Consider the following 72,089-nt stretch of genomic DNA (forward strand, 5'->3'; position numbering starts at 1 on the left):
ACTCATAATCCAACCTGCACAGATATTCAAAGCCTGTTAACTACACTCCTCATGGCTGAGGGAGAGTCATCTGTTCTGTTAAAAGCTCTGGAACAAGCAGATGATGAATATGAGCCAGGACCAGACACTCACAAGCCTAGTGAACAGGCTGTGCCAGGGACTGACCCTGGTGGAATCCCAGTGATCCTGATGATCAAGGAAAGCTAGGATATTTTTGGGGTTTGCTTTTGAAAGCCATGAATATAGGAAGCCAGCTACACATCAACTGGTCTCAATTAAGAGAGGTCCAACAAGGCCCTGAGGAAAACCCTTCTGCTTTTTTTCAGAGGCTGTGGGACTGCCTCAGGAGATATACAAATTGGAACCCCGAGGCCCAGGGCAGTACAGTGGTTCTTAATACCTATTTCATATCTCCAAGTGCTCCAGACATCTGTAGAAAACTCCAAAAGTTGGCCATAGGTCCTGATACTAACCCTGCACAACTAGCAGAGGCTGCATCTAGGGTGTTCAGTAACTGGGATGAAGCTGAGGATGAGAAGGAAGACAAGGAGACGGAAAGGCAAGCTGCCCTGTTAGCTGTGGCCCTCCAGTCCACTCAAGGGAACCTGAGGGAGAGAAGGAAGACGCCATGGGTGAGTGACTTGGCCCCCACCGAGGGACCAAAAAGCCACCAACAGAGTTGGGGGCTAATTGGTGCACGTACTACAAACAGGAAGGGCATTGGCGGCAGGACTGTCCAAACCACCCCCATAGAGGAAGGAGATTGAACAAGACCAAGATGTGGCAAGTTCCCTTAACTACAGATGAGATGTGACGGGGCTGTGGGGCTCCCCAATTAACTCTAGGAGCCCTGGGTGACCTTGGCAGTAGGAGGAGAACATAATAAAAATTCTTGCTCAATACTGGAGCCATATTCTCGGTGCTGAATGCCCAAAATGGAAACCTTTCAAAAGAAAGTGTGACATAAAAGAGGTATGAGGAAAAGGAGAGATCAAAAGGTTTCTGGAGCCCTTGACCTGTGAAATAGGATAAAAAAATGCTGGAGCATTCTTTTCTATGTGTAGCAGAATGCCCTGTTCCCCTTCTAGGAAAGGATATGCTATCTAAAGTTAGGGCTCTCCATAAGCTGGGAACAAGATAGAGATCTAAGTTCCCAAAAGTCAGGGAGTTAAGCTTATGACCCTATTACAGGATACATCAGCACCTAAGAAGGAAGAGATTCCCCTAAATGTTTTAAGCCAAGCTAACTCAAAATTATGGGCACAAGGACAGGTGGGGTGAGCAGCTGGTGCCACGCCAGTAAAGGTAAAATTGAAGCAGATGGATCACCGGCTCTGGGTAAAACGGTACCCCTTGAAACCAAAAGCTGCAAAGAGAAATCTTTCCTGTAATCAATGGGCTTTTAGAACAGGGGAATATAGATTTGTAAAAGGCTGGGAACAGGAGAATATAAATTTTTTCAAAAACTTAGTGCTGTCAATGCTATACCATACTGGGTATACAATAGTAGATATCAAGTGACGTCAGCATCATGGTGGAGTGAGCTTCCCCCAGTGAACACTCCCCCTCTAAAACACAACAAAAAGGATATTCATATTCCAACAGAAGCTATTCACACAATGCAGGGGACATCTGAGGCACCCACGCAGCCGTACACCAGAGGACCAAGGTGCTAGAATCCCCAGAGTAAGTAGAAGGAGGTAAAAGAAGCTCTCTTCCTTCCTCAAGGACTAGGACACTGAGACTGAGACCATATGGCTCTCAGAGAGAGGGGGAGAGGCGGCTCTCTGTGGGAAAACTGGCGCTTTCCAAGACCCCTCACAGCCCATGGGGAATCCCCCTACAGAGGGAGCAGAACTGTTGCAAGGGTACTTTTGCCAAGCTAGCCCCCCAGGAGAGCAGAGACTAACAGCAAGGCAAGGGACTTTTGAGATGGGGGAGGCGAAAGTAAGTGTCCCTCCCCCACCTGGCCCACATGCCTGGCGCTTCAGCACAGCAGTGCTTCAGCTCGGCCCTGCCCCCAGATGAGCGGCCCCCAGGGGCCTGGGCCCCCACCAGTGGTGTGGCATGCCCATGCCCTGCCCCCAGAGGCAGTGGCCCCCAGGCACCTGGGCCCCACCACCAGCAGCGTGGTGTGCTGGTGTCCCACCCCCAGAGGCAGCAGGCTCCAGGTGCCTAGGCCCCACCAGTGGTGTGGCATGCCCATGCCCTGCCCCCAGAGGCAGTGGCCCCCAGGCACCTTGGCCCCACCACCAGCAGCATGCCCGTGCCCCACCCCCAGAGGCAGCAGGCCCCAGGTGCCTGGGCCCCACCAGTTGCACGGTGTGCCTGTACCCTCACACCAGACGCAGCGGCAGCTCAGGCCCCACCATCCCACAGCCCCAGCTGCCCCGGCTCCACCGTGCCACAGCCCCAGCTCCTTTGGCTCGACTGTGCCTGTGCCCCAGCTGCATCAGCTTGACTGTGCCCCATCCCAGCTCCTTCAGCTCACCGACCCACCCGACCCACCCCCCCACCCCCCCCCCCACCCCCCCGCTCCAGCTGCTTTGGCTTGGCCATGCTCAGGTCCCAGCTGACTTGGCACCAGCAACTTCGACCCAGCCACATTCCAGTTCCAGCTTCTTTAGCCCAGCAGCACTCCAGCTCCTGCTTCTTCAGCCCAGTGGTGCTTCAGCGGCAGCTGCAGCTGCTTCAACCCACCTGCACCTGAGCCCAGCTGCTTCAGCCTAGCTGCGCTCCAGTCCCAGCTGTTCCTACACTCCAGCTCCAGCTGTTCCCACACTTCACCCCCAACAGCCTCTGCTCACCAGCACTTAGCCATGCCTCAGCTCAGCCAGGGGCCAACCAGAGCATGGATTGAGGCAGGCTAGAATACACAGCCTTTGACCCCCACCCAGTGGTGGCAAGAGGAAACTGCGACCAGATATTTTCACTGTGAGGAAAAATAAGCCAACATTGACAGGCATTATGCAAAAATACATTAAATCTCCAGACCAAAAGGAAAATGACAAGTGCCCAGAAGCCAACCCAGAAAGCACAGAAATGTATAACCATAGTGATAGAATTCAAAATAGCCATCATAAAAAAGCTTAATGAAATACAAGAAAACACAGATAGACAATTCAATGAAATCAAGAGTTTCTTCACAAAAGAGATTGAAACTATAAAGAAAAACCAATTGGAAATCTTAGAGATGAAAAACACAGTGGAGGAGATAAAGACAAATCTGGAAGCCTCGAGCATCAGAACTGAAAATATGGAGGAAAGAATTAGCAATATTGAGGACAGCAATGCAGACATGCTCCAGATTGAGGAGGAAAGAGAACTAAGACTAAAAAGAAATGAAGAAACTCTCCAAGAAATATCCGACTCAATTAGGAAATCCAACCTAAGGATTATAGGTATTCCAGAGGGAGAAGAGAGGGGAAAAAGGAGTAGAGAACTTGTTCAAAGAAATAATATCTGAGAACTTCCAAACCTGGGGAAGGAGCTAGAAATACCAGTGAATGAAATAAATAGATCTCCTAAATACATCAACATGAAAAGACCCTCTCCAAGGCATATAGTAGTAAAGCTGGCAAAAGTCAACAACAAAGGAAAAATATTAAGGGCAGCTAGACAAAAAAAAAAAATAACATACAAAGGATTTCCTATCAGGCTCTCCACCAATTTCTCGACAGAAACTTTACAGGCTAGGCAAGAGTGGAATTATATATTCAAAATTCTGAAAGACAAAAACTTTCAGCCAAGAATACTCTATCCAGTGAAAATATCCTTCAGATATGATGGAGAAATAATAACTTTCCCAGATAAACCAAAGCTAAGGGAGTTCACTGCCACAAGACCCCCACTACAAGAAGTGCTCAAGAAGGCTCAGAAGAGACTATAAAGGATTTGGCTTCATGAAAGACAGGGAATGCTGTGGGTTAGACAGGGAGTGCTAACCCAAATGTTGGGACCCCTAAAAAGAGTGGTAGCCCATTTCTCAAAGCAGCCTACACTGTGGGCGAAAGGATGGCCCCATGCTTCAGAGCTGTAGCTGCCACCTGCCTCTTAATCAAGAAAGCAGAAAAACTGACTATGGGCCAACGTATGACAGTGTGGACCCCCATCAAGTTTCTAGCCTACTAGAGACTAGAGGACATCTACGGCTATCCCAGAATAGCAAGCCATGCTGCTAGATTCCCCTCAGATTTCCTTAAAGCCCTGTCATACCTTAAACCCAACTACCCTGCTCCCTGATTCCAATGGGCCTATTACCCATGCTTGCCCAGAGGTGATTGATCAGGTTTACACTAGCCACAGAGATCTCCAGAGCGAATCATTGCCTAATGCAGAGGAAGTATGGTTTGTAGATGGGAGCAGCTTCATGAATAATGGACAAAGAAGAGCAGGTTATGCAGCAGCGTCTCTGCATGCAACCATAGAGGCCAAGGGGCTGACAACAGGCACCTTGGCCCAAAAGGCAGAAATAATTGCATTAACCAGAGTGTTGGAATTGGGAAAAGAAAAAATAATAACAATATACACAGACTCTAAATATGCTTTCTCTGTAATTCACGCTCATGGAGCCATTTGGAAAGAAAGAGGACTCCTTAATAGCAGCAGTAAAGAAATTAAACATGGGCCAGAGATCCTTAAACTGCTGGAAGCAGTACAGGGCCCCAAGGAAGTAGCCGTGGTCCATTGTAGAGGCCATCAGAGTGGGGAATCAGGCTATAAAAGGGAATAACTTGGCAGATGCAGCTGCCAAAAGGGCCGCTATATCGGGAGAGCATCTCTAACTGCCATTAATTCCCACTCTACCCTTCTATGAGTTTACACCAGTGTATTCCCTTGATGAAGTAAAGGTTATCAGTGGTCCCTAATAGTTAAGGGCTGGATGATAAACCCACGAGGTAAGATTTGGGTCCCAAAACAAACAGCTTGGGGGCTCCTTAAGAGTGCTCATGATTCTACCCATTATGGAGAAAAGACCTTATACCTATGGCTGACAAAGGTCATAAGCACCCCAGGTATAAAAAACTTATTGAAAAAAATAACTGGACAATGCATTTATTGCCAGAAGAATAATGTACAAACCAGACCTCCTGGTACCTCCTGTACCACCCCTGGCCAAAGCAACTCAAATTCAGGGAACTTTACCAGGGGAAGACTGGCAAGTTGATGTTACTGTTATGCCCACATTTACTGGATGGATTGAAGCCTTTCCTTGTAGGTCAGAAAGGGCAAATGAAGTAAAAAAAGTGTTTGTAAAAGAAATAATTCCCCTGTTTGGGTTGCCTAGATCAATTCACAGTGACAATGGGTCAGCTTTTATATCAAAAATAACCTCTGAAGTAGCCAGAGTTTTAAAAATTAAATGGCAGCTACATGCCTTATGGAGATCACAGTCGTATGGAAAAACTGAACAGGCAAATCAAACTTTAAAGAAAACCCTGGCTAAATTGTGCCGAGAGACACAGGAAAATTGGCTAAAACTACTGCCAATAGCCCTCATTCGGATAAGGGCAGCTCCAAAAGGCAAACTGAAGCCTAGCCCCTTTAAAATGACCTATGGGAGGCCATTCCCTAAAGACTCAGATTTGCTCACAAACCCAGACCCAGAGGTTTCCATGGCAATCAAACACACAATCAATCTGAAGCAGGTGGTAGATGCACTCAATAAGTATGGAAACATCTGTCTTCCCTTGACGACAGAGGTCAAATTCCACCCATATAAACCAGGAGATTGGGTCTAACTTAAAACTTGGAAAAGCTGTTTGTCCCAAGATCAGCTAATGCCTATTTGGGTAGGGCCTCACTTGATGTTACTAACCACACACTCTTCCCTAAAATTAGAAGGAGTCACCCTTGGATCCACCACACAAGGGTAAAAAAGGCGCCCATGGCTGAACATCAGGAGAGATCATCACAGATAATTGATGACTCCAAGTTCTCCTGCAAACCACTCTCTGATTTGAAACTCTTGTTTCCAGGACCCCATGTAGATAAGTAATGACTGGTTATCCACCCCAGACTCTGCCCTGGATCCTAACCAACCCCATACCATTTAGGCACAGTATGCTTCCAAGGAGGTTGCATGTTCCTGGCCAGCAGGACTAGGTCCATCAGAGAAATGGGCAACCCGGTATCTAGACTATAAAGAGCTGGTGGAATTTGGAGGGCAGGGCAAGTATGCCCAGATCCTAACTACATTGAGGCAATAAGATTACAGATGGTTGTTACGAACAACTTGGTGCTATGCCTCTGGTGACTCACAAACCTATTTGAGATTAGCTGGAAATTCTGCTCCTCTACTGGTCCCTATGACAACGTCCGTGCTCAGCAGGAAGCAGTTACAGAAGATGGACCTTCGACCTGTGCCCCTCAAGCATGAGGAGCAGGATAAAACCAGAGGGGGGACGGGGCCAGCCCCGGCCCAGTGGCGCAAGCGGTTAAGTGCACGTGCTCCGCTGCGGTGGCCCAGGGTTCGCTGGTTCGGATCCCGGGCACGCACCTACGCACTGCTTGGCAAGCCATGCTGTGGCGGCGTCCCACATAAAGTGGAGGAAGATGGGCACGGATGTTAGCCCAGGGCCAGTCTTCCGCCCCAAAAAAAGAGGAGGATTGGCAGATGTTAGCACAGGGCTGATCTCCTCACCAAAAAAAAAAAAAAACTAGAGGGGCAATTTGTGACAAGTAGGTGCCTCAAGAAACTCAAAGGTGGGTTTGGAAGCAATTAAACTGTTTTTCCAAGTTATTTCTTTTCCTTTTGTATGTTAAGGAGATGTAACCAGCAGCCATCCTGAAACTGGCAAAGCCAGGATGTAACCACCAACCACTGCGAAACTGCCCAAGCCTCCCCACAAGAGCTGTGCCCATGACCTTTGCCTTACCTTTAATACAAAGATCTCTCCAGGAGCAGCTTAGGCCTCATTATGTGGAAGCATGTTCTCCAGCTGAGCCTTCTCAAGCCAATACCCACCTCTCCCTTTTGAACATTCATTGCCCAACCAAATAAAAGTTCCTGCTTCCCTTTGTTCAGAGATGCCATGACTTTGGAAATGATTCCTCATGGCCTCCTATTTGCTGCAAATACACTTTACTTTGTGAGGCAACTTCCACTGGTGTAGCGTCTTATTTAACTCACCAGGAGCCCAGCCCACTTGGTTCAGTAACAGGGCTACTTGTCTTGGCTCTCAGCAGATGCTGGGTAAACCAGTAATTAACCTCACAGATGCCTCAACATGAACATCTTCCAAAAAGGCTCTCTGAGAGCATGATATTTTCCAGGAGCAACAGCCAATGTCCTCCCTGCCCCAACCACTTAAATTATGCCCTGCAGCAGGGCCACAGCACGAATACCTCCTAGAAGCTACCAAAATGGCACACTTTGGCTGGAGAAAGAAGAGGGCAGTTTCTGAAAGTTTCTCAGATATCAAACCAGTTCCCATAAACAGTTTAGAAAAAAAGTAGTTTCCTGGGCCTGGACTAGTCCTGACGCTCCAGAAAGATCCCCAGGCATGCAGACGGCGAAGGAACCAAGCCCCGGAGAGAGACGGCGGTGGGGAAGGCGCGCGAGTGAGGCCCTGAAGCTGGGCGCAGCGAGCTGCTCGCGGGGCGCGGCCTCAGCTCCCTCCTGACTCCGTCCTCCCGCGGCCCTCACGACCCTCCCCACGGCTCACCGGCCCGCGGCGGGCGCGGGGCCGAGTCGGCAGCCAGCGCTCCGCCCCGCGCCGCGCCCCGGGGGCTGGAGTCCGCAGCCCCACCGGCCACGGGCGGCAGGGGAGACCCCCGCTCCCCCAACGCGCGGAGGGGCCGCCGCCCGCCCCGAGAGAGCGGGGTCTTCCCCTGCCTCCCCCGCCCGCGGAGGCCCCCGGGCGGCCGGCCTCGGCCGTGACGAGTGCCGCTCCGCGAGGTCCCGGCGGCCGGGCTGCTCGCGGCCCAGGTGCCTTTCTCGCAGACCAGCGAGTGGGCCGGGGCCCCTCGCGGCCAGAGCGCGACAGCCCGCCGCCGCCCCGGCCCCCCGCCCCCCAGCCCCGTCCTCCGCGCGCGCCGCCGCGCCCCGCGCATGTTAAGGCCGTTGGCGGCGTCCGCGGGGCTGGTGGTTGGTTGCTTAGCCTTCTTAGCACTCCCGCTGGACGGTCCCGAGTGGGTGTCTGAGACAGTAAATTCGCCGCCTGAGTTGGAAATGCCCGGTACTTGGGAACCTGGAACCTGCCTTTTTGAAAGCCAGCTTTCCCTCCGTCCCCTCTATCCCTCTGGGCCGCCCTGAGCCCTCCCTCTGAACCCCTGGTATTCTGAGCGCCTCTCGGACCCTCAGGCTGGCTCAGCGGACCTTCAGGTCTTTTAGAAGGACTGCACCTGCCATGCTATAAACAGGAGAAAAACAGCACAGTGGAGGGGCGCTAATCCTGCGTTCTACAGACACGAAACGCAGCTGCACAGGTAAGTGACTCCCTGAGCCGCTTTAGGAATCCACACCCACGCCACATGTCTGGCTCCGACCAGGTCTGGTTCACGGGACTTGCCCGTCCTAGTGTGGCCCTCTGGCTTTAATTAACATGTAGGCCCACAGGACCAGAAGTTCTCTTTGGTCCTTCCCACAACGGTAGAAAAGTTTATGTAGGAAGAGAAAACACAATTTCTGCCCTACAATAGGGTGTCTTTGGAACCACCTTTAATGTCCTTTTTTAAACATCTCTTCGGAACCACTTTTGCTAATTTGTTTCTGTTGGTGATTACACCGATGGTATTGATTCTCCTACGTCATTTTTCCATTTAGTTTTTCTGATTGAGTACATTACATGCTTCTCAAACTGGACTATGCACAGCCCCAATTCTGTGCAGGGTGGATGCAAAACAGCAGAATATCTGTGGTACATCTTTCTAGAGCATCAATTTTACTACAAGATTTGGAAGAAGCAAAGTTAATTATTTCCAAGGTAAGTAATTAAAAATTTAAGAGTAAAACAAGGCTGGAAAATCATTTGCCATTAGTAACTCAATTTGTGCCTGAAATCTCAGACTTTCTCACAGAAAAACCTTTAAAGAGAACCTATTTCCCATTATTTTAAATAGGAAAAATTATAAGGCAAGCAAGCAAGTCAGTTGAAAAATCCTATCAATTTCTTAAGTTGCAGTAGGGCACCTAGATAAAAGTTACAAAAATCATGTTAGGATGTAAAATGCTTAGAACCTTGCTCTTGGTCACCTCCCGTTGAATATGCTTGCTAGCATAGGTTTCTTTCTGTGCAGTAGCAGTGGCCTCTCACAGACCAGCAACAGCACTTGTGGACGTCTCCTTTGCCCACAAGCCAAAGCTTTGTAAAGTGACTAGCAAGATCGATGGTCTACCTGCTGTGTTTGGAAATGACATGAAATTTCTCTAGCAAACCATTTAGTTTAAAATGTTGTATTTTTTGAAGACTCAATGTAAACTTTATCTATATAAATATCAAGAGAAAGATGTTTTGAGAGATAAATAGCTGCTATGCTGTCTGGGTATTGAAAACTAACGTGTTCTTCCAGGAAAACATTAGTTGGGGATGTGTTCTGTGGGATACGCCTGTTTTATAAAATAGATGGCCAAAATCTCATTTATTTTAAAGATTTTAAAGATTAAAGCTGTAACTTTGAATAAACTTGGGGCTAAGGAATTCTTTCAGGCGACAACCCAGAGTTCTGCGTCTGTAATGACCCCTTGCTAGTATCAGGATATAAACATGCCCTAATATTGTGCATTAAACAGACCTCTTTGACCCCAGATTCCTCCCCATTTACCATTCTGTTTCTCTGCTCCGTTCAAGCCGCCTCTCCTCACATTCTCTCCTGAACCCACTCCATTCCAGCTTTCCTCCACACCACTTCACTGAAATGGCTGTTATCCAGGTCGCCAATAATTTCCTTTTTCTAAATTCAAGGTTAAGTTTTTGTTGTTATCTCACTCAGCCTTTCAGCTGCATTTCTCACAGATGATAAAATGGAGCATTTCCTCCTTCTTGAAACACTTTCCTTTGGATTTTTGAGACCCCTCCTCTCCTGCATTCCCTCCCCCCTCACTCTGTCTTCCTCCTCCTGCTTCTCCTCCTCCACCAGATCTCTAGTAATCCTCAGCCCCCTTTTCTTTGCTGTGTGCTCTCTCTTTTTGGAGAGATCCCACCCAGTCTCCCAGCTCTGAATACCATCTGCTGATCACCCCCCGACCTGGGTCCTCTTCTCTGAGGGGAGCACCCAGGAGTCATGCTTGACCCTTCCCTTCACCACATGCAGTCCCACAGCAAGTCCTGGTGGCTCTGCCTGCAACGCACGTCCTGATGGCAGCCTCTTCTCCATTTCTACAGTGAGGTTCATCACCTTCCTCTCTTTCTGGTTCTTAAAGAAAAAGCAGAGCATTCCAGACCTAGGCCCCAAACTGGCAGTGTCATACCCACTGCATTCTAATGGCTGGAGCCAATAAGCCCAGCCTAAATCCAACATTTAGGGGAACGGATTCTGCCTCTTGATAGAGTAGCTGTAAAATCACATTGTAAAGGGCATGGGTGCAGGAGGGATGGAGAATCACTGCCATTTTTGCAATCAGCTATTGTCTTTTCTCGCAGATAAGTGTTATATAATATTCCAAGTCAAGTAACTTCTTCAAAGCCACAGCTTCTAAGTGGCTGGGCCAGGCCGCAATGTCAACTCCACCTGACTCCAGAGCCACCCACAGCCAGCACCCTGCACTCCTCCTGCAGCTGCCCTGGTGACCCCTGGTTCTGGAGAGGGACGCTTCTGCAACAGGAGCAGGGTTCCCTTGAGATTCATGTCCACCTAGTACTCTTCACCGTTGGGAATTATCCCCTTGGGAGAATGGTGAAATATTTTGGAAGGACTTGAATAATTTAGGAAAAGGTCCGAATTAAGGAAATCAAAGCCAACGATATATTTTTCATTTCAAATCAGCAGAAATTTGAAAACACATATGATGCGCTCCACATTTGCAAGTTCTCTTTACCCTTTTTTGGTATTTGTAGGCTATTTATGATTTTCAAAATAGACTAAAACTACTGTTCGTGAAAAAAACCTCTTCCTCTGAAAGCAAGTGAGATAAAGATAGGTCTGCTGAGAAGACGTTTCCTTCTGCTGCAGTTTAGCCAAACAGCTAAGTCTCGAAGTAGTCCTTTGAGTTTAGGCAAAGCTATTTTCTAAAACCCCAAACTGAAATGCTGCAGTGAGGTAAATCCTCACAGCACGCATGGAAATCACTTGAGCTAATGTATCCTGGACCCTGAATCAGTGGTTCTCACCCCTAGCCGTAATTAGAATCACTTGGGGGGCTTCTAAAATTCCCAAAACCCAAATTGCAACAGACCAATTAGAATCCCTCGAGTGGGACCCCAACATCAGAATTTTTTGGAGTTCTTCAGGTGATTATAGTGTGTGGCCAAGACTGCTTTAAACCAGCATCTTTTGGTGAACTAGTTGCAAGTGGTTTCTCAAATAAATGTAAAAACCTTTACTGTTGAGCTGTAGCCTTCAGTATCACCTGCGTTACCTACTTACTACCCTTTGCGCAAACCAGCCTCTACTCCTTGTTTTGTTCCTGAGTCAACCCAGTCCCACAAGTATTGGGAGCACACTATGTGCAAGGCACTGTGCTAGGTGTCGTGGTCCTGGTGAGCATCATTTGGGGAGGGGGCTTTGCTGGGAAAAAATTGCGTCATAAAAAGTCAAAACATTGCCACTTAGCAGATTGAGGCAAAAATGGAAAGACTTGGAGGTCACCCAAGGGTTAGGACGTTAATAGATACTTTGGAATATTAAAACCCATCTGATGATGCCATGAGTGAACATGTTCCACTTTTAAAGAAAACAAAACACTGCTGTTATTTTGAGATATTGAGTTAGGATTTTTGTGCAAATATGTAATATTTAAATTTTTTATTGATGTGTATAACATGCACGCAGAAATCATTCATGTAAAGCTCGATGAGTTATTACAGACTGAATACATTTGTGTCACCAAGAACTAGAACCAGCTTCACTCAAGCTCCCTGACACACTCTTTCTCCCTCCTTCTTTCCCACAGGTAACCTTAACAGCTAACATTGTAGGCCAATTTTGTCTTTTTATATGTGTCTTATTACAGAAAATTTTAAACATATACAAAATAAGTAGAATAATATAGTAAACCTGTCACCCAGCTTAACAGCTACTAATCCTCTGCTGGTTTTGTTTCTTAAACCTTTTCCCCACGCCTCATTGTATATTTTTTAGTTCTTTTTCCTTCGTGACGTAAGATGTACATACATTGAAAGGCACAAACCTTAACTGTACAGTTTGACAAATAAATATGCCCATGTAACCTTCACTCCTTCTAAGAATATAATATTTCCATCATTCCCAGAACATCCTCTCATGTTCCTTCCCAGGCAATTTTTTCCTCTCCCAGAGGCAACCACTGTTCTGATTTTTTCACCGTAGGGTCATTTTGGTTGAAATCATACAATATGTATTATTTTATGTCCAGCTTGCCTTCCTCAGCGTGACATTGATGGCACTCACCCACCACATGTGTTTCAGTGCTTTGCATCTGTGAGTTGCTAAGGAGTTGCTGCTTCTGTTGTGTGACTGTACTGCAGTGTGTTCTTTATTTTCCTGTTGGTGGGCGTGTGGGTTATTTTCTCTATTAACGTTCTTGTATAAGTGCTTTTTTATATTCTGTTTAATTCCTTTATTGGCATTTAAGTGACACACCTTTGTGTGTTTTAGTGGTTGGTCCAGGGATTATGATATGCATCTTTAACATAATCACACTTTACTTAGAGTTAATAGTGTACTATTTTAATAAATGTAAAATATAAAAGCCTTGCTACAGAAGAGTTCTATTTACCTCCTTCTATCCTTGGTGCTGCTATCATAAATTTTATATCTACCTATATTATAAGTCCCACAATACAGTGTTATTTTTTGTTTAAATAGTCATAGATCTTTTAAAGAAATTAAGAGACGAAAGTTATCAATAAATATTTGGAGGAAAATACTTTGAGGCTACGCAAATACACTCTTTCTCTAAGTTTCACCCATAATTTTCGCATTCATCAGCGAATCTTGCCTACAGTAATTATTACTGCAGCATTCTAGTGGAGATTTTCTATTTCACGTTATCTGTCTACATTTATTATTTGGAATTCTTCTCTAAGGGAAATTTGTTCCTTTCTTCCATTGTTCCTTCCTTTGTGATTTACTTAATCTTGTTTATATCAGTAGGGACCTATGGGTATTTATTTTATTCTCTGGGTTATAATTCAATGCTATCATTTTATTGCTCATGTTGTTCCAGCTTGGGCCATTGGGAGCTGTTTCAAGTTGGCTCCTTTTGCACGTCCCCATCCTTTGGTTTTTGTTTTTTTTTAAAGCACTTCCTTATTTTCTGGCGCTACAAGATGCTCCAGGCTCATCTTGCATTTTCCATCCCCAACCCTAGAAGTAGCCATTTCTCTAAGCGCCCTAGTTCTTTTTCTTGGAGAATGGTATTTAGAAACCAAGATCTAGGAGCAAGGTGTGCTCATTGATACTGGGGTGTCATTGCATAGGCCCAGCAGATAGAATTTGGAAATGTGTCTATGAATATAAACTCAGGCATACACACATCTATATTTATTTCTCTCTCTCTACCTACCTACCTATCTGGATAGATATATGAAAACAGAGACATGGGTTGATCCTGATATTTCCAACTCCAACCCAATGCCAAAGGTCCATTCTAGCATTCTCCCTTTGCTTATTTGTAACTTGTTTCACCTACAGTGAGAAACTGGGCTGTAATTATCTACAGTATATTTACTAACATGTAAAGTAGTTTCAGAATTGCTAATCCATACCCTTACGAGAAACAAATTTACCACCTAGCGTACTGTGTTTGTGTCCAGTACTTGAGTCTTACAGTATCCCATCAGAACACTGTGTTCCAAAGTTACTTAGGACAGGACCTTTCGTCCCCACCCCGTCTGTGCAGTTATGTCACATGTTTATAATACAGTTGGATCCACCTGTCACTGTATTCCATCTGAGTTCCCCCAACATCCTTGTTGATTTTTTAAAAATTTGCATAGAGTAAAATTCACTCTTTGTAGCGTACAGTTCTGTGGGTTTTGATGACTATATAGAGTCTCTTCTACAGAGCTGTTTCATCGTGCCGGAAGTTCTCTCATGCTGCCCCTTGTAGTGGCATTGTGATGTGTCAGTGTAGGTGCATCATGTCGAACAAATGCAACACTCTGGTGAGGGATGTTGATAATGGGGGAGGCTATGCGTATGTGGGGGCAGAGGGTATATGGAAAATACTTATTATACGTTCCTCCTAATTTTGCTGTAAACCTAAAACTACTGTAAAAAAAAATGAAGTATTTTAAAAGGTATTTATTTTTTAAGATAACTGTAGAATATACATAACATAAAAATTTCTATTTTAACCATCTTTCAAATGTCCAGTTCAGTGGCATTAAGTACATTCACATTGTTGTTCAACCATCATCTCTATCTTTCCGCAGAAATGTGTTTAATCTTGCAAAACTGACACTCTGTACCCAGTAAAGAACTCCCTGTTATCCCTCCGGCTAAGCCCTGGGAACCACCATTATACTTTGTCTCTTTGAATACTCAAACTATTCATAAAAGTGGAATCATACAGTATTTATCCTTTTGTGAGTGGCTTATTTCACTTAGCATAATGCCTTCAAGGTTCATCCGTGTTGTAGCGTGTGTCAGAAGTTCCTTCCTTTTTAAGAGTGAATAATCCACTGTATGTATAAGCCACATTTTGTTTATCCATTCATCTGTTGATGGACACTTGGATTGCTTCCACCTTTTGGTTTTTGTGAGTAATGCTGCTATGAACATGGGTATACAAATATGTCTTTGGATCTTTGCTTTCATTTCTTTTGGGTCCAAACCCGGAAGTGGAATTGTTGGATCATAGGGTAATTCTATGTATAATTTTTTGAGGAACAACCATACTGCTTTCCATAGGGGCTGGACCACTTTACGTTCCCACCAGCAGTGCGGAGCATTCCAATTTCTCCACATGCTCCTCAGCACCTGTTATTTTTTGGTTCTTTTATGGTAGCTACGCTGATGGGTGTGAAGTGGTGATTTGCCTTTCTCTAATGATTTGTGATGTTGAGCATCTTTTGATGTGCTTGCTGGCCATTTTATATCTTCTTTAGAGAAATGACTGTTCAACTCTTTGCCCATTTTTTAAATTGGATTGTTTTTGTTGTTGAGTTGTAGTTCTTTATGTATTGGATATTAATCTTTTATCATATATGTGATTTGCAAGTATTTCTCCCATGCCATGGGTTGCCTTTTTACTCTGTTGATAATGTCTTTTGATGCAAAAAGCTTTTTCTTTCTTTTTTTATAGAACACCTTCAAACATTTATTTGAGATATAGATTTTCTCTTTTATGGCTGATGACTCATAACTTTTGCCCTTGGAGAGAAGTCATTATTTGTCATTTTCTTATTTACTCGTAGCTGTTCTTTGCATATTCTGCATAATAATCTTTTGTCTGTTCTGAGTCTTGCAAGTATATTCTTTTGATTTGTGGTTTTTCTCTTTATGGGTTCTGCTGATATTAATATTATCATTTATCAATATTAATATTAATATCTAATTTATTAATATTTTTCTTTGTGGCTTGTGCCATTTAAATATGGTTTAAAAATGCCTTCTCTGCCAACATAAGAAAGATACTTTTTCATATTTCCTTCCAAAAGATTTTTAGAGTTTGCTTTAAGTTTTTAAGTACTTACATCTGGAATCAATTTTGTATATGGTGTGACGAAGATATCCAATTTTGTTTTTTCCACATGGATAACGCTTGTCCCGGCACTATTGCTTTTTTTTTTTTTTTTTTGCTTTTTTACCTTTGCTCACTGCTATTCAATGCAACCATTTTCAAATATCAAAGTTCTATAAATGCATGGGCCTCTTTCTGGTGTATTTTATTCCATGGATCAGCTTGTCTAGCTCTGTGCTGATGACATCCTATAATAATTATTATGGCTTTTTGTAAATCTTCATGTCTGTTAGGGGAAGTACCATCACATTATTCCTCTGCTTCACTAGTATCTTAGCTGTTCTTGACCATTTCTTCTCACATGTGGAATTTTTTTGTTTTTTTACAAGAGAGCCTAATTTAGGATTTGAGGTATTTGTTTTTCCAAACTTATGGAAAGTTATGAACAAACTAGATTAAAGGTATTAGAGTCAGACATAACCATTTTTTTAAGCATGTTTCAAACTAGTGGCATGTCAATTAGTATTTGACCTGGCATTTATCATCTGTTTTGTTAGTATACTTAATACAAACTACCTATATTTGAAAAGAACTTGATTTTCTAGCTTTCCTTTTAGGTTGTTATTCTCATCCTCTTTTTTCTTTCTTTTTTTTTTTGGTGTATATTTGATGTATACACATTATACTAGTTTCAGATGTATAGCATAATGATTCAATATTTGTATGTATTGTGAAATGATCACCACAATCAGTCTAGTTAATATCTGTTGTGATACAGTTACAGTTTTTTTTTCTTGTGATGGGAGCTTTTAAGATCTATTCTCTTAGCAACGTTCAAATATGCTATACAGTATTATTAACTATAGTCATCATGCTGTACTTTACATCCCCATGACTTATTTGTTTTAAAACTGGAAGTTTGTATTGTGGAAATAATTAAAAGAAACCTTAACTAAATTGAAGTCGGAAAGGCCTCTAGGGAGAGCTCTCACGCTGTATCACACATCATCACTTAGACCAAACAGGAAGAGAGATGAGCTTGCAGCTCGGACAGGAAGTAAAACTACTTTACTACTGAAGAAAGATGTTTCTCCCCACCCAGCAACAGCCAGCCAATGAGAAGCACCACAGATCAGCCAGTGAGAAACACCACAGCTCAGCCAATGAGAAGCTGTTGCTGCCCTGAAATGTTACTTCCTCTAATGGACTTTCCTTAGAACTGCTCTTCTCTACTTTCTCTTTTTCTCTATAAAAGCAACTCCCCTCCTTTGTTTTCTGGATTTCTCTCTATTTTGCCATAGTATGCACATTCCAAATTGCACTTCTTTTGGCTATTCTCAAATAACTGATTTTGAGATAAAATAACAGGCAAATTTGCTTTTTAAGTTGACATATATGATGTCAAAAGAGGGGGTTCTAAAGGAGGTAGCCCCAGAGAGATGGTGACCCTGGAGAGACGGTGACTCCCAGAATCGAGCAAGCTACCCACATCAACCACCTTGTGCTCACTGCTTCTGTGAATTGCTGCCTGCTTTGGGTTTGGGGAGTCTGCTCATGCGTTTTGAGCTCTGCTCCCTTTGCATTCTGGGCTCTCAGACTTTATTTGGGTTCTGGAGAGGCTTGTCCTCTCAGAGGAGGGACTTTGTCCTCCTGATGCAACTCTCTGTCCTTGGGTTCAAGGTGTCAACCTTGGTGACTACTCATTTTCTGAAGGTAGCGCGGTTCCTGTTGGGGCTCAGACTCACTGAAAATCCAGGAGTTTTTCTTTGGTTTCCAGCTTCCTTTTGGAATCAGGGCTGGAAGTCCAGCAACTTTCTTGGGTTTTCAGAGGAAATTTCAGAAATGGAATCCCAGTCATCTAAATGTTCTGAGGGAAACCCTCCTTCAGGGATTCTGGTTGGGTTTATCTTTAAGAACCTTGGGCTCCCTACATGCACATTTTTAACTAAGTGGGTCAAACAGACCAAAAGCAGTCCAGAATTGCAATGGCCATTATGGGGAACTTTTGATCTCCCCAAACTAGCTTTTCTTAAAACCAAATGGGAAAACTGTGGCTCTAAAATTAAGCAAAATGGATGGTATGCCTATTTTCATTGGTACCTGGAGGCTTCTGGATACACACAAAGCTCTAAAATCACCTCACTACTACAAGACACCTTGTCTTAATTAACCAAAACAACTAAAACAGTGAGGGAGAACAAAATGGCATCTGAAGCCTCATGTTTCCCTCCCCCTTCTTTGTTGCAGGTGCCATTTTGTTTGTCTTCCTAGAATCCTTTGTCTTAGGCTTCACCCCTGCAGCCATCTTGTGCCCAGATCTTGTGCCCTGATCTAGTAAGATGCCTCAATGCCATCTTCCTCTCTTCTCTGCAAAAACTTGCCCTCTTTAAAATCAGACCTTCTGAGGATTCAAATGCTAGATCCCTAATTACTATTTCTGAGTTAACTGGAGCAAATAAACAACTAGAAGGAAAAATTTAAACAACAATTACCCTAGACTTTTGATAATAGACAAAATGACTCCAAAAACAGCTCTAAAAGGATCCTTACAGCATGCAAACAAAAATCTTTAGTGAAAGACTTTGGCCATCTGAACAAGTAACCTTACCTTAGTCCATCTGCCAGAAATACAATTTGGATCCAACTGTTTTCTTGGGTTTTGTACCTGGGACACGGCTAAATGTTTTAAAATGAAAGCTATGAGATCTCTGTCTGTGTATGTATTTATGTTACAGAGATGTGGTATTTTTCTACCTCCAGATGGTGTTGCTAGAATTGATTTGTAAAAAGCTCTATTTAATTGGCTCAAAAATAAGCACTTATAAATTAAGTATTCCTAAATTTCAGAAATATAATAACTAATTTCAGTGCTTTTTAGGTTCACATGATCTAAGATTAATCTTCAGTAAATAAAAGCTAGTTTAAGGCTGTTGGTGTAAGTAAAAAACAGGCATGTCTTCAGAGTTGTTAGTATTGGGTATAACGCAAATGTGCAACTTTTTTTTTTCTTTTTTTTTTTTTTTTTTTTTGAGGAAGATCAGCCCTGAGCTAACATCTGTGCTAATCCTCCTCTTTTTGCTGAGGAAGACCGGCTCTGAACTAACATCTATTGCCAATCCTCCTCCTTTTTTTTCCCCAAAGCCCCAGTAGATAGTTGTATGTCATAGCTGCACATCCTTCTAGTTGCTGTGTGTGGGACGCGGCCTCAGCATGGCCGGAGAAGCAGTGCGTCGGTGGGCGCCTGGGATCTGATCCCAGGCTGCCAGTAGTAGAGCGCACGCACTTAACTGCTAAGCCACGGGGCCAGCCCCAAATGTGCAACTTATTTGTCTGCCTGGGTTAACTAGTCAAGTAGGCTCATGCTGTCTCTGTTACAAAATTTGTCAACAAGAAAGTAATTTTGGATGATGGTTGCCTTTTTAATGTCTAATCCAAGTGTGATTGTTAAAAGCAAGTAATTAAAATAAATGTAAAGATCAAAGTTTATACTAAGTTAAACTAAGTAATGGACCATGATTAAATACCTACATCATTTACCAAACAAGGTAAAATACTAAAAGCATTAATTACTGAAATAGGTTTATCTACTTTTGGCTTCCTATGGCAAAGAAACTAAAAAATAAATTTGGGTCTGTTGGTAACCAGGTCTTGTGCCACGTTGAAAGACTGCACTATTCAAAGGTCATATACACCTAGAAATTATTAAGTGTAGTTAAAAATCCATGCCAATCCACGATTGCTTACTTCTTAGTTTTTACCAGGAATTAGAGACTCTAAGAGTTAAGAATTCTAATATATGTAACTAAAGCTACTAGAAATAAAAGGGAAACATCTCTGTACACAAGGAAAGTAGGATGTGTGTTTTGGCAAAAGAAGGTATGAGGAATGGAAATGCATTGTGTTCAGGAAAAAGAATTTTATGAGTGGTCAGGACTGGCTAAGATTGGAATGAATAAATTTTAATATCAAAAGAAGCTGATGCAAAATTAAAATTTGGCTTGCTTTTCTGTTGAGAGGACAAGATTTTCTTGGGCTGTTGGTCTACTGGCAAAACAGATTGTGAAAGCTTCTTTACCTTTAATCAGTATGCCTAGAAAATAGAGATTTTGTGTTTTTCAAAATAATTTCCTGTGTTGTTTCTATCGGGTCTTTAATTACGTAAGAGAACTGAGTTTTCTTGGTATTGAAGGAGTTAAGCTTTGCTTGTTTACCTTTGAAACCTGTTATTGTTACTTGGGCCAAATAGATACTTAAGTATTATTTCACAATGATCTGTGATCCTATTTGGTCAAGTATCCAAACCTTGTGATATCTTTGACAAGCTTCCCAAAATATTCAAATTCTAAATGAGATTTTTTTTTTGACCAGGATGTAACTTCGGGATCTTTCTGAGGGCAGTGGGACATCTCAAAAGATTTGTTCCCTCTCCTTATAAAAAGAGAGATATTACACTAATTAGGCTTCTTTGGTATGTCAAATTACATGTGAAGCGTGGTTGAATAAGTGATAATAAACCTTTTTAAGTTAAATTGTATAAAATTTCTAAACATCTGATATGTCCTAGTATAATGTTATCACCTGTAATTCTAGTTACTATCTAAAATGTATGTCACAAAAATACTCACATTTTCTTGTCAATTGCATTTACTCATTGACTTTTTTTTTTAGTCTTTTTTTCAGTTACAGACAGTTATTATTTTACTCTGATGCTTTTACAAATATGTTTTATTTTTAAAAAGATTCATGGAAAAGACTTTGACAAGTGCTCTGGAATACAGGTTTTGATAACTTGAAGATCATAACACTGAACTGGGTGGAGTTTCTGCAAGTTGAGTGGAGGACTGATTGCTTTGATGTTTTGTTTTCTAGACATAAAGCACGCCTTTTTCTCCTCTCCTTTAAGCTGTCTGTAACTGACGGCAATTTGGTAAAGTGTATCTTGGCAACAGGGTTGAAACGGTTATCTTTTTCTCTCTGCCTGATCCTTCCAGAATTCAGAAACTCGTAAGTATTCTTTTCATGACAGTATATGTATTTGCATGGGTTCAGTGAAGGTCTGTTCTGCTTGTACCAGGACAACTGAAAGTATTGGCTACATTACCAAGGCTTTCACTAGAATGTTATATTCAAGAAAGATGTACATCAACTCAGATATGACCAGACAGCTTTAAGGAACTGCTTGAAAAATCAGCCTAGTTCTTTGCTCACAAGGTTTCAGCAAAGCAATCTTTAAAAAAAAAGCTTATTTGGTCAATCACTGTTTTTGCTGCATTTATATAAATAATCAGGCCAAGTTTAATACAAACAAATTAGTTTTACTATGACTATCTTTAATAAAAATAGGGATAATTGTGGAGAGAGAAATTGTTTGTACCTTTGTAGATATTAAATTCTAGTCCTATTAATTATCTTTAATGTTTGGTTATATGCCTGAAACTGGACTGGATCCTAAATACATCTAGTTTCCTTAAATGGCTATGATAAGCCAAACTGACGTTTCTAATTTTACTGCCCTTGAAATCTCCTTGGAAGGGACTGTCCTAGGTCCTCCTCACTACCCAGATGGCAACCTAACTTGAGGGACTCAAGCCTTGGGTACACACCTCACAGCTAAAGAAGGCTCCACCTGACATCTGGTCCTGAGCAAACACTGGAGACCTCCAAATCAAATTGGGTAGGAAGAGAAGCAGCTGACATCTGAGGCAGACAGCTTTCCCAAGATGGCGGGGGCCAGGCCTGTATTCCCTCTTCCCGCTGTTGTGTCTTGCTTTGTTTTCCCCATCTCTTTCCTGGAAGGACAATGTTCTTGTTCACATTACCCAATCCCTCAGAAAAGGGGGAAACCTCTCTGACTGCTGGATTTGCCATCAGAAACCTTGGTCTGTCCAAGAGAGTAATGACCCCTTAGTTCACCCAATTAGTAATTTCACTGAGATTCCAGATACTGCTCTTTGTCTAAATTGATCTGCTGCCCTGTTTTACCGTGTCAGGGTGCTAAGCCCACCTAAATGTGTTACTTATTTTAATTTGACTCAGGCTTGGTAAGGAAAAACAAGATCTTTTGAATATTTATATGAAAAATTCTGTGGGGCCACCAGTGTAACTCAGGCCATCTGTAAATTGCTTGATGTACCCATGTATTTAGGCAACCTCTCAGTATGTAACAACATAGTATCTGAGCCTTGGTGATATAATGCTAATGCCTATATGCCGATGAGTGAGTCTATAGGTGATATCACTTATGTGGGGGCCTTGTGTACACCCCCTGGTTACATCTTCGTCTGTGGAGGTTTTAGTAGTGGCCTCTATTCTTGGGCAACTCATTGCCTTGACAGCTGGGGAATACAAGGACAGTGTGCCCTTGCCGTATTCACTGTGCTGTTCTCTGCATAACCAGAGACTTCTCATTGGTGTCTCTCATTGAATCTCCATAGTCGCTCTAAATAAGAACTTCTAGGAGGCATATGTGACCCTGGATCTGCCTCCATGGGGAGAACTTTTTTCCTGTGGATCAGAGTGAGTGCCAACAAACAAATGATCAGGAATCTCTCCCTGACTCTAGAACAGTTGGCCAACTCCACAGCCAAAGCAGTTTCAGCTCAGCATTGGTCACTTAACTCATTGCCCAAGGTAGTTTTAAATAATCATGTGGACCTGGATTATCTGCCTGCTGTGCAAGGAGGTACCTGTGAAGTGGCGAACACCTCCTGTTGCACACGGATGAATGCTTCTGGAGAAATCGAAACCCATTTACATAAGATTAGAGAGCAAGCACATTGGCTACAACTGATTTCACCTAACAATCCACTGTCTTTTGATTTGTTCACCTGGTTACCTTCAGGCCTAGGCTCCTGGTTTAGAACCATCCTACAAACTGGGCTTGTTGTATTGTTCTTAATCTTACTCTGTATACTTGTTGTGAAGTTCTGTACATATTGCCCGTCGAACCTCTGTAGAAATGATGTGCCCAATGAGGTGATGCTGGCTCAGCACTTTGAGATGATCTCCAAGGCCTGTGACCTTGGAGAAATATAGACTTTAGATGGGAAATGCCTGAGGGTTCTCCCTCCTAACCTTCCTTCTAACTCAAACGTGGCCTAAGTGGTTTCCAACCACTGTGCACCTTCCCTCCAACATGGGACATGATAATGAGGAAAGGTCCTTTCTGGCGCTGAGGGACATGACCACTATGTGCAGAGAACCTGACTGTTGATCAGCGATTTTTGGAGAGAAAGATCTTGACCAAAAGAGGAAAATGTGCAAATTAATAAACGAAATGTTAACTAAATTGGAGTCAGGAAGGCCTGTAGGGGAAGCTCTCACGCCCTATCACACATCTGCAATGACACCAAACAGGAAGATACAGATGCTTGCATCTTGGACAGGAAGTAAAACTAGTTTACTACTGAAGGGAGGTGTTTCTCCCCACCCAGCAGCAGCTAGCAATGAGAAACACCGCAGCTCAGCCAATGAGAAGCCGTTGCTGCTCTGAACTGTTACTTTCTCCCAATGGATTTTTGTTTAAACAGCCCCTCCCTGCTCCCTCTTTTTCTCCATAAAAGAAGCTCCCCTCCTTTATTCTTTGGATTTGCCTATGGTTCACCACAGCGTGCACATCTCAAATTGCAGTTCTTTTGGCTATTCCCAAATAAACTCATTTTGAGATAAAATAACAGACAAATTTGCTTTTTAAGTTGACAGTAATTTTGACCCTCTTCACCCGTTTCACCCACTCCCTGCTCCTGCAACCACCAATCTGTTCTCTGTATCTATGAGCTCATTTTTTTTTTTTTTTTAGATTCCACATATAAAGGAGATCATATGGTACTTTTCCTTTCTCTGGCTGACTTATTTCACTCAGCATAGTGCCCTGAGAGTCCATTCATGTTGCAAATGGAAACATTTCCTTCTTTTTTATGGCTGAATAAAAATATAATGGAATATTATATATATTATAATATATATCTATACACCAAATTTTCTTTATCCATTCATCCATCAATGGACACTTATGTTGTGTCTGTATCTTGGCTATTGTAAATAATGCTGCAATGCACATGTGGGTGCATTATTCTTTTCAAGTTAGTGTTTTTGTTTTCTTCGGATAAATACCCAGAAGTAGAATAGCTAGCTCATGTTTTTAATGGTAGTTCTATTTTTAATTTTTTGCGGAACCTTCATGCTGTTTTCTATGGTGGCTGTACCAATTTACATCCCTTCCAACAGTGCACAAGGCTTCTCTTTTCTCCACATCCTCTCCAACGCTTGTTATTTGTTGTTTTTTTTGATAATAGCTATTGTAACAGGTGTGAGGTGATATCTCTTTGTTTTGATTTGCATTTCCCTGATTAATGATGTTGAGCCTCTTCATGTACTTCTTGGCCATCTGTATGTCATCTTTGGGAAAATGTCTATTCAGATCCTCTGCCCATTTTTTAATTGGATAGTTTGGTTTTTTGCTATTGAGTTGTATGAGTTCTTTATATATTTTGGATTTTAACCCCTTATCAGATATATGATTTGCAAATATTTTCTCCCATTTGGTAGGTTGCCTATTCTTTGTTTTGTTGATGGTTTCTTTTTCTGTGCAGAAACTTTTTAGTTTGATATTGTCCCATTTGTTTATTTTTGCTTTTGTTACCTTTGCTTTTGGTGTCAGATTAAAAAAATCATCTCCAAGACTGATGTCAAAGAGCGTACTGCCTATTTTTTCTTCTAAGAGTTTTATGGTTTCAAGTCTTACATTAAAGTCTTTAACGCATTTTGAGTTAATTTTTGTGTATAGTGTAAGATAGTGGTCTACTTTCATTCTTTTACACGTGGCTGTCCAGTTTTCCCAGCACCATTTATTGAAAAGACTGTCCTTTCCCCATTGTATATTCTTGGCTCCTTTGTGGTAAATTAATTGACCATATATGAGTAGGTTTATTTCTGGGCTTTCTATTCTGTTCCATTGATCTGTGTGTCTGTTTTTATGCCAATACCATACTGTTTTAATTACTCTATAGCTTTGTAATATAGTTTGAAATCAGGAAGTGTGATGCCTCCAGCTCTGTTCTTCTTTCTCAAGATTGCTTTGGCTATTCAGACTCTTTTGTGGTTCCATTCAAATTTTAGGATTGTTTGTTCTATTTCTGTGAAAAATGCCATTGGAATTTTGATAGGTATTGCATTGAATCTGTAGATTTCTTTGGGTAGTATGGACATTTTAACAATATTAATTCTTTCAGTTCATGGGCATGGAATATCTTTTCATTTATTTGAGTCTTCTTCAGTGTCTTTCTTCAGTGTCTTACAGTTTTCAGTGTACAGGTCTTTCACCTTGTTAAGTTTATTCCTAGATATTTTATTCTTTTTGATGCAGTTGTAAATGGAATGGTTTTCTTATTTTCTCTTTCTGATAGTTCATTATTAGTGTATAGAATCACAACTGATTTTTTTGTCATATCCAGAAATCATTGCCAAATCCAATGTCATGAAGCTTTTCTGCTATGTTTTCTTCTAAGAGTTTTATATTTTTAGCTCTTACATTTAGATCTTTGATCCACTTTGAGTTAAGTTTTGTATATGGTGTAAGGTAAGGTTCCAACTTCATTCTTTTACGTGTAGATATCCAGTTTTCCCAGCACCATTTGTTGAAAAGACTCTCCTTTTCCCATTGAATGGTCTTTGCACCCTTGTTGAAAATCATTCGATCACATATGCAATGGTTTATTTCTTGGATCTCTATATTATTGCATTAGTCTATATAATGTGTCTTTATGCCAGTACCACACTGTTTTGATTACTATAGCTTTGTAGTACATTTGAAATCAGGAAGTGTGAGTCCTCCAACTTTGTTCTTCTATTGTTTTGGCTATTCATTGTCCCTTGAGATTCCATATGAATTTTAGGATGGACTTTTCTATTTCTGCAAAAATCGTTATAGGGGTTTTTACCTCCTTGGTTAAGTTAATTCCTAAGTATTTTATTATTTTTGATGCTATTGTAAATGGGATTGTTTTATTACTTTCCTTTTCAGGATATTCCTTATTAGTATATAGAAACACAACTGTTTTTGTGTGTTGATTTTGTATTCTACTACTCTGCTGAATTTATTTATTGTAACAGTCTTTTGTGGAATGTTAGGATTTTCTACATATAAAATCATATCTGTCAACAGAGATAATTTTACTTCTTCTCTTTCAGTGTGGATCCTGTTTATTTCTTTTTCTTGACTAAGAGCTCTGGCAAGAATTTCCAATACTGTGTTGAATAAAAGTGGTGAAAGTGGGCATCCTTGCCTTGTTCCTGATCTTAGAGGAAAAGATTTCAGTCTGATGTTCCATTGTGGGTTTCTCATATATGAATTTTGTTATGTTGAAGTAGTTTTATTCTGTTCCTAGTTTCTTGAGTGTTTTTATCATGAAAGGGTATTGAATTTTGTCAAATGCTTTTTCTGCTTCCATTGAGATCATCATGTTTTTTTTTTCTTGCTTCTGATGTGGTGTTTTGCATTGATCAATTTTTGCATGTTGAAATATCCTTGCGTTCCAGGAATAAATCCCTCTTAGTCGTGGTGTATAATTCCTTTTAACATGCTGATGAATTTGGTTTGCTAGTATTTTGTTGAAGATTTTTGCATCAATATTCTTAAGGGATATTAATCTTATAGAATGAGTTTGGAGGTGTTCTCTCCTTTTCCATTTTTTGAAAGAGTTTGGAAAGGATTGTTTATTCTTCTTTAAATGTTTAGTAGAATTCACCAGTGAAGCCATCGGGTCAAGAGTTTTTTTTTGTTAGGAGGTTTTTGATTACTGATTTGATCTCCTTACTAGTTATGGGTCTATTCAGATTTTCCATTTCTTAGTGATCCAGTCTTGGGAGGTTTCTAGGAATGTATCTAGGAATTTGTTCATTTTATCTAGGTTGTCCCATTTGTTGGCATACAATTGTTCATAGTATGCTCTTATGATCCTTTTTATTTCTATAGAGTCAGTAGTGCCTACACTTTTATTTCTGATTTTAGCACTTTGAGTCTTCTTTTTTCGTTAGTCAATCTAGCTAAAGGTTTGATAATTTTGTTAATGATTTTGAAGAACAAACTTTTGGTTGTGTTGCTTTTCTGTTTTTTCATTCTCTATTTTATTTATCTCTACTCTAGTTTTTATTATTTCTTTTCTTCTACTAGCTTTGCATTTAGTTTGTTCTTCTTTAAAGTTCCTTAAATTGTAAAGTTAGGCTGTTGATTTTTCTTAACTGAAATATAGTTGACATATAACATTGTGGAAGTTTAACACCATGTTGATCTGACACATTTATATATTACAATATGATTGTAGCCTAAGCTAACACCTCTATTGTGTCACATAATTATCATTTCTTTTTTGTGGTGGGAATAATTAAGATCTAGTCTCTTGCATATTAGATGTTTATAAGAAAATATTGTTGTTTATAATCACTATATTGTGCATTAGATCTCCAGGACTTATTTATTTACTAGTTGCAAGTGTACCTTTAAACGACATCTCTTCTATTCCTCCACCTGGGGGTTAGTCCCTGGTAACCACCATATCCTTCTTTATCTAGTTTCTTAAGTTGTAAACTTAGAACTGTTGAACTTAAATAACTATTGTTGATTTAAGATCTTTCTCCTTTTTTAATGTAAATATTTATAGCTATAAATTTCCCCTTAACACTGCTTTCACTGTGTCTCTTAAGTTTTGATATGTTGCGTTTTTATTTTCTTTAGTGTCTAAGTATTTTTTCTTTTCTCTTGTGATTTCTTCTTTGAATTAGTGGTTGCTTAAGAGTGTATTGTTTAATTTGCACAAATTTTTGAATTTTCCAGTTTCCCTTCTGTTATTGATTTCTAACTTTATCGCATTGTGATAAGAGAACATACTTTGTATGGTAGCCATCTTTAAAAATGTATTGAGACTTAAATTTGTGGCCTAACATATGGTCTACCCTAGAGAATGTCCCAAGTGCACTGGAGAAGAATGTGCATTCTGTTGTTGAGTAGAGTATTCTGTATGTGTCTGTTAGATCTAGTTGGTTTATTGTGTTAAGTTGTCTGTTTCCTTACTTCTTTCTTGTTCTATCCATTATTAAGAGTAAAGTATTGAAGTCTCCAACTATTATTGTAGAACCATCAATTTCTGTCTTTAATTCTGTCCATTTTTCCTTCATTTATGTTGATAGTCTATTATTAGGTACATAAATGTTTATGATTGTTATATCTTCTTGCTACATAAACCTTTTATTAATATATAATGTCCTTTTTTATTTATAACCTTTCTTGATTTATTTATTTATTTATTTATTTACTTATTTGTGAGGAAGATCAGCCCTGAGCTAACATCCATGCTAATCCTCCTCTTTTTGCTGAGGAAGACCGGCTCTGAGCTAACATCTATTGCCAATCCTCCTCCTTTTTTTTTCCCCCCAAAATCCCAGTAGATAGTTGTATGTCATAGTTGCACATCCTTCTAGTTGCTGTATGTGGGACACGGCCTCAACATGGCCAGAGAAGCAGTGCGTTGGTGCACGCCCAGGATCCGAACCTGGGCCGCCAGTAGCGGAGCGTGCGCACTTAACCACTAAGCCACCAGGCCGGCCCACCTTTCTTGATTTAAAGTCTTTTTTTGTATGATATTAGTAGAGCCATCTCTGCTCTCTTTTGCTTATTAATTACATGGAATATCTTTTTCCATTCTTTCACTTTCAACTTATTTTATTCAAGCTCAAGTTAGTTTCTTGTAGACAGCATATAGTTGAATCATGTTTTTAAGTCTATTCTGATAATCTCTGTCTTTTGATTGGAGAGTTTAATTCATTTACATTTAGAGTAATTGCTGATAAAGAAGGACTGACTTCTATCGTTTTGTTATTTTCTGTATGCCTTGTACGTTTTTTGTCCCTCATTTCTTGCATTACTGTCTTCTTTTGTGTTTAGCTGACATTTAAACATCTGTTTAGATGTTTAGTGAAACATCTTAATTAATTCCCTTCTCGTTTCCTCTTCTGTATATTCCATAGCTGTTTTTTTGTGTGGTTAACCACCATGGGGATTACATTTAATGTCAATTTATTCATTTTAACTGCTGTGTAGTATTCTGTTATATAAATGTACTGTAAATTATTTATCTATATATATTCTATCTATTCTATTCTTATCTATTCTACTCTTTGTGGTCATCATTTGGATGTTTTTTTAATTAATAGTCTTTATTTTTTAGAGTAGTTTTAGGTTTACATAAAAATTGAATGGAAAGTACAGCGAGTTCCCTTATATCTCCTTCCCCTCTCCAGCTTCCCTATTATTAACATCTTGCATTAGTGTGGTATATGTGTTATTATAGTTGATTAGCCAATATAGAAACATTATTGTTAACTAAAGTCCATAATTTACATTAGGGTTCACTGTGTGTTGTATATTCTGTGGGTTTTGACAAATCCATAATGAAATGACATGTATTCATTATTACAGTATCATGCAGAATAGTTCCACTGTTTTAAAATATTTCCTGTTCTCTCCCATGTATTCCTCACCACCCTCCAACCCCTGGCAACCACTGATCTTTTTACTGTCTCCATAGTAAAAATATTGGCCTTTTACAGAATGTCATATAGTTGGAATCATATAGTATGTAGCCTTTTCAGACTGACTCCTTTTACTTAGCAATATACATTTAAGGTTCCTCCATGTCTTTTCATGGTTTGATAGCTCATTTCTTTTTATCAGTGAATAATATTCCATTGTATGGGTATACTACAGTTTATCCATCACCTATTTAAGGGCATCTTGGTTGCTTCGAAGTTTTCACAGTTATTAATTAAGCTACTGTAAACGTTTGTGTGCAGGTTTTTATGTGGATGCAAGTTTTTGACTCCTTTGGGTGAATACCAAGGATGTGATTGCTGGATTGTAAGACAAATGTATATTTAGCTTTGTGAAAAACTGGAAAACTGTCTTCCAAAGTGGCTATACCATTTTGCATTTCCACCAGCAATGAATGAGAGTTCTTCCTCTTCCACATCCTCACCAGCATTTGGTGTTATCAGTGTTTTGAATTTCAGCCTTTCTAATAGGTGTGTAGTGGTATCTCATTGTTTTAATTTGCAATTCCCTAATGACATGGGATGTTGACCATCTTTTCATATACTTATTTGCCATCCACATATCTTCTTTGGTAAGGTATCTGTTGAGATCTTTTACCTATTTTGTTACCAGGGTTTTTTTCTTATTGTTGAGTTTTAATAGTTTTTGTCTATTTTGGATACCAGTCCTTTTTCAAATTTGTGTTTTGCGAATATTTTCTCCCACTCTGTGGCTTGTCTTTTCATTCTCTTAACTGTTTTTTATAGAGCAGAAGTTTTAATTTTAATGCACCCCAACTTATCAATTTTTTCTTTCATGGATTGTGCTTTTGGTGTTTATCTAAGAAGTCATTGCCAAACCCAAGGTCATCTAGATCCTTTCCTATATTATCTCCTAGGAGTTTTATAGTTTTACATTTTGCACTATGATCTATTTTGAGTTAATTTCGTTGAAAGATGTAAGGTCTGTGTCTAGATTCTTTTTTCTTTTCTTTCTTTTTCTTCTTTTTTTCGAATGTGGATGTTCAATTGTTCCAGCACCATTTGTTGAAAATTACCTTTTCACCATTGTTGAAAACTGAATGCTTTGCTCCTTTGTCAAAGAGTAGTTGACTGTATTTGTAAGAGTGCATTTCTGGGCTCTCTATTCTATTCCATTTATCTCTTTTTCTTTCTGTCACCAATACCCCATGTCTTGGTTACTATAGCTTTATAGTAATTCTTGAACTTGAGTAGTGGTATTCCTCTGACTTTGTTCTTTAGTATTTTCTTGGCTATTCTGGATCTTTTGCCTTCATATAAACTTTAGAATCAATTTGTCAGTATCTACAAAATAACTGATTGGGATTTTGATTTGGATTGGAATGAATCTGTAGATCAAGTCAGGAAGTACTGCCATCTTGACAATGTTGAGTCCTATTCATGAATGTGGATTATCCATTTATTTAGATCTTCTTTGATTTATTTCATCAGTTTTGTTGTTTTCTTCATATAGATCTTGTACTTATTTTGTTAGATATGTACCTAAGTATTTCATTTTTTAGTCCTAATGTAAATGACACGTTTTTAATTTCAAATTCTATTAATGGAATGTAGAAAAGCAATTGAATTTTATATATTGATCTTGTATCCTGCAAACTTGCTGTAACTTCTTATTATAATTGGTTATTCCAGGAGTTTTTTTTTATTGATCCTTTGGGATTTCTACATAGATAATCATGTCATCTGTGAAAAAATATAATTGTATTTCTTCCTTCCCAATCTATGTACCTTTTATTTCCTTTTCTTGTCTTCTTGCATTTCCTAGGACTGTTAGTACAGTGTTGCATAGGAATGGTAATAAGGGACATTTTTTCCTTTCTCCTGATCTTATCAGGAAAGCATCTATTTTCTCAATGTAAGTATTAGGTTTCTTTGTACATGTTCTTTATAAAATTGAGAAAGTTGCTCTCTATTGCCAGTTTGTGGAGAGTTTTTATCATGAATTGGTTTTGTGCTTTTTCACAGCTATTTATATGATTATATGATTTTTCTGTAGCCTGATGATGTGATGAATTACATTAATTGATTTTCAGATGTTGAACCAGCCTCGCATACCTGGAATAGATCTCACTAGGTTGTGGAATATAGTTCTATCTATACATTTTTGGAGTCAATTTACTAAAATTTTATTGAGGACTTGATGTTCATGTGTGATATTGGTCTATAGTTTTCTTTTCCTGTAATGTCTTTGTCTGATTTGGGTATTCTGGTAATGTTGGCCTCATAGAATGAGTTAGGAAGTATTTGCTCTGCTTCCATTTTCTGGAAGAGATTGTAGAGAACTGGTAGAATTTCTTCCTTAAATGTTTAGTGGGATTTACCAGTGAACCCATCTGGGCCTGGCACTTTCTGTTTGGGAAGGTCATTGATTATTGATTCCATTTCTTTAATAGATATAGGACTATTCAAATTATCTATTTCTTCTAGTGTGAGTTTTGGTAGGTTGTGTCTTTTAAGGAATTGGTCCATTTCGTTTAGGTTCTCAAATTTGTGGGCATAGAGTTGTTTATAATATTCCTTTATTATCCTTTTCATTTCTATGGAATAAGTAATGATGGCTCCTCTTTCATTTCTAATATGAGTATTGTCTCCTCTCTGTCTCTCTCCTTTTTTGTTTTTGTTTTGTTTTGTTTTTTGTTTTTGGCCTGACTAGAGTTTTATCAATTTTATTGATCTTTTCAAGGAATCAGCTTTTGGTTTCACTGGTTTTCTCTATTGATTTCCTGTTTTCAATTCCGTTAATTTCTGCTCTAATTTTTTTCTGCTTATTTTGGATTTAATTTGCTTCTCTTTTCCTAGTTTCCTAAGGTACAAGCTTAGATTATTGATATTATATCTTTCTTCTTTTCTAATATATGCATGCAATGTTATAATTTCCCTTTAAGCACTGCTTTCACTGCACCTCACAAATTTTGATGTGTTGCATTTTTATTTTCATTTAGTTCAAAAAATTTTTAAATTTCTCTTGAAACTTCTTCTTTGACCTGTGTTTTATTTAGTAGTGTGTTTTTTAATCTCCAAGTATGTGAAGATTTTCCAGCTGTCTTTCTCTTGTTTATTTCTACTTTAATTCAGTTGTACTCTGAGAACGTTCTTCATATGATTTCTATTCTTTTCAAGTTGTTAAGGTGTGTTTTATTGGGCCAGAATATGATTTATCTTGTTGAATGTTCCATGTGAGTTTGAGAAGAATGTGTACTCTGTTGTCATTGGATGAAGTATTCTATAATGTCAGTTAGATCTAGTTGATTGATGATGCTGTTCCTTTCAGCTGTATCCTTAATGATACTCTGCCTGCTGGATTTGTCCATTATTGATAGAATGTTGTTGAAGTCTCCAACTATAATAGTGGATTCATCTATTTCTCTTTGCAGTTCTATCACTTCTTGCCTCACATATTTTGATGCTTTGTTGTTAGGTGCATATACATTAAGAATTGTTATGTCTTCTTAGAGAATTGATCCCTTTATTACTGTGATATTGCCTGTGACCCAGCTTGAGAAACATAGCTTCTTATTTGGACATATAACACTGAGCCATGTGGTGCTGCTCATGCAGAAGTAGTATAAGATACATTTCCTACCCTCATGGGGTTTAAAACCTATTTCAGAATATTAAACAGAAAAAGAAATCAATGAGCGTGACAGTGCCTAATGAAGTAGGTCCCAGAGACATTCAAAGAAAGGGAAATCACAGAAGCAGGAAAGTGAGACCTTAATGGATGGATAAGATTCAGTCAAGTACAGGACTCAGTGTACCTCAACTGTGGCAGCGCAATGAGCAAAGTCAATTCAGAGACACTGGTGAATTCATTCTTGGTTTCACTCACATTCATAATTTTCAGCCATCACTCTGATGTCGAGAGAAATTGAGCTAAGGTAAAGCACGTGACTTATTTGATAAATCAGTATACTACAGGAACTTGAAACTATTATACCGGGTGGTCTATCCCAAATTATAAAAGAATTACCTTCTATCAACTTGTTTATGAATTGGTTGGCAATCACACAATTTTTATAGAAACAATGTTCAGCAGAGTGTATGGAAATCAATCAGGCCATAGTGTAACTGAAACACTATGTTGCTACAGAACCTACCCACCGCAAAGAACAGGACCATTTCAGAAAGGTAAGTTTTGACATTGCATCCCTGATAGTAGCACTAGTGACTTCATCTCCCTGTAACTTCTCAGCCAGAGCACTGCCTCTGTTCAAGGCCAAGAGTAGTGAATTTCTTCATGGCTGCCCTCCACAACAGAAGTTGGCTGGTGAAGGTTTACATGGTCATGTCCAGGGGCACAGGTGGAGAAAGAAGGGCATGTTAGCGCAAAACTGAGCTCATCTACTGGAAGTAAACTTCTCCAAGTCATTCTTACTACAGTAGGATTTCTAACTCAACATATGCCATAATATCTTGAAAGCCGAGAAGGATAAAATAGGAGGCACCAGGATACCATAAATATGCCACCATCATCTATGATTTAAAACTACAAAGTAACACTGGTGAAAAGATGTAGATTTAGTATATTTCAGAGGTGTGATGGACCAGAAAAATCAGCTTAGGAAATTGAGGCAGAGATTGCCCTTTGTCATATGAGAACTCCTGGGAACAGAGCTTCGCCAGAACCTGGGTCTCCTGAATCTCAAGCTGTTAATCTTTCATGACATGACATTGCCAATAAAGAGGCTGATTCAAGGCCCCTAGTGTTTGAAAAAAATAAAACGAGAAAAAAAGGGCCTCCTTCCTTTATATTATTCATGCTCAAAACTCATGGGGCAGCAGGTCTGCTCTGTGAGAGTACATCATTATTCTTTAGACTGTCATTCTCAAATAACTATGCCCATAGTGGATTCAGGGGAGAGGGAGTATGAGTGAGGGGGATTGGGCAGTCTCCTGTTAAATTAGAATATTTTCCTACATCCTTAAAACAAAGCTAATCAGAAGACTATTCCCAATTATTATCCCACAATTCAAGGTGGGGTGCTTGCATTTAATGTGGGTCTGTACTAGAATTTAGTATAAATGGATGTCTAATTTAACAGCAACAAAAATGAAAGGTATACATTTAGTTATAGAAGATGGGAGCTATCACTGTGAAATGATGGTACTAATCCAGAATAATCCGGATTTTAATTAATGACAGAGGAGTTTAATCAGATGCCTAGGAAGACTCACTTGAAAACCAAACTCTCATCATCATCCCTGGAAGCATTTTTGGAACTTTCCCTTTGTACACACATTTTTGTCTTCAAACATAACAGAAAAAAAAGAAACAGCAGCCAAAGGAGGATGAATCCTGCTTAGGCACGCACCGAAAGGGAATTAGTGCCCGTACGCCACATCTCCAGGAGCCCCACTGTGTGAGGGCTTTCCCCAGGACCACACTTTTCCGCTCAGCAAGGAGAGTCCTGAGGGGCCTTCACCTTACTCTCTACCCCATCAAAACCAAAATGAAACAACCCAAAGAGAGAGCAAGAATCCATGTTAAGGCTTGAGTTCCTCATTTAAAGCAGGCAAAGCATGTATTTTTTCAAGTTACAAATTCAAACAATGGAAAAACAAATCTACTTTCCTCCTGGCAGAAACATTACCCTTTAATGAGAACATGCTCTGTGCTTTCTAATCTCATCACTAGGGATAGCCATTGCTCAGTGTGGTATATAATCAATATTCCTATACACAGGCAAACATGCATTTGTTTTTATAAATAGAGATTATACTATACACTTTTATATCCCACTTTTAAAATATCCAGAGTTGTTATAATAATTTTACAATTATTTAAAACAATTGTAATGGCTACATAATATTAAAAGAACATATCATAATTTATTTCACCATTTTCCTGTTGTCATTTAGGTTGCTTCCCATGTAAATGCATATTTATGTTGTTATTTAATGAATATTAGTCTCCCTCACCAGGTTGTAAATCCTTGAGTTTGTTTTTGGTCACCAAGATATTCTTATTCCATAGAAGTACCTGAAACTTAGTAGGTATTCTATGGCATCTGTGGAATGAATGAACTTATCTTTTGATTCTTGGCTCAAATCAGCGTTATCCACAAAGCATCCCTGATCCTCACCTCACCTGTACTCTGTACATAGTTGTCTCTTTCTCTTCTAAAACTTCTCTATAATTCATTTTTTCTAATTCTCTTGCAGGGAAAAGAAGTGAATGCTATTTATCGAGCACTATTATGTGCCAGGCACTGTGCTAGATACATTCAAGAAGTCCTGTGCCAAAAAGGTTGAAGCTCAGCCTAGAGAATACGCCAAAAAGGCTGCCATGAAATTTTCAATCAAGGACCCTTCCAGAACTCTTCAATGACCTCACCAAGCATTCTGACTCTAAGAATAAAGCTCAAGAGTCCCACCCTAAATGAGATCTCTGTCCCCTATGCCTGGGGATGGCCTGAGAGGACAGAAGCCCAGAGCAAACTGCAGCTCAGGGAATCTTCTTTCCATGGCACCCGATCCCTGGGCAAGGAGACGCGACCCAGCAGCTCAGGAGTGGGTGCACTAAAGTGAGTTCCAAACAGCTCTGGTTATCAAAGAGGCTGTTAGCAGAACTTTGTGACATCATCTGCAAAAAGAGGGAAAAATGCAAAGGAGAAATGGTATTGGTAAGTCATTAGTCCATTTTGGATAAAGGGAGTAGAAAGTAGTATTCTGAGACTTTCTTGCCTTGTTAACATATTGTACTTATTCTCAGAAATACTTGCCTAGAATAAAAACATCATTCTTCCACCGCCACACCTTCAAATTGCAAGCGAGAGACACAGGTGTGAGTTATCACTCACTAAAGTGAACAGAGGTGTCTATTTTCTTCCCCTTTAAATGACATGAAACTCATGAGTTTCTCAAATATTTTGCCTCACACATAGAAGACTCAAAAACCACAATGCTTCAACATCAAGTTAGCTGAAAATAGTGTAAGACACTTTCCTGCACACCATGAATTTTGAGTAGCCCTATTTTTTGTGTGTCATAACACACATGTTTAAGCAGCTGAGCAAGTATCTAGTTAATCTTTACTAATAAATCCAGGATAAGGCTACTTCACTTCCTAAGGTTAGTCAATGTATATGATACATTATGTGAGGGAGGTGAGGGTGGTAACCGGAGGCTCCAACATTTGACCAGATTCTAGAGACAGCATAACCTTTCAAAAATTAAGCAATTTGAATAAACCAGTCACAAAAGGACAAATACTCTATGATTCCACTTAAATGAGTTATTTAGAATAGTCAAAATCATAAAGACAGAAAGTATAATGATGGTTGCCAGGGTCTGGAGGGAGGGGATAATGGGGAGATATTGTTTAATAGGTATAGAGTTTGTTTTACAAGATGAGAAGTTATGGGGGTGTATGGTGGTGATGGCTGCACAGCAGAGTGAATGTATTTAATACCACTGAACAGTACACTTTAAAATGGCTGATGGTAAATTTTATGTTATGTGTATTTTAATACAATTAAAAAATAAGCAATTTATATGATGTCTATATGGATGAAAAATTCTTTCTAGACTGTAAACTAAACATAGAAGACACCTGTCCCAGTACAACAGATACAAGTAGATACAACCAAGCTTAGTACAAAATTTTGCTTTCTGTGCATTTCCCTGTCAGAACTCACTCACCCACCACCCTGCGCTGTCCTAACCTTGGCTCCTTCAAGGAACAGAGGCCACAATCAGTTATGATAAGAGGGAAAGATAAACAAACACAAGTACTCTGCCCCTCAGCACGTCCCACGTTCCCATCTCCATCTCTGCTCTCACTGTGCCCTCCCCTCTTCTCATGTCCAAGTTCTCCCCATCCTCTAGACGCACCTTATTAAGGCTACGTCCACAAACAAGTGAAGAGCACATCAAGCCCAATGCACTACCTTACATGACCTTTTTCTCTGTAGGATTTTAACAGCCTCTGAGCATCATGAAAAATACAAAGCTTATTGAAATTTGTCACTTGTGAGATGCATGCTGACATCAGGAGAGTAACTGGGGCAGTGATCACTTTGTACAGGTGACCAAGAGCATATGCCCTATGGAATCAGGAGAAATCTATTACTTTCTTTTCCTTTAATGTCCAGGAGTACGTCAGTCCTCTCTGAATGATCAGCCCTCACAAATAACCCTGGTATTTCCAATGTAGATGAGAGAACTCTTATATGCTTTCTTTTTAAAAATTTAGCTAGCTACCTTTGACTCTGAAAAACAGAATTCCTAGCACAGTTTTCTCAAATGTCAAGGGACCAAAATTATTGGTCAAATTATTCCCCAGTCAATCTTTCATATCCCTATCAAGAATTCCTGCTTTCTGTCAACCAATATTCCAGCTGTAAAAATAGCTGTTGACGTTAACATCCACACAAGCCACTGTACTTCCTTAAGAGGTTAGAAAATGCAAAAAAGTAAGAGGAAAAAGGAGCAAATGCTTTTCAGCTATAGCAGGAAGCCGGCACTTTGTAGAGCTGAAGGACTTAGAGTACCCAGCACAGAGGAGCAGTGGGTTAAGTTGCAAGTCAGTCAGCTGGACAACTGCTTTCACGCTCCTTTTTTGGGTCTTCCCATCATCAATGCGTCTGCAGCCACATCCCTCCAGCCTGCTCTAACTTGGTTGATCTCTCAGAAGAGCAGTGTGTCTTTGTGGAGAATTGGACCTAGGAGACCAGTCAGGTATGCATCCGTGCAACATGAGTGCTAACACCGCATTTTGCAACCTGCACTCCGAGTACCAATTTCTTAAGATGCTTCAGTGGAAAGCTGCCCAAACCTGGAAAACTGTGAACTTTTCCCCCGCTTAAGATTCACAATGGACTTTTGCATTTTCTGAACAAATTTGACCCTGGGACCTATTTATCAAGTGCCATTTATTAATATCCCTTGCATCTTGTGTTCTACAGAACATCTTCTGGAAAGCATTGAGTTTGTGCATCTGAAATCTTAATTAAGATCTATGTTCTAGGCAATTCAGTAAAGTGGGTGAAGTGTGCCTTCAACCTCTGCTGGCCTCCAACAGCCCAGAACTTATTCCTCTGTCCTACATTTTCACGTGAAAGGAGTGCTGTTTTCGCCACACACGCAGCCCCACGTTCACTGCTGAAATTTGCCCTCTTCTATCGTTCTTGAAGGTCTGCCCAGCCCTCATCCTTCCTTAGCCAGCTAACTTCCAGCCATCCTTTAAGGCCATTCAGTCATCACTTCCTTTAGGATGTCTAACCTTCCCTCCATTTCCCTCCAGCCTAACCTCCCGCCTCCTGGGCTGGGTGAAGTGTCCTCCTCTATACTTATCACCACTGTTCAACAAATAGCTACTTCTTTATCACTTTCTTGGTGCTGGGCACTTAAAGGTGCTGAATAAATACTTGTGAATGAATCTCCAACTAGTATGTTTGCTCCTTGAGGACAAGTATTATATTTCAGTCATCTTTCTAGCTCCAGCACCATGCAAGCATGTAGTAGTTGCCCAATAAATACGTTTGTTTGACCAACACTTATTATATACACATCGAGCTCCTAACATCTCAGGGTCAAAATATTAACTACTTGAATTAATATGTACATTAATAGAAAAGGATTAGAACAGGGAAGAGGCTCTTTAGTCTCATAAGTGGATTTTAAATACACAAGAGTAGTCTCTCATGAAGAGATCACTCCACATTTGCTGTCTGGCTCATGAGATGTTGACATGAAGCAGGAGAGGAGCAGAGTGGCCACTCGGCCAGCCACCACTCTCCCACTCAGCTCAGATCAGGCTCCTCCTGAAGCTGTAACACCATGAGGGCCAACTTGTATGCCCGCAAGGCACCATCCCTCGGGCTAGTGTTCCAGACAGCCTTAACCTTTCCAGTCCTCTGGAGAGCTTCATTTTCCTTTTGTATTTTTGAGGTAGAATTTGTACTCAGGACTTGGTCCTGCTTGTGCAGAGAAGGATGTGAGGAACTCAGACAAATTAATTCCCAAGGAGCTTTGAAGGGTGCGACACAAAGTGGTTGGTTGTCTCCTCTCTCATGTGACTGAACTGTCCATTTAAGAGACACAGCATAACCAACATCAAAAGGATGCCAGAAACCAGGATCTTAGAGGCCACAGACCTGAGCCAAGGGAGGCTGTATGGCACTGGGGCTGTGAGCAGAAGCTAACGACATGAGCTCTGCCACTCATGAGCTCAGTGGCTCTACAAACTACTTAACCTCCCTAAGCATTCCTTTCCCAGTCTGGTAAATGGGCATTTGTAGCTAATAGGAATTGAAATGGTATAGAAAGGCTTTGACCACTAGTAAATGCTATTGTTGTTTGTTAGTGCTAATATCACTGTTATATGACCTGCTCAAGGAAGTGACAACTCTGTGTTCTCTAAGACAAACATAATTGAGAACCATCCAAATTAGTAATCACTTCCCACAAATCATCATTAAAAGCCCCTCAGAAAATAAGATATTAAATGCTTACCCATTAAATTTTTTGTATTGTTTGTTTATTTCTTCAGAACCGTCTCCCCTCCTCCACAAACACAGAAGAAAGAAGAAGAGCAGGAGAGGGGCGAAGTGCCCCAGGGACAACAGTCCAGTCTCTGAAGTTTCGCCCAGGTCAGGGTGGAAGGACTGGCCTGCAGCCAGGGCCGACCTCTCCTCTTGGCTCCCAGGCAGCTCCAAGCCCTCCTTTAAGCCCAGCAGTTATTTTGGATGTGACGCTTTTGAATGCCATGGAGGTACCAAATACGCTCTTAATTTGAACACTGAGCAGAGAACACTGGGACAGTCTGCACACCTCCAGCCTCCACTACGTGAAGTCCTCTCAGCCGGGCATGCCATGCACACAGCAGTATGTACTTCTTGCCCTGCTCCACCTGCCGCTATTTGAGTCCAGCTCTTGGCCCACCTCCCACACTATGTCCTTGGCTCCATGAAACTCATGATCGTAAGTGCTTGTTCCGTTCTTGAGCTTGAATGAGAGCTGTGGTTTGAGCCTGCTCTGAGTCTAGAATTATGTATTTGTTTTAGCTCTTGAAATTGAGTGAGAGCTCTGGCTTGAGCCTGCTCTTCCTCTGAAGCTGGAGATGGTGCAGGTGGTTGTTCTAGGGCTTTACCTTGAACAAGAGCTATGGTTTGAATCTGCACTTGCATGAAGTTGAAGCTGGTGTAGTTGCTTTCTCTGGCTCTTGAGCTTGAATGAGAGCTGTGGCTTGAGCCTGCTCTGGCTCTGGAATTGTAGCTGGCATACATGCTAATTCTATCTCTTGAGCGTGCACGAGCTCTGACTTTAGCCTGCTCTTGCTCTGAAGCTGGAGATAAGTGCAGGTGATTGTTCTAGCTCCTGAGCTTGAATGAGAGCTGTGGTTTGAGCCTGCTCTGGCTTTGAATCTAAAGCTGGTGTAGCTGCTTGTTCTAGCTCTTGAGCCTGAATTAAAGCTGTGGCTTGAGCATGCTCTGATTCTAAAGCTGAAGCTGGTGTAGTTGCTTGTTTAATTTTTAAGCTTAAATGAGAGCTGTTGCCTGAGCTTGCTCTGGCTCTTTATGTGGCACTGGCGTAAGTGCTTGTTCTAGCTCTTGAGATTGAACAAGAGCTGTAGCTTGAGCCTATTCTTTCTCTGAAGCTGGAGATAGCGTAGATGCTTGTTCTAGCTCTTAAGCTTGAACAGGAGCTATGGCATGGGTTTGCTCTCCTTCTGGAGCTGTAGCTGGCACTACAGTTGGAGCTGGCATTAGCTCTTCAGGTGGCTCTTGATTTTGCTCTGGAGCTGGTGCTGTAGCTCCAAGAAGAGAAAATGTCATCAATATGACTGCCTTCCATGTACCTTGCAAAGACATGAAACCTCTCTTACCAATCAGTGAAGTCTCAGTCCAAGAACCCACCCCTAGAAAATCTTTCCAGACTGTAATCCATGGCCACAGATCTGAGCGTACTCATTGCTCCTGGCCTAACCCCAGCCTCTGGAGGTTTTGTTCATTGTGGTCCCGGCCCCATCCCCTCCACACATGCCTACCACCCACTCCACGTCCTCCTCACCTTCCGTCTCTGCCTCAGTGGACTCTGGGTGCTCCAGCTGTGCCAAGAGAAGATGGGCATGGCGCTTCAGGTCCGAGCCTGGCACATTGAGCTGCATATAGGCCAACAGCATCTTCAGACAGGAAAATTCTAGGGGCTGGAAATAATCTTCAGAGTACTGGTCCAGCCAGGTGCCCAGGATAGAGGATACAGTCCTGGGCATAGACAGATGGACAGCAGAGTCGGAGGCCTGGCCTTTCCTTCCACATGGCCCTCCCAAGGCACCCCTGAGGGGGCCTCGGCTCCTATGCCTCCTCCTGCTCCTGGCTGTCCAGAGGCCAGTCTTACTCCTCTCCACTTCCAATCTGGCCATCCTACAGAGACAGGCCTGGTCACCAAGGAGGGGCTGGCAAAAAGCCAGCCCTTTGTAAGGGAGAGCCCTTGGTCAATGGTGTGATCACCTCTCCTTTTCCTCAGGGAAGCCTGACATACTCCTCTGTGTGTCTCCTGGCCCACTGCCCATTGGAATGTCAACTCCATGAGGGCAGGGAGCAGTGGAGTCTGCTCTGTTCATTGCCCTCACTGGCACACAGTGGGTGCTTTATGGATATCTGACCAATGAGGGAACAGACGGACTTTTTCTCCTGCCCAGGCTTCCCAGGGCCTGCCTCATACCTCAAACTTTAGCGCCTATGCCTACGTGCTGCCTAGTTGACTAGGTGCCCCACGTGGGTCACCCTCCACTGTAATCTTTAACAGGGAGGGGGTCATTTGGCCCCTGAGCACTCACTGAGGCCCCTGAGCACCAGCTGAGCACCCACTGTTGAGGTTCTACCAGATTAGTGAGCAGGATGCTCCCCACACCTCCTGTTCTGAGTCCCAGGATGGGAGTGGAGACAGGGCTGGGAGGGGCAGGGGACAGATATGGATTCTCTTAAGGACTGACTCTGTCCTCCAGCCCCCCTCTGCTCTCCCACAGCCCCCACAGCCCCATCCGCAGCTCTCGAGGAGTGCTTTCTTCTCTTCTAGGAGAATCCCTGAGACCTCTGCCCTCCTGTAGCCATCACAAGATGTGTGGGATGCCGGGTTCTGCCTGCATCCCCAATTCACAGGCCCCACACTCCCCTCACAGCGTGGAGAGGGGAGCACCTCTGACTCGATCCAAAGCCCACTCACCGTTTCACTTGGTCCAGGGGCCCGCCGTCCTCACTGGAGTATGGGAGGATGTACCCATATCTAGAAGAGACAGAAGGACATGACATCGACTGTACTGTGGACAGTCCTTGCCTGAGAAGTCTAGTGTGACTGTCTGACTCCGGACTAGAATGGAGCCCGGGAGGGCAGGGGTGTTGTCTGCTCTGTGCCCTGGATTACGGCCGGTGCCTAGACAAGTGTCTGTACCTAGCGGGGCCTCTTCTCTGTGTGATGAATGAGTGAGCTCCAACCAGCTGCATCACAGATGTTTGAGTGGGCCTGGGGCCCCCAGCTCGCCCGAGGGATCCCTGCTCTGGCTTAACCCAGAACAGGGACCCCTAAATGGAATCTCAAATCTCCTTTTCAAATGGGAAAACTACTCAGCCCAAGGCCACAGGGACAGTAAGGGATGAGGTAGAAGCTTCATTATGTGGAAGAGGAAAATGATTAATTAGCACAACCATGGCCCCTCCAGCAGACCTTTCCACAGGGCCAGGCATCAGAAAGCACTTTCCATGAGGACTCCATTGAGCCCTTACAGTATCCCTCTGAGGTTGATCCTTTATTCACCCACTGTTCAAAGGAGCAAACTGAGGTTTAGAGAGGTGTAGTGACGTTCTGAAGACTCACAGCTAGTAGGTGGCCAAATCAACACTGGGCTGTGGGGGGTAGTGCGCTTATCTTTTAAACAGCAGGTCTAGCACCTGTAGGGTGGTAGCCAAAGTTCTGTATGTACATAGGAAGGTGTGGATGTAAGTGGTATCACTGCCCAGGAAGGTGGGCACCAGGTGCTCCACCAGCTTCTCCAGCATGCCAGCCTGGACAGTCCACACCGTGTGTGTCTCGTCCTTGTTGACTATTGATGGATTTTCACCCTGGGGTGGGACAGAGGAGGGACATGTGGTCAGAGGCAGCACCATGGGTAGCAGGAGGGTTGGGGGCTGGAGCTCAGACCGAACTCCCAAGCCCTCAGTGACTTGTGGTAAGAGGTGGGACATGAGTGCCCATAGCAGGAAAAAGTTCTTGGCATTAAAAGTAGAATTTGAGGAGAAGAATGGTTAAACATTGTTAGCTGAATATTGACAGCAACTCTCTGTGTGAACAGCATCAGCCCTGTGATTTCTGACAAAACAGCCTGTTGTGGAGATGAGAACAGAGAGACTTTTCCTGGGGTGGGAGGGATTGGGATGGTAGGACATGCAGGGTGTTCAGTGCAGCACTGTTGAAATGGCCACCAAACGTCCCACGTCAGGGAAGGGCTGAATCACTGTGGTGACCAGTCTCCCTTCCGGAATGTTGTGCAGCCTAGTGAGGCCTCAGCACCTGACCTGGAGGGGCCACAGGGATGTGTTCCTTGGGACAGCAAATTGCAGAGCAACAGACATAATACCTGGAGCCCCATGGCCTTTTGGGTAAAAGCATCCCTACTAAATCTGATGATGTGTAAGACCTGGAGAAGGTGTAGAAGGATTATTGAGTCAACATGGACACCTGGGGGCAGGAGTTAAGAGAGGAAAATCTGTAGAAAAAGGCAAAAATATTCTTGATTGAATGTGAGGTGAAATGTTATAAAAGTCTCTTTTCTGATGTTCCTACAAATATGTGGACAGTGACTTTGCATCTGGCCAGGGCAGGGGCTGGGCACTGGGGGAATGTTGGGGGAAGAGATGGATCCAAATTCCTTTGGGAGCAAGGCTCTAGGAGGCACCTCAGGGGAGTATCGGGTGTTCTAGGACCTGGGGTCCTCTTTGGCTGTGTTGGGGCCCAGGGTGTTGGGTCCCTCAGCACCTGCACTCACCCTAAGCCAGCACTGGACTCTGTTGGCGGTGTTGGGCATCTTCTTCTCCTGTAGGGAGATGGAGTAGAGGACCCCGTTAGTTAGCTCCTGTCCCAGCTCCTGTGGGGAGCTCTGTAAAGACAGTACCCAGCAGCCAGGTGGAAAGCCTCAGGGCCCTGTCTGGCTATCTTTGCCAGCTCTCACACCCATGTGACTCTCTCCACTCCAGACACACACATGCCACAGTCTGCACAGACCTCCACCAAGGAGGGAAATAGATGACAGCCTGAGGGCCTCGGATTAACATTGGCACAGATAAGAGGCACCTTAGGAATCTTCTTTCCACCCTACCAGCCCTGTCCTGGGGTGTGAACATGACAGAACCACCAGGTTATCAACCACCCACCGACCTGTTCCTGGCAAGAGTGGGCCACATGTCCCCACATGTCCCTGCTCTCCCCACACTGAAAATGAGGAGATGGGGGCTGCTCAGGGAGGGCTCACAGAGGTGGCCTGGCGTGGATTGGCCTGGCCCTAGGCTGCCTTGTGTTACCTTAGGGGACCTCCTGGAAAATGGCTAGAGGCGTCAGGGATGAGGGTTGAGCCAATGTCTGCCAGTGTCTGAAAAGGCTCTCACTCAGGAGTTTCCTGAAGCCAGAGCCCTAGGAAGTCAGGGTACAGCAGGAGAACATCTTTCATTATTGAGTGTCTCTGGCCAAGTGAGCTGGGTATGAGGCTGTCACTAGAATGTGGGTGTCTGCTTATGGGGGTTCCAAGTTCTATTGGGGTCTATTGTCAAAGAAGTGACTTCACTTCCTGGGGTTCCCTTACCCTAGTCCCCTCCTTGGATAACATCTATCCAAACAGTCCTCTGTGCTGCTGACTGCTCACCTCCCTTCTCTATGCAACACTATGTCTGTGCAGTTACACCAACACACCCCACTCCACAGGGCCCTGGGAAGGTCTGGGTACAGCCAGAGTCCCAGCTTTGAGACAGACCTGGGTTCAGACACAACTCCTCATTCTTACCTGTTCTTGATGCTGGATAAGCCATTGTGCCTCTCAGGGCCTGTCTGCCTCCTGTCTGCACATAGGGATTATTCTAGCATGTACTTCCTAGGGACGTCCTCAGGCATGTGTGGGATAATACCTATAAAATTGGAGGAGTGGTGTCACCTGTAGGTAATGCCTCCAACCTCTTTTTTCTTCCTCTTGTCACTTCCCCTGTGTCTGCTTCTCTTCTGATCCCACCCCATAGTCCGTCCTTACATCTAATGTCACTGTGTTTGTGTGTGTGTGTGTGTGTGTGTTAGTGCTCATGTTCTGGATGCTCAGAAGAAAACGGCCCCCACATAGGGAGGGATGGGCAAGAGCTTCCCAGGGGCTTAGGGTTTTTAATTCCCAAAGCAAACCCTATGGGAATGGTTTGAGCTTTGGCCTAGAAGGTCAGAACACACGCTTACCTTTGCACTCTGCCTACAGTGTGCCCTGGGCAAGCCCCTGCCTCTTTATGGGCCTCAGTTTCCCAATTATCCAAGGAGGGATTAAATTCAGAACTGCATAAGCATGCTCAGCGTAAAGGCTGCCCTGGGCCCCTTCATCCTGGTGGGGGTTGTGGACAGAGCTGCACTCAGGGATTCCCCTGACCTGGGCTCCTCCTCAGACAAGAACTGGCCAAATGCCCATCTAGGCTATCAAATGCTCACCCTCACCCCATGCCATCACAGTTACAGCGACACAGCATTTTCCAGAGCCCCTGGAAAAAGCCTGGGTGCAGCCAAGACCCAAAAATTGACACAGGGCTGGGTTCATACTTAGTTCGTACTTAGACCCCTCATGGGGTCTTCCCCTTACTCCCTCAATGACTCCCCACAGTCCCCACCTCCTGGTCTACACATCCTCTTGTAATCACCTCCCTTTGAGTGTAGATTGGACTTAGTGACTCCATGGAAGATTGCAAAGTAATGTAATGTCACCTTTAAGATTTGGTTATAGAGTCAGTGCCTGCAGAGGTCTAGGCTGTCCTCTTGTCCTCCTGCAGCCACAGAGGCCTCAGGTGTCTCCTTTGCAGCTCCCAGGCTCTGGGAGTGGGGGGAGGAGGAAGCAGCGGGGACGTAGGTGTTTGTGTGTCTGCAAGCACAGACACTTGTGCGAAGAAGCTGGTGAAATCTGCAGGGGCACCAGTAGCTGTGCTGGCTGTTTGTTTCTTCAGTGGCAAAATCTGCGGTTTGTCTGCAGAACAGGTCACTGTGAAGCACAGCTGCTCCGGCAGTGTGGCTGCTGTCGGCAGCCCCTGCTTTTCTTCCTTGTTCCTCGCTGTCTCCATACTCAGCTTTGCCCATCCGGGTTGGGTGAAGCTAAAGTGGGAACTTGGCACAGTTGCTCATGCTCCAAAAGCTGGGAATGCTGGTGTCCACTCCCCTCTGCCCTTCCTGGTGGGAGGAACTCTTTCTAGCGAGAAAGTTCCTCCTTGGGGCTGAGCAATGCCGACGCAGGGGGAGGGGATGATGCAACAAAATGAAGCTGTCTTCCTTCTCTTCTTGTGCAGTTATTCTCAGGTCTTTTGTTCCACTGTGTTGCTCAAGTTTCTTAAGTGGGCTCCAGAGCCCTCCCAGAGCTGCTTATGTGAGTGGGTAGCTGTCTAATTGTTGATCTTTGTGGGGGCATAGAAGCTGGAATCTCCCACGTCACCATTTTGATAAGATCACTTGGATTTTATATTTTTAAATGATTGAAAAAATAAAAAGAATCCTTTCTTGACCTGTGAAATTATATAAAATTTAAGTTTTAGAGTCCATAATAAAGTTTTATTGGACACAGTCATGCCCATTCGTTGACATTCTCTATGGCTCCTTTCAAGTTACAACAGCAGAGTTGAGTATTTACAACATAGACCATAACACCTGAAAAACCTAAAATATTTACTATCTGGCTCTTTACAGAAAAAGATTGTTTACCACTGACCTAGAGGATGAAGTCCAAACTCCTATGTTTTAAGTGAGATTCAGCACAAGTATTCAACACAACACTGGCCACACAGGAGTTCCCGGTCAGGGGAGCAGAATGAATCCCATCCCAGCAGCATCCCTTGCCCCAGCCATGCTCTCCCTTAAGCATCTCCACTCACTGCCTTAATCCCAGCGCCACCCCATTTCCCATCTATCAAAAACTTTCTCCTCCACTAAGCCTTCCTGGTTCCTCTCAATCCAAACTCACCCCCAGCTGCAGCTCCAATAGCATTTTGTTTATGGCTGATTGCAGGTAGTTACCATCTGCTTCACATAGTTATTATGTACTGTTGTGTGTACATATCTCTGAGCTCCCTGAGGGACAGGTAAAGTGTCCTTCAACTCCTGGCAGTGCTCCTGGCTTATAGTACCAAGCTGAGATGGTGCCCAGGAAACGGATGTTGGATGTCTGGATGTATGTCTGGGTGGATACATGGATGGATGGATGGTATTAGAGAAATCAAACCTGCATTCCTTGAGTATACCCACCAGAAACACAACTAGATAGACCCCTGCCCAGTCCTCAGGATTCCTGGCACTTTACTCACACATATTTTTCTCCCATCAGTGAGATAAGAATGAGTTGCACTGGCCTTCTAGGCGTTCCAAGCTACTCCAAGAGGTCTCTCGCAATTCCTGCCATCCTCAGGCTGCTAGATCATGATAGCGGTGGGGACTCAGGGCAAGAGTGACAGGGAAGAAGACATAGGAAGTAATTCATCCCATAAGTTGCTGTCTTTCCTTCCACATGGGTCCCTTGAGCTTTTGGAGTGCTATGCAAACTTGATTAATTTAAGTCTGATCACCAACATCCACTGCTATAGAAGGGGTCACAATCCAGGGGCAAATGATCAAGGATCAGACGGAAACAAAATGGAAAGGAGCTGGTGCTGAGGGAGGGAAGAAGTGCAAAAGCACACGACTTCACAGTTCACTGGACCAGCTGGTCCCTTGAAGCCCTGGAACAGGGCCAGCCTTCTCCAGTTTCCTCCACACACTGCTTGATCTGCTTGAGGGCAGAGAAGATGGAACTTGAGAGTGAAGGTTGAGAAGACTGAGGAGGTGTGTTTTTATGGAAAACCTGGTCTAAGAATAACTACCACCACCTCTTGTATTGAGCAGCCTGCATCTGTCTGGCCCAGAGTGTGTTTGCTCTGTTAACAACTGCAAGTGAGCTGTGCTTATCTGCATTTCAAGCCCAGAAAGGTTGACTGACCCGGGTCAGAGGTCCGACACCTGGCCCTTCCTCTAGCAGAGGAATGCACCAGCTGGTCACTCGGCCACGTGGTTCAGCCCCTGCTTGGTGCCACAAGGAATCAGGTAGAGGCCTGGACCTGACCGTGCCTGAGCTTAGGTAGCCCAGGAGAAAGGTCCTCATAGGAGCCCATGCCCACCGTCTGGGAGTGCTGAGGAGGTGAGCCTGTGGTGTGCTGGCTCCTCATAGCTTCCTCTGGGGCTCAGAGGGGGAAACACCAGGCCTCAGGGAAGCTGGCACTATGGTAAATCCCCAGCACCATTGCTCGAGGTGGCACATAACGCTGTGGAGGCAGGTGACGCTTGTCCTGTCATGGTTAAAAGCCAGCAGACAGATAATGCACAGCAGGTGAAGCCACAGGAAACTGGGCAATGAGCAGGTCCCTGCTGGACAACAGACTCTGACCATCAATCAAGGCAAAGCTCCCTGTTGAGGAATTCCCCAGGCCATGAGTTGGCAGTGAATGTTGACCACCACTTACACTCCTTAGCAGTCACCTTCAACCATAGGAGCCTGTTTACTAACGGGGGGGGTAAAGTCAAGGCAAACACGCTGTTGGTCAGGAGGCATTAATCACCCAATTGTCACGTCCACCCGAAATGTGCCTGCTGACATCTGGGTTGCCTCAGCAAGAGAAAACACAGCAGACAGCTGGGTCTGAGGCCAGGCCTCGTGGAGCACCTACACCTGCCCTATGCCCTCTTGGGCTGCTGCACTGGCAGCTCATTTTTTTTGTAGCAGCTTGGAGATATGGTTTATATACCATAAAATTCACCCTTTTAAAGTGGACAACTCCATGGTTTTTAGTATATTCATAGAATTGTGCAACCTTCACATAGTTGTTCTAATTTTAGAACATTTTCATCCTCTCTGAAAAAAGCCCTATATTTGTTAGCAATCACTTTCTGTCCTCTTTTCTCCCCAGCCCCTGGCAATCACCAATCTATTTTCTGTCTCTACGGAAAATGAAGATTTTCCTATTCTGGACATTTCAATAGCATCATACAATATGTGGTCTTTTGTGAGCAGCTTCCATCAGTCCATCAGTTAGCATCATGTTCTCAAGATTCATCCATGGTGTCACATGTGTCAGTATTTCATTCCTTTTTATGACTGCATCATATTCTACTCTATGGACATACCACATTTTATTTATCCGTTCATAAACTGATGGACATTTGAGTAGTTTTCACTTTTTTGATTCTTATGAATAATGTTGCTATGAATATTCATGTACAAGTTTTTGTTTGGACATATGTCTTCATTTTTCTTAAGTATATACCTAGGAGTGGAATTTCTAGACTATATGGCAACTCAGTGTGTAACATTTTGAGGAAATGCCAAATTGTTTTCCAAAACGCTACACCACTGTACATTCCCACTAGTGATGTATGAAGATTCCAGTTTCTCCACATCCTTGCCAACACTTGTTATTGTAGCCATCCTAATGGGTATAAAATGGTATATCATTGTAGTTTTGATTTGCATTTTCCTGATGACTAATGACGTTGAGCATCCTTTCATGTGCATCTTGGCCACTTGGAGAAATGTCTATTAAAATCTTTGCCCTTTTAAAATTGAGATTTTGTCTTTTTATTTTTGTTGTAGTTCTTTACATATTTTGGATACTAGACCCTTATCAGATATATATTTTGCAAATATTTTCTCTCATTCTGCAGGTTGTCTTGTTACACTTTTGATAGTGTACTTTGAAGCACAAACATTTTTCATTTTGATGATGTCCAGTTTATCTATTTTTTCTTTTATCCATTATGCTTTTGTTGTCATATAAAAGAAACTGTTGCCTAACCCAAGTTTATGAAGATTTGCTGCTGTGCTTCCTTGTAAGAGTTTTATAGTTTTTGCTCTTGCATTTATGTCTATGATCCATTTAGAGTTAATTTTTGTATACAATAAAAGGTAGGGGTCCAACTTCATTCTTTTTCATGTGAATATCCAGTTGTCCCAGCACCATTTGTTGAAAAGACTATTCTTTTCCCCGTTGAATTATCTTGGCATACTTGTCAAAAACCAATTGACCATAAATTAAGGGTTTATTTCTGTCCTCAATTGAATTCCACTTATCTATGTATCTCTCCTTATACCAGTGCCATGCTGTCTTGATTACCATAGCTTTGTAGTAGGTTTTGGAATCAGGCAGTGTGAGTTCTCCAAATTTATTATTCTCCTTTAAGATTGTTTTGGCTATCCTGGGTCCCTGAATTTCCATATGAACTTTAGGATCAGCTTGTTAATTTCTGCCAAAAAAAAAAAGTTAGCTGAGATTTTGATAGGGATTATGTTGAATCTGTAGATCATTTGGGGAGGTATTGCCATCTTAACAATATTAAGTGTTCCAATCCGTGAGCATAGGATGCCTTTCCATTTATTTAGGTCTTTAATTTCTTTCAACAGTGTTTTGTAGTTGTCAGTGCACAAATCTTGCACTTCTTTTGTTAAATTTATTCCAAAAAGAAGAAGTATTTTCTTCATTTTGATGCTAGACAGCTAATTTTTAAGGAAACGAAGCAGATAGAGACAAAATGAGTCCCCAAAACCCAAAATGTAAAAGAAAGGACGAGAAGAGAGGAGATTCATCTCTATAGTCGTCGGAGTTTCTGGCTGCGGACCAGCCGCAGGGTGGGTTCTGGAGTCCAGGTTGCCTGTGCCCCCATCCTGCCCTCATCACTCACCATCTTTTCAGGTAATGGGGGGTCAATTACCTGTGTCCTCCACCATATTGTTTATAATCTTACTCTCAAGTCAGGAGATGGGAGCTCATTCACCCTGTAATGTCAATGACATGAATGATTGATTTTTTAAGAGCATTTTAATTCCATTTCTTCATCATCTGGTGCATACTGTGTGTCTTTTCTGTGCCAGGAGTTGATGACACAGCAAATAACCTCTAGATAGTCCCTGTTCTCAGGGAGTTAGGTCAGTGGGAAGACCAGCACACAGACAGTAATATACAGGGAGGAAAGGGACTTGATAGAGGTGTGCTCAGGGATCCTGGATCCCCAGAAGGGCACTATTGGTGATACTCTTCAGGAGAAGTTCCCAGGAGGCCCCAACTCCATCTTGAGGGGTGAGGATAAGGACACTGGATGCAGGCACAAGGAGGACAGCTCGTGAGCAGAAGCATGGAGCCTGGGGCAGGCGTGCAGGTGGGGCTCAGAAGTCACGAGGAGTTCAGTGCAGAGGAGATGGGCACCTGGGGAACGGCAGGCAGTGCGCTGGGAACGTCCCATTGTTTCTGCCTCAGCAGAGGGTCTCCTTCCTGTTTTCTTGAGGGGGTGGTGCCTGCATGTTCCCCAAAACCTCATCCTCTCATCCCAGGGTGGAAGGAGTTGATCAGCTGTTCACACCTCAGTGTGAAAAACTGGTAAATCTCCCACAAGAGAATTTTATTTATTTAGTACCATTAAAGAGACACCAAAGATATCAAGACCACACAATGGATACCCATGTGCCCACCACTCCCTTAAGAAATAAAACGTTGCTCCCATACCCCTCTTCCCAATTGCCTACACCTCCTTCCACCCAGAAGCAACCACTGTCCTGAATTGGGTATTTATTCTTAGCCCCACACATCCCTTCATACTTGTAGTCAATATATACTAATCCCTAAACTCTATACAGTCCTTGTGCCCTGCAGTTTTTGTATTTTGCATACATGGCATCATTCTGTAGAGCAGCTGGCTTTTCTCACTCAGCTGTAGGTCTCGGCCCACACCCACGCCCTAGCTGCCCTTCTGGTGCACTCATCTCCCTGCAGAAACCCCACTGTTAGGATATCCCACAGTCCATTCTCCTGTTTCTCAGCCTTTCATTTGTTTACAATTTTTTGTTCTTCCAAGCACAGCAATGAATAATCATGGCTGATTCTCCCGATGCACGGACAATAGTTTCTCTAGGGAAGAGGCTTCCAGACAGTCTTTTACTGTGCTCTGCAGGGAAAAATTGATTTTATATTGTAACCCAGTACACATATGTTTCCAAGAGTTCTATGAAATAATGCTCGCTCTAACTGCCCGCAGTGTACTCTTGATATTTCAATTCTAGTCTATTATCATTTTTGAATGCTGGCCTTGACCCACTGAACTAGCTTCGTGGCTCACAATGACTCCCACCAGCCATGGAAAGCCCTATTCTCACCTTTCTACTTGTTGGACTGGAATCGCTGGTGTGAGGAAGTGTACCCCCACTTCACTCCCCCTGCCGAACTGCTCTCTTCTTGGCAGTGAGGGACCCTTCCTCCGGCAGAGAACAGAACTTCTCACACTGTCAGAAACTTTCATTTTGGGCCATCTATTGGGTATAAAATAATATTTCACTGTGATTTTTCTTGGCATTTCTCTGTGATTAATGAGGCAAAGCATCTTTTCATGTGCTTCTGGGCCATCCACACTTCCTCTCCTGTGAAATGCCTTTTCATGTCTTTTACCTATTTTTCTATATTTTTTCTTATTGATTTGTGCAACTTCATTGTGCATTCTGAATACTAATCTGCTATTTTCTCCCTGTCTATGAGTGGTCTTTTTGTTTTTATTGCTGTTTTTTGATGATGTCATCAAGTTCCTACATGATTTGTGCTTTTGTGTTTTGTTTATGAAATCATTACAGCAAATTCAAAAATATAGTCTCTTGTAGATTTTTCTAACAGTTTTAAATTTTTGATTTTTTTAGATTTAGGTCTTTAACCCATTTGCAATTTATTTTTGTTTATTGTTTAAAACAAAGATACAATTCTATTTTGTCTTTCGTATGGATAACAAATGGTTCTAGCAAATTGATTTCTCAGCCCATGGTTTGCTCACTCGCCTGCGAGCTCTGTCATAAACCCGGTGTCCACTCGTGGGGAGGACTGCTGCTGGGCGCTCTGTGTGATTGCCCAGTCAGCTTCTATTTCTCTGTACCAGTGCCACCCTGTCTGAGTTGTTGCAGCTTTATGGCATCTTGAAGGTCTGCTGGGCAATCCTCCTACCTTGTTCTTCGTCTTCGTGATGTCCTAGCTCACTGCTCCTCCATACAGATTATAGAAGCAGTTTGACAAATCCCTCCCCCAAGAAAGCTGCTCAGATTGTGTTAGTATTGCAGTGAGTCTACATGAATTTGAGGAGAATTGACATTTTCACATATATTGTTCCATTTATTTAGATTTTCTTTAATGTCTTTCCAAAAGTTTTGCAATTTGCTCTGAGACCATATACATTTTACTTTTATTCATAAGGACCCTATATATTTTGTTGCTATTATAAATGAAATCTTTTTTTAATACATATCCTAAGCTTTTGTTGCTAGGGCATTTTCATTTTAATAGGGCTCAAGCCCTACAGTGTGCAGAAGAGCGCCCTGGTGTGTATGGCTCAGGCAGCTTTGCCTCCTCACAGTGGGAGCCACGGGGCCAGGCCTCCTCTGTGCCAGCTGCCATCCTCCACGCCTGCTCAGCAACCAGTGGCACCTTCCCCACAGCCTCACTGTTGACCCCTCTGAGCTGAGACTGATTCAACTCGTTGTGGGGTCACTGATTCAGCATGAGGACTGCACCATAATCAAGGGGTGAAAGGCAGGTTTCCCAATCGCGGGGCAGGTTCAGGAAAGAGAGCGTCAGGGCTATCAGGGTGGAGCCCCACAGGCCGTGGGCTGGAGCTGGGGTGCTGTGGATCAAGGCTTCTGCAGCTGCATGCCCTCCTCACCTTTTCTGAGCAGAGGGCTAGCGTCATAACTGTCCTGGTTTGCCCGAGAATGAGGGTTTCCTGGGACATAGGACTTTCAGTGCTAAAACTGGGGAACTCCAGGCAAACTGGGACAGGCTGGCACCCCCAGAGGGACATGAGCTGAACAAGACAGAGTCCACAGGACTGGCTACCACATTTGTGCAAAGCCTTGCAAACTGCAACCCTTTGTGACTGCCCAGGTTGCACCCCATAAAGTCAGCCCTGCATGATCGGGTTCTCTAAAAGCGTGCCAGATCCTGGGTGGCACATGGGGCCGTGTAAGCCCCGCACTGGGATGAAGGGAGCAGGAACTCAGGGAGGGCAGGTCCAGCACAAGCACTCCTCACAAGGACGGCCCATAGGCAGCTGCAGCATCCCTCTCTGGAACCATCGCTGGCTCCTCATTCCCGCAGTCCTGCTGTTAGTCTACCCTTCTCTCCCAAGTCCTTCCCACAGGGTCCAGGGCCATCTCTTCATTTTTTAGGCCAGTGGTTCTCATACTTTAGCAAGCATCAGAATCAGAAGAATATACGGCAGAGGCTGTATGTGGCCCCCAAAGCCTAGAATATTTACTTTCTGGCCCTTCGCAGAAAGTCTACTGACCCTGGCCTAGAGCAGTGATTCAACCTTCAGTGCATCAGCATCTGCCGCAGGGCTTTCACAACACCCTTGTCAGCCCCACCCAGAGCTGGGAGTGATCCAGGCTGCCGAGTGCAAAGCCTCAGGCCACAACACACTGCCCATGGCCATCAGAGCAGCCTCCTGCACTAGAGCCTCGCTGGTCACGGTACTTCTCCCTCACCGGTCCGTGAGGATTGCGTGGGTGAACAGGGGCAGCCCTGGGCCCGCACACGGCAGGCTCTCCATGAGTACCCTGTCAGGCCTGGTCTGTGGTGAGGCCGCGGGGCAGCTCCTGTGGGTGGAGCATCCTTTGGTCCTGGCATGGGATGGGAATGGCCTACTCCAACCGTCAGCATGACCTCCAGGCTCCATATCTTCTATGTGGAAAACACGTCAAAGAGCAGGAGCAGTGACTTAGCTGGAGAGCATCCCAGTAGGAGGAGAAGAAAAATCGTGTTTCTTCCCCAGGAACACCGCATGCCCGGGAGTAAGCCGCATTCTTCTGTAACAGTGATATCAGGAATGCCCGAAACTCCAGCACACTGTTAACGTGTTTGAAACCAGGTCTGTTTCTTGTTTTATATTTTCTCTCTGGAAATTGCAAGGAGATGGTCTTTAAAGAAATAAACAAAAATAGGCAGAAACAAAAACAAACAAACCTGGGTTTGGGGCCCAGGTGGGCCCACAGTGAATTATGTTGGCCATCATCCCTGGAAGAGCCTGCCGTCTTGAGGCATCTAGGTCCACACCCCCGCTCAGTGCACGGGGGTCGGCAGCCAGGTACTTGCTCAGACCAGGGTGGACTCAGAGGGTCAACTCCTCCTCGCTGAAGCCCACTCCGTGCACAGCACCCCTGAGCCCCATGCCCCTGTCCCACAAAAGGGTGGCCAGGCTCCGTCACAGCTCTCAGGAATACAGGCTGTTCAGACCCAGGAAGGGTTCCCACTGCTCCCGCCCCTAGGGTCGCCACATGTGCGTGGGGTGGGACTGCTGGCCACGGGCTGCTGTCCTCCCATGGGGGCTGCCTTCTGCTGTCTCCAACCAAGGTGCCCACAGGGAAAAATGGACCTGCAGGGCCAGCCCAGGCCACCGTGTGGTGCCTTCCTGCCCAGGCTATGGCTGCCTTTGGAGCGGGAGACCCTCCTGCCTCATCTGCCCCTGGCCCCTGCTGCTGTGCCAGCTCCCACAACTGCACGGTGCCAGGAACCCACCCGGTGAGGGGTCTTGCTGGAGCGGGCCCCCTGGGGCAGTGGTCATTGCAGCAGAGGGACCCAGGGCCACAGGGCAGAGCCTGGCCAAGAGCAGGGACTTCCCACATCCTAGCTACCAGGGAAGCTGCACGTGCCCCACACCAGCAGGGTGTGGTTCAGACATGGTTGAAGGCAAGGATTTCCTCCCACAAGCTCAGCCAGCACCCCTCCTTCCTGTGGTGGTCTCTGTGGGGCAGCCATTTGCCTACTTAGCTGGAGGGCTGGTTAAGACACAAATCACTGAGCGGGTCTGAGGGGGCTGGAGGACCTGCTTCTCTCACATTTCTGTCAGGAGGGGCCTCCGAAAGCCTTGCTCTCAGGGTGCTCACCGAGGGCCTGGAGGTCCCCAGACTGACACGTCCAAGTGATGCCACCAGAGCCACTGGATCCTGGGCGTTGCTTCCCAAAGTGCCACTCCCAGCTTTGTGGAGCACACAGAGAGGCCGCCTCTCTGAGGGGCTGCTGGGCACTCTGCTCAGCCCACAGGCTGCTGGGATGGATTCACGGAGAGAGAGGGAGGTGGACGTACGTCCCTCCCAGACTTGGGCTGGGCCCTTTTCTCAAAGGACTGCTGTGCCTCCTCACAATTCCAGAAGGAAGGGATTCTGATTCCAGTTTTACGAATAAGGAAATTGAAGCTCCAAGGTCCTGATGCTGTTATTAGCAGAGCAATGATTCAAACTGGGGTCTGCATCAAAATCCTCTGCCTTCCATGCAGGTCCTCCACCTGCCTTTGCAGTCTGCCCCCACTCCCTGCCCTGCATCCTCCACATGGGAAGTCGCTGGTGGGACAGGAGTGACTGGCCCGATGGGCCCCTGACAGGGGTGGATTTTAATTTATTGACCTGTCTGCCAGGGACCCAGGATAAGTTGATTTGCTACTGCGTGTCACAGACCTGCTTCCTTTGAAGGCTCTTTGTGAGGATGGGGTGCCAGTGAAGCCCCTTACCATGGGAATGTATAGAATTGTCCACAGAGGCCCAGATTTTCTGCCAAGCTCTCAGTGTGCTGCAGGAACCGGGCAGGGTGGATGGGAAGTGGGTCTCTTGCTGCCTCTCAGCTGACACAAGGCTAGGCCAGGTGCACTGCTGGTGGTCAGGGAGCCCCTGCCCCACACTTCATGGATACAATGCCTCTGCAACTTGGGGAGGGTGGGGCTGGGCTGGAGATGTGGAGTCCCAGACTTTGCAGGGTTAGAGATTCATGAGTTCTGGGGATGAACTCTGAACTCACCATCAGGTGAGGCCACGAGCCCAGGGGCCGTTCCCTCCCGCACATAGTGCTCTCCCAACATAACGGTCAAGATGCAGATGCTCAAGAGTGCCAGGGGGACATGTGATGGCTTTTGGTCATTTCTCTTATTACTAAATGTAATAAACATCAGACTTTTGAAATAATTTCTAATAGTCCTTCCGTAAAATTAACAGCAGCTGCGTTTACTGAGCACTTGCCTGGTGAGGGCCCTGTGGGTTTCTCCATTTTAAGATGAGGAAACCCCTGCAGGGAGGGATTACTTGGCTTATCCATGGTCACACATAGTGAGGCGTCGCTGGGGGCGGGTGGATTCCAGAGCCTGGGACTCTCGTGCCGGCAGCAGGGCACCCAGCACCCGCCGTCTCCAAAGATGGCCTTGGCCTCGTTGTACAATTGGCTCATGACGTCGTGAGCATAACTCAGGCTCAGCACCCACCACCTGCCAGACCATCACACGAAGCTTCTCTTGTGGGCTTTGTGATCTCACTGAAGACTGGATTCTGCTTTCCAGAAGCCATGGGGAGGCTGTGCCAGTGGCCTGACACTCACACCTTTAGGCCTGAATCCTGCCGGGTTGGGTTCACTGAGCCCCCTCGTGGCTGCTCTGCTCTTGTGGATACAACGCAAGGTCGTTCCAAGGTGGCCCCAACACCTTCAGTCTGGCAGACAATGAGCACTGACTGAGTCCAGTTGGGCGGCCTCCCCAGACACACCTCACACAATCTGCCCCTGGGGTCACCCTGGAAGGAGCATCAGGAAAACAGCCAAGGCCATGGGAGACAACATGCTGTTCCTTTTAGTGCCTCAAGAGGGAGGTGTGGTCTCACAGAAATGAAAGGAGAAAGTTCACTTAGGATTAAGTAGGGAGGGGGCCAGGGTAGAGGGAGGCCGAATGAGGGTTCAGTGCTGGACACAGAGCAGAACAATGGCAATGGTTGGTCAGAATTTTAATTTTTAAAAAATGGCCCCACTATGACAGAGACAGAAAATAGGGAAGGGGCACCTTGCTGTGGCCAAAGCCACCTCACTCTGATGCAGTTGATATTGCCACGACTTCAAATGTCCCTGGTAGGATGTGTCAGAGCCAAATGCACCATAGCCGCCAGCTCCAGCATCCTCCTCCTGAACGTGTTCAGACACCTGCTTCCTCCTCAGTGACCTTATTTGGGACAGAGATCATGCCACTGCCCTCCTAACCACACTGTCTCATACGATGGGGTCACAGGGATAGGGATCCTTGAGGCGACCAGTCTCTCACTCTGCACCTTCCAAGGACTGCACATATCCCACTTTAAAAGAGGACATTCTGAGTCCTATTTCCACATCTTCAAAATGGTGTGACAATGTGGATGGGACTTTGCCTGAGCTTTGGCTGAGAACATACCCATTTCAAAGAAAGCTGCTAGACACACATGCCCTGGTCTCCCACCATCAACCTCTAGTCCTGCCTCCCCAACATGACCCTGGAGAGGGGGTCTGTCACTGGGAAATGGACTTCCAGCACTGGGGGGAGGTCTGCTGAGTTCCTGCACCCACAGGCTCATTTCTGCTACAAGGGAACAGACACATAGCATCCCTGAGAGAAATGGATAGCACCCCATCTGTCTCAGGGATTCAAGAGATGTGGACAGCCCTGCCTAGAGACGCTGGGAAGAGACAGAAGAAGAGCTGGTGACTGGCAGTGCTGGGCAGAGGAGAGACTGTATGTGCAGAATGTGGAAAGGTAAAGATGTATGAATTTTCCCAAAACCAAGTGACACTGGCCCCCAAGGTATCAGTTGTGAGTCGTCCTAAAAAGACCCTGCCTAAGAGGGTGGCCTGCCAGGTGAGGCACCCCCGGGGGCACAGCAAGGCTGGGAGCTGATGAGAAGGAAGAAGTCAGACAGAAAATGTGGGATCCAGCTTAGGGACCGTGCAGAGGGGCAGTCCGTGTACGTCCTCAAAGAAGACCACAGATACGCCCTCCCTCACTCCCCACCTCCCACCTGTGGCAAGGTCGCCATGAGAAATGACATTGGACACCCAAGAGAGATGCACCCCCAGCATCTGCTAAACAGGGCTGGGATTTTCTCTGTCACCTTGTGTCCCACTGCACTTCCTCCCTCATCTGCACCAGCCTGGCTGGATCAACTCTTGAGTGTGAAGGCACAGACCCCATGATCCCTTCCCAGCCTGGCCTGAGCTGGTGAGGGCAGGAGCTTTGGCTTTACAACAGGATATACATTCATATTGTGATTTAAACTGGACTTCACTTCTTTGTATGTTTGGTTTTCCCAAATTTATGTTAATAGTTTTCAAACATACAGACAAGCTAGGATAATAGTACAATAAGCACTAGAATACCCTCCCCTTTTAAGAAAGTGAAAGGCTTGTACACTAAAAATTACAAAACATTGCTGAAAGAAATTTTAAAAGACCTAAATAAATGGAAAGACATTCTATGTTCATGGATTGGAAGACATAAAACTATTAAGATGACACTGGAATCCAAGGTGATCTGCAGATTCAATGGAATCCCCTTCAAAACTCCAACAGCCTTTTTTACATAAATGAAAAAGTAGATTCTCAAATTCATACAAAATTACAAGGGCCCTGAATAGTGAAAATAATCTTGAAAAAGAAAAATAAAGTTGGAAGACTCACATTTTCCAATTTCAAAACTTACCACAAAGCCACAGTGATCAAAACAGTGTGGCACTGGCATAAGGACAGAGATATAGATCAATGGAGTAGATTGAGAGTCCAGAAATAAAACTATATATATGACCAACTGATCTTCAATAAGGGTGCCAAGTCCATTCAATGGGGGAAAGAATAGTCTCTTCAACAAATGGTGCCAGACAACTGGATATCTACATGCAAAAGAATGAAGTTGGACCCCCTACTTCATACCATATACAAAAATTAACTCAAAATGGATCAGCAATGTAAATATGAGAGATAAAGCCATAAAACTCAAAAAAGAAAACATTTAAATCTCCATGACCTTGGGTTTGGCAATGGATCCTTACATATGACACCAAAAGCATAAGCAACAAAAGAAAAAGTAGATAAATTGGACTTTAACAAAATTAAAAACTTTTGTGCATCAAAGGACATTATTAAGAAAGTAAAGATTGAGTGACATCAGTGTCATGGTGTCATGAGCTGCTCCCTTTGTCTCCTTCTAAGTTACAACTGGTAGGACATCCATAGACCAGCAAAGGATCCTCTGCACAGGATACCAGAATGCCTGAGAGATCCATACGTCAGTATATCTGAAGGCGAGTGGACTGGACCTCATAGAGGTGACGGAATCAGGAGAGCAGTGGCAGCGGCTCCCAAAACCAAAGGCACCAGGAACCACAGCAACACCCACAAACAGAGGCTCCAGAAACTGAGGTGATGCACATGACTGGAGGCTCCAGGAACCACAGGAATGCCCTCGAACAGAGACTCCAGGAATTGAGGAGGCACCCACAAATGGAGACTAACTGTGGCACACATGACTGGAGGCTCCAGGAACTGCTGCAGTGCCTGAGACTGGAGGCTTCAGGAACTATGGTGGCGCATGTGAGCCACCCCTCCCCAAGTAGTAGTGGTTGTGCCTGTGACCCCAGCCCTCCTGGAAGTGGGGGCTGCTTTCAAGACCTCAGTGTCCCCAGCATCAATGGCAGTGCTGCGACCTGAGGTTTCAGGAACCATAGAAGCACCTGTGATCAGAGGCTCCAGGAATCAAGGCAGCACTTGAGACTCAGCCTCTCCCTTTCCCCCAGCAGTGGCAGCTGCACCCGTGACCTGAGGCCCCAGGATCTGCAGTGGTGCCTGAGACCGGAGGCTCCAGGAACTGTGGTGGTGCCCATGACCAAGGTACCTCCTCCCCTGCAGCAGTGGTGGTGGCACCCATGACCCTGGCCAACCCAGAAGCAGCAGCAATGCCCACAAACCCAGTGCCCCCAGCAGCAGAAATGCCAGTGCCTCCAGAAAACCCAGTAGCAGCAGCAGCAGAGGCAGTGCACGTGACTCTGGCCACCTGGCCACAGCAGTGCCCAGTGCCACAGGGAACAGGGCAAGAGAAGAAGTGGAGCCCACAACCTCAGTCACCCCCCCCAGCCACAGCAGGGCTCACAAAGCTGGCCCCCCCACCCCAGTGGAAAATAAGAATACTCCAGAAAACAAACTTTAAGTCATGCAATCTAACTGATAGAGAATTCAAAATAGCTATCATGAAGAAACTCAGTGAGCTACAAGATCTCTCAGAAAGACAGTTCGAGGAGCTCAGGAATAAAATTAATGAACAAAAGGTGTACTTTATCAAAGAGATTGAAACTCTAAAAAAAAACAAACAGAAATTCTGAAAATGAAGAATTCAATAAATGAGATGAAGAATACAGTAGAAAGCATTGGAAATAAAACAACATGGAAGAGAGAATTAGCGAGCTTGAAGATAGAAATCTAGAAATGATTCAGGTGGAAGATGAAAGAGAACTAAGATTTTTAAAAAATGAAGAAATTCTATGAGCAATATCTGAATCCATTAGAAAAATCAACATGAGGATAATGGGTATCTCAGAAAGAGAAGAGAGGGAGAAGGGAGCAGAGACTTTATTCAAAGAAATAATAGCTGAGAACTTCCCAAATTGGGTCAGAACTGGATATACAAGTATATGAAGATAATAAAACTCCTAATTATCTCAATCCAAAAAGACCTTTTCCAAGACACGTGATAATAAAACTGTCGAAAGTCAGGGACAAAGAAAGAATTTCAAAGTCAGCCAGAGAGAAAAGACAGTAACCTACAAAGGAACCCCCATTAGGCTATCAGTAGATTTCTCAGCAGGAGAGAGAGGAAGGACAGGCCAGGAGAGAGCAGAAAGACATATTCAAAATATTGAAAGATAAAATACTTTATCTTAGATAACCCAAGAATACTCTATCCAACAAAGTTATCCTTCAGATATGAAGGAGAAATAAAGGATTTCCAGACAAACAAAAGCTGAGGGAGTTCTCCACCACTAGATCTGTCTTACAAGAAATGTTGAAAGGAGCTCTTCTACCAGAAACAAAAAGGCAAAAGTGCACAAAACTTTGAGTAAGGTGATAAATAGACAGAACTATAAAATTGCAAAGCAATAGCTATTAATAGGGTGTTAAATATAGCCTAAAGTTTAAAGGTGGAAAAAAAGCATGAAAAATAACTCAAGTTACTTCAATATGGTAATGAATTCACAACATAAAAAGGGATAATTTGTGATAACAAAAACATAAAATGGAGGAGGAAAAGGATAGAATCTGTATAAGCAAATGAAGATGAGATGCTATCAGCAGAAAAAAGACTATTTTGTCTATGAGATGTATACAATCCTCATGGTAACCACAAAACAAAAATCTAGAGCAGAGACATAAAACATGAAAAAAGACGAAAGTGAAAAAACATTATAGAAAATCACCAAACTAAAATGGCAGACAGAAACACAAGGGAAAAAAAACAATGGAAATATAGAACAACCAGAAAAAAAAAGATAAAATGGCAGTATTAAGCCCTCATATATCAATAATCACACCAAATGTAAATGGATTGCACTTACCAATCAAAAGGCACAGAGTGGTGGGATGGATTAAAAAACAAGACTCAGAGCCAAGAACATACAATGGGGAAAAGAAAGTCTCTTCAACAAATGGTGTTGGGAAAACTGGATAGCCACATGCAAAAAAATGAAAGTAGACCCTTACCTTACACCATACACAAAAATTAACTCCAAATGGATTAAAGACTTGAATGTAAGACCTGAAACTGTGAAACTTCTAGAAGAAAACATAGGCAGTACGCTCTTCGACATCGGTCTTAGCAACATCTTTTCAAACACCATGTCTGACTGGGCAAGAGAAACAATAGAAAAAATAAACAAATGGGACTACATCAAACTAAAAAGCTTCTGCACAGCAAAGGAAACCATCAACAAAACCAAAAGACAACCTAACAATTGGGAGAAGATATTTGCAAACCATACATCTGATAAGGGCTTAATCTCCAAAATATATAAAGAACTCATGCATCTCAACAACAAAAAAACTAACAACCCAATTAAAAAATGGGCAAAAGACCTGAACAGACATTTCTCCAAAGAAGATATACAGATGGCCAGCAGACACATGAAAAGATGTTCAAAATCACTAACTATCAGGGAAATGCAAATCAAAACTACAATGAGGTCGGGCCGGCCCCATGGCTTAGTGGTTAGGTGCGCGCCCTCCACTGCTGGCAGCCGGAGTTCGGAACCCCGGGCGCGCACCGACGCACTGCTTCTCCGGCCATGCTGAGACCACGTCCCACATACAGCAACTAGAAGGCTGTGCAACTATGACATACAACTATCTACTGGGGCTTTGGGGGAAAAATAAAAAATAAAATAAAATAAATAAATAAAATAAATAAATAAATAAATAAAACTACAATGAGATATCACCTCACGCCCGTCAGAATGGCTATAATTAACAAGACAGGAAATAACATGTGTTGGAGAGGATGTGGAGAGAAGGGAACTCTCATACACTGCTGGTGGGAGTGCAAACTGGTTCAGCCACTATGGAAAACAGTATGGAGATTCCTCAAAAAATCAAGGCTAGAACTACCATATGATCCAGCTATTCCACTGTTGGGTATTTATCCAAAGAACTTGAAAACACCAATATGTAAAGGTACATGCACCCCTGTGTTCATTGCAGCGTTATTCACAATAGCCAAGACTTGGAAGCAACCTAAGTGCCCATCAAGGGACGAATGGATAAAGACGGTGTGGTATATATACACAATGGAATACTACTCAGCCATAAGACACAATGAAATCCAGTCATTTGTGACAACATGGATGGACACTGAGGGTATAATGCAAAGTGAAATAAGTCAGAGGGAGAAGGTCAAATACCGTATGATTTCCTGCATTAAGTAGTAGATAATAACAACAATAAACAAACACTTAGGGACAGAGATAGGATTGGTGGTTACCAGAGGGGAAGGGGGGAGGGAGAGGGTGAAAGGGATAATTCGGTACATGTGTGTGGTGATGGGTTGTAATTAGTAATTTGGGTGGTGAACATGATGTAATCTATGCAGAAATAGAAGTATAATGATGTACACCTGAAATTTTTACAATGTTATAAACCAGTGTTACTGCAATAAACAAAAAATTAAAAAATAAATAATAAAAAAATAAAAAATAAAAAACAAGACTCAAATATATGCTGCCTCCAGGAGACTCATCTCAGCTCTAAACACAAACATAGGCTCAAGGTGAAGAGGTGGAAGGTGATACTCCAAGTAAATGGTAGCCAAAAGAAAGTGGGTGTAGCCATTCTTATATCAGACAAAATAGACTTCAAGCCAAAAAAGGTAACAAGAGATAAAGATGGACATTATATAACAATAAAGGGGACAATCAATCAAGAAGACATAACATTTATTAATATATATGCATCCAACATAGGAGCACCAAAATATATAAAGCAACTATTAACAGGCCTAAAGGGAGAAATTGACAGCAATATAATAATAGTAGGGGAATTTAACACCCCACTTATGTCAATGGATAGTTCATCCAGACAGAAAGTAAACAAGGAAACATTGGCATTAAATGACACATTATTAGGCCAGATGGACTTAACAGATACATACAGAACATTCCATCCAAAAGCAACAGAATATACATTCTTCTCAGGTGCACATGGAACATTCTTGAGGATAAACCATATGTTGGGACACAAATCAAGTCTCAATAAATTTCAGAGATTGAAGTCATATCAAGCATCTTTTCCAAACACAACAGGATGAAACTGGAAATCAGCTATAAGAAGAAAACTGGAAAAATCACAAATATGTGGAGATTAAACAACATGCTACTGAAAAACTATTGGTTCAATGAAGAAATCAAAGGAGAATTAAAAAATATATGGAGACAAATGGAAATGAAGATACAACATACCAAAATCTATGGTATGAAGGAAAGCAGTATTAAAAAGGAAATTTATAGCAATACAGGCGTACATAAACAAAGAAGGAAAATCTCAAATAAACAATCTAACCTTACACCTAAAGGAATTAGAAAATGAAGAAAAAATGAGGCCCAAAATCAGTAGAAGGAAGGAAATAATAAAAATCAGAGCAGAAATAAGTAAAATACGGACTGAAAAGACAATAGAAGTGATCAATGAAACTAAGAGCTAGTTCTTTGAAAAACTAAACAAAATTGACAAACCTTTAACTAGACTCAGTAAGAAAAGAGAAGGCTCAAATAAAGAAAATCAGAAACAAAAGAGAAGTTACCATGGATATCACAGAAATACAAAGGATCATGAGAGAATATTACAAACAGCTATATGCCAGCAATTTAGAAAATCTAAAAGAAACGGATAAATTCTTAGAATTATACAACCTTCCAAGATTGAACCATTAAGAAATAGAAAATCTAAATAGCATGATCACTAGTAAGGAGATTGAAACAATAATCAAAAACCTGCCAAAAAACAAAAGTCCAGGACCAGACCACTTCTCTGGTGAATTCTACCAAACATTCAAAGAAGACTTAAATACCTATCCTTCTCAAACTCTTCCAAAAAATTGCAGAGGAGGGGACACTTCCTACCTCATTTTACGAGGCCAACATTACCGTGATAACAAAACCAGATAAGGAAAACAAAAAAAAAGAAAATTACAGGCCAACATCTCTGATGAACATACATGCAAAAATTCTCAACAAAATATTAGCAAATTGAATACAACAATACATTAAAAGGATCATACACCATGGTCATGTAGGATTTATTCCAGGGATGCAAAGATGATTCAACATCTGCAAATCAATCAACATGATACACCACATTAACAAATTAAATGATAAAAATGATATGATCATCTCAATACAAGCAGAAAAAACATTTCACAAGATTCAACACCCTTTTATGATAAAAACTCTCAATAAAATGGGTATAGAAGGAAAGCATCTCAATATAATAAAGGTCACATATGACAAACCCACAGCTAACGCCATACTCAATGGTGAAAAACTGAAAGCTTTTCCTCTAAGATCAGGAACATGACAATAATGCCCACTCTTGCCACTTTTATTCAACATAGTACTAGAAGTCCTAGCCAGAGCAATTAGGCAAGAAAAATAAACTAAAGGCATACAAATTAGAAAGGAAGAAGTAAAACTGTCACTATTTGTGGGCAACATAATATTATATGTAGAAAACCCAAAAGACTCCACCAAAAAGCCGTTAGAACTAATAAACAAATATAGTAAAGTTGCAGGGTACAAAATCAACATACAAAAATCTGTAGCATTTCTCTACAATAACAACAAACTATCAGAAAGAGAAATTAAGAAAACAGTCTCATTTACAATAACAACAAAAAGAATAAAATACCTAGGAATAAATTTAACCAAGGAGGTAAAAGACCTGTACACTGAAAACTATAAGACGTTACTGAAAGTAATTGAAGAAGATACAAAGAAATGGAAAGATATTTTGTGCTCATGGATTAGAAGAATTAACATTGTTAAAATGTCCATATTACCTACAGCAATCTACAGATTCAATGTGATTCCTATCAAAACCCAATGGCATTTTTCACAGAAATAAAATAAAAAATCCTAAAATTTGTATGAAACCATAAAAGATCTTGAACTGCCAAAGCAATTCTGATAAAAAAGAACAAAGCCAGAGGTATCACACTCCCTGATTTCAAAGTATACTACAAGCTATAGTAACCAAAACAGCATGGTACTGGCAGAAAACAGACACACAGATCAATGGAACAGAATTGAGAGCCCAGAAATAAACTCACACATCTATGGGCAGCTAATTTATGACAAAGGAGCCAAGAACATACAACGGAGAAAGGAAAGGCTCTTCAATAAATGGTGCTGGGAAAACTGGACAGCCACGTGCAAAAGAATGAAAGTAGACCATTATCTTACACCATACGCAAAAATTAACTCAAAGTGGATTAAAGACTTGAATGTAAGACCTGAAACCATAAAACTCCTAGAAGAAAACACAGGCAGTATGCTCTTTGACATCAGTCTTAGCAGCATCTTTTTGAATATGTCTCCTAGGCAAGGGAAATAAAAGCAAAAATAAGCAAATGGGACTACATCAAACTAAAAACTTCTGCACAGCAAAGGAAACCATCGACAAAACAAGACAACCCACCAACTGGGAGAAAATATTTGCAAATCATATATCCAATAAGGGGTTAATTTCCAAAATATAAAAAGAACTCATACAACTCAACAACAAAAAACCAAACACCCTGATTAAAAAATGGGGGCCGGCCCGGTGGCACAAGAGATTAAGTGCACGTGCTCCGCTGTAGTGGCACAGGGTTTGCCGGTTCGGATGCTGGGCGCGCACCAACGCACCGCTTGTCAAGCCATGCTGTGGCAGCGTCCCATATAAAATAGAGGTGGATGGGCACAGATGTTAGCCCAGGGCCAGTCTTCCTCAGCAAAAAGAGGAGGATTGGCAGATGTTAGCTCAGGGCCGATCTTCCTCACAAAAAGAAAAAATATGGGCAGAGACATTTTTCCAAAGAAAATATACAGATGGCCAAGAGGCACAGGAAAAGATGTTCAACACCACTAATTATTAGGGAAATGCAAATCAAAACTACAATGAGATATCACCTCGTATCTGTCAGAATGGCTATTATTAAAAAGCAAGAAGTAATAAGTGTTGGAGAGGATGTGGAGAGAAGGGAACCCTCATACACTGCTGGTGGGAATGCAAACTGGTGCAACCACCATGGAAAACAGTATGGAGATTCCTCAAAAAATTAAAAATAGAACTACCCTATTATCCAGCTATTCCACTTCTGGATATTTATCCAAAAAACATGAAAACACTAATTCAAAAAGATATGTGTGTTTTTCAGTACAGTGACCATCAAGGTATTCAGGATGGCATGAGCGAGGAGGGGAGAAGGCTGTGCCCCAAGGGAAGTCAGAAAGTGGCCAGGCCTGGCAGACTTGCAGCCCCAGCACAGGGACTGGGAGGGCAGGGCTCCACATGGGGCACTGCACACAGCCTTGTAGTGTAGGCATAGAGCCCTGTGACTTGGGCAGCCTTAGGGAAGGTGCCTGGGCAACCATGATACAGGAGCCTTCAGAAGAGCTGTCCACAAGGGCCTGCACATTCCGGAAACTGTGCAGTACAACACACTCTCACAATATGGCCTGGCTAAGCCTCAGGGTCCCAGTATAGGCCAGAAAGAGCAAAGAGGCCAGAAGAATGATGGCCATCGGTTCCTCACTACTCTGGTGAGCAAGCACACAGATTGCCTTACTGTGCAGTCTTTCTTGCACCTGCATTTCCTAAAACAGCTCTCGCCTATCACAGCTATGGTGGCCTAGGAATAAAACTCAGAGGGGTAAGGAAATTTTGTTCTAGTTTGCCATTTTTAAAAAGCAAATTCATAACCCTTTAAATTCTTAGTCATACAAGTGAAGCATCTGCAAGGACATGTGTGCTGGACTCAGAACCACCACCACCACACCATCAACAGCATCATCATCATCAACACCCAGCACTTACACAGCAGTGCCGAGAAGTAGCCACTGATCTTTCACTTGACATGCTTCATCTCATTCAGTCCTCATGGCAGTCCGTCACAGAATATTGTTTACCCCATCTCACAATTGAAGAGACTGAAGTTCAGACAGCTAATTGACACACCTAAGGTCACAGGTCCACTAAAAGTTCATTTTGGTCTCTCCAACTCCATAAAAGACCAGTGTATGTGTTTTAGGTCTAGACTACTTTAGGAAGTTACTTATTCTGCCCAGTTTCTAAACTTGTGCCTTTTGATTTAGTAATTCCAACCCAAAGAATCCATGCTAAGGAAGTAACCCAGATGACCGATAAAGCTTTATCCAGAGAGATATGTACCAGGGTTATTCATGTGACAGCAAAAACAATTTGTTACGTGAAATTTCTCTTCTTACTTCTACCCCCAAGAAGGCTGGAGCTACAGAAAATCATTTGTTTTGTTGGGTTGGGTGACAGGCTGGCACGCAAGCTGAAGAGTCTGAGAGGGATAAATTGCTGTACAAGAAAAGAAGGCAGACTTCCAGAATGGCGGTGTGGGGAGCTCGGGAAGTCTCTCCCCCAAAGAGAGGCTTATTAGGCTGGGTGACACTAGCCACGACAATCATTCAAAGTCTCTGGAGATTGATCAAAGGGCTTACAACAAATTGAGGAACATTTATTAGCAAAATCTACAGCAGCTACAATAACAACAGTGAGAGGGAGTGGCATCTGAGCCCAGGACTGTGCCCCTCCTCCCTGTCTCAACAGGTTAGGCAGTCTCCATCTCACCTGGCTCCCTGGGGAGTAGCCAACAAATTAGATAATTTAAATGAAATGAACAAGTTCCTAAAAAGACACAAACTACTGAAACTGACTAATTCAAGAAGATAGAGAAAATTTGAATAAGTGCATAAGATGTAAAGATATTGAATTAATAATTTTTAAACTTAGTACAAAGAAAAGCCCAGGCCCAGGTGGCTTCACTGATAAATTCTACCAAACATTTAAAGAAGAATTAATAACAATCTTTCACAGAAGAAGGGATCCAGAATAGTAAAAATGATCTTGAAGAAGAAGAATAAAGTTGGAGGATTCACACTTCCTGATTTCAAAAGTTAATACAAAGCTACAGTAATAAAGACAGTATGGTACTGGCATCAGGATAGACTATATGTTAATGGAATTGAATAGAAAGTCTAGAAAAAATCCTTTCATTTACGGTCAATTGATCAACAAGTGTACCAGGACAATTCACTGGGGAAAGAATAGCCTTTTCAACAAATGGTGCTGGAACTAATGGATATCCACATGCAAAAGGATAAAGTTGAACCCCTCCCTACACCTTATACAAAAATTAACTCTAAATGCATCATAGACCTAAGTAAATATATAGGCTAAAACTATAACGGTCCTAGAAGACAAGAGTAAATCTTTGTGATCTTGAGGTAGGCAGTGGCTTCTTAGACGTGGCACAAAAGGCAAAAGTGACAAAAAAAATAGATATATCAGACTTCATCAAAATTAAAAGCTTTTATGCCTCAAAAGATACTATCAAGAAAGTGAAGTGACAACCCAAAGAATGAGAAAATATATTTATACAGCACGGTGTGATCCAGTAAAGGAAGGAGAAATGAAGACTTTCCCAATAAAAAAAAACCTGAGGGAGTTATCACCAGTAGACCTACACTACAAGAAATGCTGATAGGATTCCTTCCAACTGAAATGAAAGAATGCTAGACAGCAACATGAAAGAGTTCAAAATTATAAAGCTCTCTGGTAAAGAAAAATATAGAATCCTATAGTATTGCAATGTTGGTGTGTAAATCATATTTAATTTTGGTATAGAATTTAAAAGGAAAAAGCATAAAAATAACTATAAATCTATGTTAATGGATATATAATATTAAAAATGTAATTTATGTGTGACATTGTGATTTATAGTAAGAAATATATTTTTGCTCTTCATCCCTGGTCCAGGCACAGAGCTCCTAAAACCCCTGGAATTTACTGTGAGGAGAGTCATAAAGGTGTCTCTTGTTATGTTAATGAGGTGACTTTTGGACCACACCTAAGAATGGCAGCTGGTTGCCGGAAGAACCAACCATATGATGGGAGGTTTGGAAATTTCAGTCTCATCCCCCTGACCTCTGGGACGGGAGAGGGGTTGGAGGTAGAATCAATCGCCAACAGCCAATGATTTAATCAACCATTGCTATGCAATAAAATAGCCATAAAAACCCAAAAGGATAGGGTTTGGAGAGCTTCCAGGTTGGTGAACACACGGGGATTTGGGAAGAGTGGCTGCACTCAGAGAGAGAGTGGAAGCTCTGTGCCCTTTCCCCATACCCCTATGCATCTCTTCCATCTGGCTGTTCTTGAGTTATATGTTTTTATAATAAACTAGTAATCTAGTAAATAAAATGTTTCTCTAAATTCTGTGAGCTGCCCTATAAATTAATCAAACCCAAGGAGGGGGGTCACTGGAACCTCCAATCTGTAGTCAGTTTGTCAGAAGTACAGGTGACAACCTGGGCTTGCAACTGGCATCTGAAGTGGGGCAGAGGGCAGTGTTGTGGGACTGAGCCCTTAATCTGTAGCATCTGACACTGTCTCCAGGTAGATAGTGTCAGAATTGAGTTGAATTGTAGGATACACAGCTGGTGTCTGAGAATTGCTTGCTGTTGTTGGTGTGGAACCCCCCCACCCCACATATTGTAACTGGGTGCAGAATGGAGAACTGATTGGAGGTATGAGGGAGAATCCACAAAGACACATTGGAATTTTTGACCAGAACCATTTTTTTGAGATATCAATAACATAGAGTGTAGAGGAGGGCAGAGATGTAAAGGAGTAGAGATTTTGTATGTGATTGAAGTTAAGTTGTTATCAACTTAAAATAGATTGTTATAACTTCAAGATGTTTTATGTAATCCCATGGCAACTACAAAGAAAACTCCTATAGATGAAACACAAAAGGAAATGAGAAAGGAATCAAAGCATATCACTACAAAAAAAAAATCAATGAAACACAAAGGAAGGCAGCAAGAGAGGAAATGAGGTATCAA

The 72,089-nt window shown here is 42.7% G+C and overlaps 1 long non-coding RNA gene across 2 annotated transcripts; it reads left to right on the plus strand.

Moving 5' to 3' along the window:
• The first annotated feature begins 8,844 nt into the window (after positions 1-8,844).
• Positions 8,845-57,670, plus strand: LOC131410598 (uncharacterized). 2 transcript variants are annotated; one of them, XR_009221351.1, is made up of 4 exons: positions 8,845-8,927; positions 35,552-36,012; positions 39,882-40,103; positions 54,925-57,670. It is a non-coding gene; the product is annotated as an uncharacterized LOC131410598 (long non-coding RNA). The 2 variants fall into 2 exon arrangements; XR_009221352.1 differs by lacking the exon at positions 54,925-57,670 and adding an exon at positions 49,540-50,208.
• Positions 57,671-72,089: the final 14,419 nt, after the last annotated feature.

The sequence above is a fragment of the Diceros bicornis genome, chromosome 10 (genome assembly GCF_020826845.1).
Source record: "Diceros bicornis minor isolate mBicDic1 chromosome 10, mDicBic1.mat.cur, whole genome shotgun sequence".
Lineage (NCBI taxonomy): Eukaryota > Metazoa > Chordata > Mammalia > Perissodactyla > Rhinocerotidae > Diceros > Diceros bicornis.